The 72089-nt window shown below is 37.4% G+C and overlaps 1 protein-coding gene and 1 pseudogene across 1 annotated transcript; one reads left to right on the forward strand and one right to left on the reverse strand.

Moving 5' to 3' along the window:
• Positions 1-17203: 17203 nt before the first annotated feature.
• On the reverse strand, positions 17204-17548 carry LOC146721063 (uncharacterized). Its single transcript, XM_085487488.1, has one exon. It carries the CDS (start codon positions 17546-17548, stop codon positions 17204-17206), a length of 345 nt encoding a protein of 114 aa, XP_085343614.1.
• A 4338-nt stretch (positions 17549-21886) lies between these two features.
• On the forward strand, positions 21887-23383 carry LOC146721064 (uncharacterized; annotated as a pseudogene).
• The last annotated feature ends 48706 nt before the right edge of the window (positions 23384-72089 follow it).

A 72089-nucleotide genomic window follows, 5' to 3' on the forward strand; every position in this document is an offset into this window, starting at 1 on the left:
GTTGATAAGACTAAGAATGAAAAAAAGGAAATTGACGAATCACCACCACCGTCCGCACCCTAGGGAACCATCAAAGAGTTAACAACAACAATCGACGGATTTTCAAGATTAATTGATAATGCTTCATCCAATATCGAATCAGCAGCAAGTACAAATACTCTCGACTCTAATTATCGCTATCAGGATCTATGGGATCGTCTAAAAGACATAGAACAAATTCTTTCAAAATTATTGAAATTTGTTCTTAAATAAAAGGGGAAGTGTGACGTCCTGCCATTGGTCGAAACTCTAATTTTTTCGCGCTAACATCATTTCTTGCGAGAACCTATATAATTAATGAATGGTAGTAATTTAATCAACTCTGGCTATTTACTGATCTTTATTTAATTTTCACGACGTTTCGGCCATGGGTTTCGGCCCTTATCAAGTGCTAAAACACAACTTTCTATATAAAAACTTAATTTCTGTTAAGTCTTTAATTAATTGTTTCACATTATATCATGTCACATTCTAAGATCAGAAATTAAGTTTCTATATAGAAAGTTGTGTTTTAGCACTTGATAAGGGCCGAAACCCATGGCCGAAACGTCGTGAATATTAAATAAAGATCATTAAATAGCCAGAGTTGGTTAATTAAATTACTACCATTTTTTAATTATCATCTGGTGACTTCAAAGTTTTTTACATCTTTTACTATATAATTAACTATTTTGAGAATGATTTAACTTAGAATTAGACGTTTTTATCATTTATCGTTAGTAATACCGGCATAGGGAATCTTCTAGTTGTAACTAGTCTAGGGACTAGTAACGCGACCAATCCAACACAACAAGCGCATACCTATAAATTACTAGTCGTCGCCATCTCTTACAACCCTAACGGTATGAACAATAAATGCGAAATATAATTAATGTGTGCAAACCTATTAATCAATGTGTGAACCTTATAATCAACATGTTTGAAATTGAGTAATCTTATTTATGGAATAGTTAAAATGATGAATCGTCTTAGTAAATATCTTAATCACAATGGTGAATGAATTATAAAAATTGATAAACTCTAATGACCGACTATTTGTCATAAAATATTCCATAAAATCTTTTCTTTAATTTACAAGATAACGTAAACAATGCGCCTCAATTGTAATTATATTTATGGGACCTTACTATCTTTACCACTATTATTAATGATTGAAACTACTCGGATTCTTGCAACTTAGTATCAAAGATGTTATTCTTCTTTTTTAATATATTCACATAAATAAGGATTCCATGAATATAACAACAGTTCACCGTATTTATATCAAGAGACACGGTAGTGTCTCGCGACCAGTTAAGGGCGTAGCGGAGACACCGTGTATCTTAACGCGAGTCGGACATTTGAGTCTTTATAATATTTCGAATCCTCAATAATGGCTGAAGCAATCGAGTTTATACTAGACTTAATCGATAGATTGAGTTCGAATTATATAATAAAAGTGTCTTTATTTCTGCTCTACGTGATTTGTAAGCAGAGATATATAAATGCAAAGTCGAAATATGAAAAATTTCTATTAAGAAACGTCCCCGTCATCATTATCATCATTATCATCATCATTATCATCATTATCATCATCGACCACGCATACATAGTAGTATCGTGCTACACGTATTCACACGTATACAACACATGCGCACACATATATCACACGTACACAACACATGCAAGATGCATGTAGTGGTAATTTTGTCCATCTCGCACGTTTTACAACAGATGGCGATAGTGGCGCTCCGCCATATCGGCAGCGTGCGGGGTTATGTTGGCTAACTCTCTCTCTCTCTCTCTCTCTCTCTCTCTCTCTCTCTCTCTCTCTCTCTATCTCTCTCTCTCTCTCTCTCTCTCTCTCTCTCTTTCTCTTTCTCACACACACACTCTCTCATTCTCACTCACTCACTCACTGTTCGTCTTGTGTACTTATTTAGTACATTCATGATTAAACATCTATATGCATTAATGTGAAATTTACTTACAATTAGTTTACTTGAAATATTCAATCTCTAAAGTGTTTATCTTATAAGATAGACAAAAAAATCTGAGTAAATAATAAGAAAAAAAAACAAAAGGATTATTATTGTCATAATTTTTTATCAATTAAGTACTCTCAACTATCCAATAATTAAATAAATACGTACAAATGTGCGCGCGTATACACACATACACATATTGATATTAAAGAGATTGAATGAGAGGAAGGAGAAGATAAAAATTTAAATATTCACATATATTTTCAAATATTATATATGAATTTATAGTTTACATATCTAATTAATAATAAATTTCTAATTATATTAAACATATCAAAATAAAGACATACATGTATTTATCAAATGAATAAAATTATTGAATACAGACTTAAAAAATTTATTAAACATAGACTTAAAAAATTAATTAATTAAACATATTCCAAATTTAGAAAAAATAAACTTTATTCATATATGCAACAGCTTTTTAAACTAAATTTTAAATTCTATTTTATATTAGACAATTATCTCAATCAACATCTACGTCCACATTAGCTGCACTGCAGACTACCTCTACAGCCACATTATCTGCTCCACGGATATAGCGTTATGCCAATACGATACATTACATGTACTTACTTACTTGCCTTTACTGTACCAACTCTTGTTCTTTCCACGTAATCATGTTTTTACAGTTATCGTTTGCTGTATATCTTCTAGCAAACATTATTTCGTGTGAAGTGTATTTAATTAATTAAATCTCTGCGAAAGATTGAGAAGATGAAGGGATAATTCAAACTATGAAGACATGGTTACATGGAAAAGACAAGAGTTGATACAATAATAAAGACATACATGTATTTGTATCCTGCTGGCATAAGGTTATAGAAGTTGATTGAGATTGAAAAATAATAATGAAAATAATAAAAAAAATAAAGACACATGTATTTGTATCGTGCTGGCATAAAGTTATAAAAGTTGATTGAGATTGAAAAATAATAATAAAAATAATTAAAAAAAGGAAATATTCAATCATCATTTAAAAGCATATTTGAAATCTGTAGAATAAACAGTTTTTGCAAAAAATGTGGAGCATTTGAGCTCTAGTAAGTCTAAAAATAAATGTAAACATCAATTAATAATAACTGATGTTATATATATATTATATATATAAACCAATTTGTTGCAATATTCACTATAAAAGGTTGTAAGGGTAAGATGGCTAAAAGTGAATAATTTAAAAGATAGTTAACATAATTTTACATAAACTGAAATATTTCATAAAATAAAATATTTGTAATATTTCGAAGTTTATGTAAGATTATGTAGATACATAAAAATTATACCTTTACAACTTTTTATAGTAAATATTGCGAGGAATCGATTTATATGAGAAAAATTAAGGTAATTCTATTTTGAAAATATAAGTGACCTTTAAATAACCTTGAAAATCGCCGTTTAGGAAAAAGTCTGTGTCAACTTTTTCTTTTTCGAAATCCTGCAACTTTTATCTAAATTTAATAGAAAATGTATAAAAAATGCTCAACATTAGTACACACACACACACATACACACACACACATATGGGTAAATTTATATAAATAGGGTGCTTTAGGAGGAATGATCAGGATTCTAGGATATGATTGTACACATCATTTTAAGCAAAGAAGTTTAGATAAACATGTTTAATAATTGTTCTATTCCGGTCATAAAAATATACAAAAATGACTGATATAATCTCTAAAAACTCACCTTTAAAAAAAGGTAAAAAAAGGCGACCAGTTAAGGGCACGCCATTAACAAAAATTATCCATTGCAAACCCATGTAGAATCCTATCCTATTGCAAACCCATGTAGAATCCTATGAAAAATTAATCATTGCAAACCCATGTAGAATCCTAGGCAAAATTAACCATTGCAAACCCATGTAGAATCGTACCCATTGCAAACCTATGTAGAATCCTATGAAAAATTAACCATTGCAAACTCATGTAGAATCCTATGAAAAATTAACCATTGCAAACCCATGTAGAATTGTATTAAAAATTATCCATTGCAAACTTATGTAGAATCCTACATTGCAAACCCATGTACAATAGAATTGTATGAAAAATTATCGATTATAAACCCATGTACAATCGTAACAAAAGTAATGAAATAAAAAAAAAATTGCGCCAAGTGAAAGTAGAAACTTGTACCAGTGGAAAATTAAAGTTGCAGACATATATAGAGTCGTATAATGAATCAGTAAAAATTTAAATTTGCAAATGTAGAATCGTACCATAAAAAAACTTATCTTTTAAAAAAAAGATAAACAAGATGCCAAGTCCATGCGCCATGTGAAAAAGAAATAAAAAAATTTTAGTTAAAAAAACTGGGAGCGCTGCTAAATAATATTCTAACAATATTAAAATTAAATTGTTACTTTTAAACTCATTACAGTTAAAATATGTTTTGTGTTTAAATTAATTAATGTTACTTTAAGGTGCATTGTAATTTTGAAACTTAGCAACGCGCCCAGTTTTTTTAACTAAAATTTTTTTATTTCTTTTTTACATGGCGCATGGACTTGGCATCTTGTTTATCTTTTTTTTTAAAAGATAAGTTTTTTTATGGTACGATTCTACATTTGCAAATTTAAATTTTTACTGATTCATTATACGACTCTATATATGTCTGCAACTTTAATTTTCCACTGGTACAAGTTTCTACTTTCACTTGGCGCAATTTTTTTTTATTTCATTACTTTTGTTACGATTGTACATGCATGGGTTTATAATCGATAATTTTTCATACAATTCTATTGTACATGGGTTTGCAATGTAGGATTCTACATAAGTTTGCAATGGATAATTTTTAATACAATTCTACATGGGTTTGCAATGGTTAATTTTTCATAGGATTCTACATGAGTTTGCAATGGTTAATTTTTCATAGGATTCTACATAGGTTTGCAATGGGTACGATTCTACATGGGTTTGCAATGGTTAATTTTGCCTAGGATTCTACATGGGTTTGCAATGATTAATTTTTCATAGGATTCTACATGGGTTTGCAATAGGATAGGATTCTACATGGGTTTGCAATGGATAATTTTTGTTAATGGCGTGCCCTTAACTGGTCGCCTTTTTTTACCTTTTTTTAAAGTAAGAATATACCACGTTGTGAAATTATAACTATATAATTTAGCAATCATAACTTCATTTTATTATATTAATTGCAATAATTAGAATATAGCAGAGAATTATATAGAGAACAATTTCAGAAACATATAGAAGCTAGCAAGCGAACAATAGAAACCCCAATGTGCGGCTACCGTTTGAGCTTTTTTTGTCGCCCGGACCGCCCCCGATCTTGATAAGTAACCCCTCGCCTTTCGGGATACTAACATCTGCACGTCATGAACCTCGAGAATCAACAAATCATAGACTTTTACGACTTATTCTCTCTTAGATTTTCTCGTCGCCTATCATCTTATATGGTATGGATCATGATAGATCCTCTTGACCATATTTGGTTAAAAAAAAAGCTCACTCATTGTCTTCTCAAAACCCCCAAACCACCCCCTTCTTTAATAAGAGAATTTATTATAATATTTTCCTAGAAAAGCGTTTTCGTGGGAATCCTCCCACCCAAAAATTTGCACACAACACCAAGATTTTTCGTTTTCGAGGGGTATATAGACCCTAGAAAATCTGGCCACACGACGGCATTTTATTATAGAAAAATTACAGTGTACGAAAAGTTACTCGTACATTTTAAATTGTCGCTAGCCAAGAAGTACAGCAACAATTTCGTACCATCCTAAAAAGATCATAACGATTTATAACGCAAATCTCGAAAAATATATATAACTTTGTCAACGACGCCTAATTGCTGTAACCCCGCGTAAATTTGTAACTTAGTACATTGTTCTAGTCACGGGTTAGCCGTCGACTTGGCTGACTTCTTAATTCTTAATTGCGCACAATTTGTAATCGGGCTAAAAACGAATAAAGAACTTCAGAGCATCGTACAACTTAGTGTTTGATTTCGCCATAAGCACCCCACGACCGAGGTCCTTGCGAGGAAGCGAAGCTGGCTAAGCACATCACAGGTCTACAAAGAGTTCGTCGTCTTTAAGGTAGGAATCTGTTAATCACACAGATCATCCAACACTCCAGCATTACATAAAAATTCAAACAAGTTTTGAAGGTCGCGTTGGTTTTTTTTTCAATCATTATCCAATCATCTTCCAAATGTTCTATCAATAATGTTGCGGATGAGAGAGAGAAAGAGAGTTGAGAGAAAGAGAAAGAGTGAGAGAGAGAGAGAGTGTGTGTGTGTACATGTACGCATGCATGTGTGGATTTGTGAGAATCGAGGAATGCAGTGTGGAAAACTGATATTTTGCAATATCAAATTTGGCGCGTCAATTCGCGTCAATCGCCCAACGCTAATCACGCTGTGCGCGTTTCGCGCGCAAAACGCCTTCGGCTGTCGCCAGTCCGTTTACGCGGGCTGGTCAAACAAAAACAACAGAGTTAAAACAGTTTTGTCCTCCGACACTCGAGAAAATTTCATATCATTACATTGCAAAATTACAAATTCGGTAATTTTACATTAGAATCTTCTCGAAGGTCGGCGGGATAAAACTGTTTTCCCGCGCGCCTTTTCGCACTCGTCTTGTCGCCGCTCGCACGCACAGACCAAGAGTTTTCTTTACGCCTTTTTTCACGAAAGTTCCGTAGTATCGCACTTCTTGCGCATACTCAAGTCGTTTTATCGATTGCACTTCTTGCAATCTGTGCAGTGTATCACGCCACCAGTGCGCGATTTGCATTCTTTTGTAAATAGTGTAAAAATACAGTGCCGTCTTCGTTAACATTGTCTTCCTTTCTTTTCGTGTCGTTGTGCTGTGCTCCGTAGTCCTTATTACTATTCACTCGCACTCCGGTTCGCACTCCGCGTTGCCGCGAATTCGCACACTTTTTGGTCCTTCGAGCCGGATCCTCCGCGTCTTCGTCGCGTCCGGCATCTTCGGTGCTTTGCAGTCAAAGTGTGTGCGCGACCGCTGTGACTTGTGACAGACAAAATGGGCATGGATAAATTGAATGACGCCCAGAACGAACTTCACGTGCGTATATTACGTAGTGTCAACAATCTACAAAAAATCGGGGCGGCCAAGCTGAACGTGGACACCATCCAAACTACGATCCGCCTCCTGGACGACAAATGGGCCAGATTTCAGGAGCTGCACGAGGAGCTCCGCGACAAGTACTGGAAGAAACTTCCAAATGTCCTATCAATAAGAAAATACATCAATATTAGGTAATAGATTTTAACATAAAGACAGAACTCCTGTTATCACTTTAATAATTCTCTTCATTCTCTACCTCATATTTCCATTGCCCCGAGCACTAAATAACGCACCAAAAACTATTCTCCCACCAACACCCTTTAACTTTATTGTCTATGTCGCGCGCTTTGCCGCCCCAATATAGCTTTTTCCTTCACACCCTTTAATTCCATTGTCTATGTCGCGCCCCTTGCCGCCCCGATATAGTTTTTTCCTCTACACTTTTTAACTTCATTGTCTATTTCGCGCACCTTGCCGCCCCGATATAGTTTTTTCCTCTACACCCTACAACTCCATTGTCTATGTCGCGTGCCTTGCCGCCCCGATATAGCTTTTTTCTCTACCTTCGAGAACTCCATTGTCTATGTCGCGCGCCTTACAGCCTTAATATAGATTTTTTTCCTCAACCCTCTTCTTCCTAATAGAACGATACCAGGTGTCAATAATTTAACAAATGTTATTTTGATAAATTCTTTAGTAATTTGGATTTGGTTTAATTAACGCGATCTCCCCCAGTATATCCTCCTCATTAGTATCCTTATATTAAATTGATAATCATTTTTCTACTATTCCATAACGTATTATAAATGAAAACATTAATACAAAAGATCAAATATCGAAGGAAACGTAATCATAGAGCAGGTAAGAAAGCTCGTGCTATCCGCGTTGCATCTACTCCACGTTGGCTCAAGCGACGGTCACAGGACCTCGCGTCAAATCGTGTGAAAAGGTTACCTTTTCTTCGGAGACTATATAAAGATTGAAGACTTCATCTATTCAACTAAATCTTGACAATAACCTCGTAGCAAACAAAGGAATTCCCCCTCATACTGAGATCGAACCCTCGATCAACCGATCTCTTAATCCAATTAAATTTTCAACTCTTGAACTACCAAGTTCAATTGATTCCTTAATAGAAGAAGCACTTAATTATTTTAATCTTAGAACTAACTTCCCAGAGTTATCACCAATTTCAGACAAAGGAATTCTCCTTGACTCCGGAATAGAATCCTTGCCAGACGAACCATCTAATATATTTAGTTCGGAAACCGATTCTTCAGAGCAGTTACTAATCACGGAATTACACGAATTAGTATCGCAAGTAGAAAGAAATAATTTCCAGGAACAATTTTATCCTACGGACGAAGTACAAACAATAAAAGACCAATTCTCAGAACAGTTACTAATTGCAGAACTGTGTGATTTAGTATCACAAATAGAAGAGGATACTTCTCAGAAACAAACTCATCGTAAGGACTTGATACAATCATTAAAAGATCAGTGTCCAGACAATTTATTTGAAATCGATCAATATGCTAATTATCTAGATATTTAACTATTCTCCTAATGTCTACCTAAATACAATTGACGGGATTCTGCGGTAAATTAACGAAGATATTAATACGACATTGATGCAATTTTTATCAGTACATTTTCCTTATTAATATCTCCTTGACAATATCCCCTCTTTAAATTAGATACTTCACTACCGTTCTATGCCCCATGAAGACATTAAAACAGAAGATCGCACGTCGGAATAAACATAATCATAGAGCTGAGAAAAAGACTCGCGCTAACCGCGCCGCATCTACTTTACGTTGGCTTCAGCGACAATCCTTTGACAAAACCCTCTTTACGGACGAAAGAATCTTCCCAGACACAAAGATCAAACCCTTAATAGACAAACTACCTAATTTTTTTTATTTTAACGACGACATTTTCTAATCATCATTATTCACAGAACTGTGCGATTTAGTATCGGAAATAGAAGAGGAAATCTCTCAGGATCTAATAAAATTTTTAGAAGAAGTGTCCGGATATCTTATTTAAAATCGATCAATATGCTAGTTATTTAAATATTTGAATTATTTCTCAAATGTCATCAGAATGTACAATTGAAGATAACCAGAAATTAATTAACGAAGAAATTCATACAATAATAAGTATAATTATCGCCCTACTAACAGACGTTTTAGAGGGAAACATCGATTTAGACCAATTTCTCGTCTGTTTAGATAACATTCCAGATCCATTGCACACGATAAACGCGAGACTTCGCGAAAATCGATAATTCGTGTAATTTAAATAATTGTTTAATAATAGGACCCCATGAGGGATTCTCAAGACCTTAAATTTTAGAGTTATATTATATTTTTGCTATTGAATTTATTAATTAACAACTATTTAAATGATGAAATTATAGTCGATCAATTGATAAATTCATTAGATAGTTTAGAAAAAATTGCTAGTAGAAATCCTTTTTTCACTAGTAACTAGAATTCCTCGTCCCCAACGTACCAACACTCGGTCCCTAGTTCCACAGTATAGTCCGTGCTCTCGGCGTCCCTGAAATATAGCCGGTATAAGCAGGTTGCCTCATAAAAAATAGAGAGCGCCCCATTTTTTCTAGCCTAAAAATAGAGAGAATAGAAAGGTTATTAGAACATGACATTTTTAAATTTTTGTGGCAGCGGTGGGATTGCCACAGGATTGACAAAAGGACAATAGGGACCCCCCCTCCTCGTGTTTTCTTGAATTTTATATATGATTCATACTCACCTTATACTCAATTCAAAAGTAGATTTTTCCCTTTTTGTTTGAACTTTCTGAATCATTACAATTTCAAAGAGCGTGACAACAATCAATTACAATCAAACTCTCAATTATATTCTAACACCCTCCCGTAAATGCCCAAAAGAGGTGGACGTCGAGTTCAGATTAAAAAGATTAAATTCCAAATAAAACAAGCCTTGTTTCTAAATCAAGATTTTTTTCTATGGTTTGTGAACCTGCAGAATTTAACTAATAAATCAAACGAGCCAGGACTGCAACTTAATGAAAACAAAGCTATCATTTACGAATTAAAACCAATAGAATTTGAGAATAATAATTGTAATTATAAAACGATAAAACGAGAAGATCCTCGTCGTGTATTCTATAAAATCCTCCAATTATTCGGGCCTGAGATATAATAAATAATTTTTACGTATTTTTATCTCTTTTATTAACTAATTTTTTTTCATTTTACATATCCTTTAAAAGTAAAAACGTTATAATCAATCATGCCTATCACACGAACTCCTAAAACTTCTAACCCCTCCTCTGAGGCTGGAGATTCAGCGCAGGTCAACATTGAAACCTTTAATCGTATGGTAGCCGGGAAAGAAAAAGCTCTCCTAGATCAACAAGTAGTGATAGAGAAAAAAACAAATGAGTTAAAAAAATTATTACGGGAAATAGAAATCAAGGAAACAGAAGATCCATACGGGCCTTTATTAAACACCCTAACTGATCAAGTCACACAAGCTTAAGTACTTTACCCAGGCAAATAGAACTTCTAAATCAACGTATTGACGATTGGCAAGGTAATAACCAACCTTCATATCAAAGAAGGACCTCTCAGGACCCATCTTCCATAAATGCTATTCGAGGGCTTACTCCCCCTGAAGCAGCTTCCCCTATTCGATTTGAAGATGTAGTCAATTCTATCCCTAAATTCAATGGTCATAAAATGTCCGTTTTTCACTTTTGTCAAATATGTGAGCGAGCAGTCAAATTAATACCACAATATCACGAACCCTATTTAGTTCAATTCATAATTAATAAATTACAAGGACACGCGTACTCTGCGATAGAAGGAACAGATTATGACTCCGTTCTTACTTTGACAAAACAATTACAGAGAATTTTTGAACCTAATAAATCCGTAGATCAATATTGCGGTAAACTTGCTAACATTTATATGAAACCTAATGAAAGTATCCTTGATTATATAGGGAGAGTAAAAGAATTACATGCAGCCATACTCGACGGAGAAAGTAATAATTACGGAGAGATCGACGAAAATATTAAAGATAACATTGAACGAAGTGTCATCAATAGTTTTATCAACGGCCTTCCCTCAGATTTGCTAATTAGAGTGAAATTAGAAAGATCGTATAGACTCGATGAGATCTACATAGACGCCATACAATTATCAAAAACTTTGGAAGCCGAAAACGCGCGCAAACGTAACGTATCTACTTATAAATTTAATGTATCTTCTCGCGCCGACTTTCCAAATAAAACCGAATCGTCTCAATATATAACTAACCAAAATTCTCAACAAATTATTCCTTCGCAAAACCCGCGGAATAACGTTCCTTTTATAAAACCTCTTATCCCGGGACAACCAGGACCCAATTATCCTATAAAGAAAATTTGTCGTTATTGCAAGAGTCCCGGACATTATATGAAAGAATGTCGTAAACTTGCATATAGACGCTCTTTAGAAAATAATATATCTACTCCTAACTTTTCTAACAATAGGGATAGCCCGGGAAACTCACAAAGCGTTCCGGAACAAAACTCTTTTGAGACGCTCCTCCCTTCCCCAACACGCTTCAGTCACTCTAGCAAGACGCTTAGGCCAAACCCCTGTATTGTTACCCGTGTCGGAAGAATAAACGAGAAGCAAAACCACACACCTTACCTACTGTCATTCTCCATTCTCCGGATCTCAAGAAAAACTGTCTCTTCATGGTCGATTCAGGCTCAGGTGTCAATCTAATAAAACGACACTGTCTCAATCAAAACATAAAACCTCAATTCAAAGATACTGTTGCCCTACAAGGACTAACTTCAGAATTAACTACCACTCAAGGCTCCGTTATTCTACGCTTTCTCGGTTTCCCCACCTGTTTTCACGTAATTCCTTTTACCGTAGGATTTCCCCATGACGGAATTCTAGGTAATCCCTTCTTTAAAGAACGAACCGCCAGCATAGACTACAAAAGTAGAAGCTTGCGTTATGATAACGTTAACATACCTTTCGCAGAATCTAATTTTATCAGTATTAAACCGCGATCCGTTTCTCCATTTTTTGTTTACATTACCAATCCTGAAAAACAATTTGGATATATACCTCTTGTTACATACGCCAAAGATGTTTATTTAGGAGAAGCTATAGTCTTTAACGTCAAACGGTAAAGCTTATTTACCTATTATTAATGCTACTGAATACGTTTATCAAGTAGAAATTCCTTCTCTCAAATTATTAGATTTTGATTTTTTGGATACGTTTGGATCCACAATCCTAGACGGTGTTGTCGAAACCCGAGGGAATGAGACAACCGCTGGTCTTCTTAATAAAGAAAATGGCACCGAAACTTTAGGGCACACGGTGACCAATAAATCGAATCATGCCGTTACTACCCGAGGGCCTGTAACGAGCTCTAGTTTCTATGTTAACAGCCCTTTGCATTCTGATGGAATTCTCAGAGATCATCTCGTCATTCCTTGCGACCGAGCCTTTGCTAGTATGCAACTTTTACGATTAGAACATTTAAACTCCGAGGAGCTTAACAATGTCACATCGTTAATTTATAAAAATTCCGATAGATTTCATCTCCCCGACGATAGTCTCGGAGTCACAAATGCGACTCAGCATTCTATACCTACCACCAACAATATGCTGATTCACATAAAACAATATCGGTTCCCCCCTGTCCATAAGGACGAAATAAATAATCAGGTCAATGAATTATTATCCAACGTCCTTATCGAATATTCCACCTCCCCGTATAATTCACCTGTGTGGATAGTACCAAAGAAAAGAAACCTGATTCTCAAGGAAATAAAAGATGGCGAATAGTCATCGACTATCGCAGTCTTAATGAAAAAACTATAGGAGACGCATACCCTCTTCCAAATATAACCGACATCTTAGATCAACTAGGATCCGCTAAGTATTTTTCTGTCCTCGATTTACTCTCCGACTTTCACCAGATTCCTATGAATTCCAAAGACGCTCATAAAACCGCATTCTCTACCCCATACGGACACTATCAATTTAAAAGAATGCCCTTTGGTTTAAAAAACGCACCCGCGACTTTTCAAAAATTGATGGATAATGTTCTATCCGGTTTACAAGGTAACGAATTGTTCGTATACATGGATGACATAGTTATTTACGCTAGATCCTTAGAAGAACATGAAATCAAATTTAATAAATTAATGCAAAGATTGCGAAGCGCGAACCTAAAATTACAGCCTGATAAATGCGAATTTCTGCGCCACACCACAAAGTAGCTTATCTCGATCATATTATCGGAGATGACGGAGTTAAGCCCGATCCAAAAAAAAAAATAGAATCCGTAGCTAATTTTCCTACTCCCAGAAATGAAAAGAATATAAAACAGTTCTTAGGATTAGCAGGATATTATAGATGATTTATTCCGGATTTTTCTAAAATTGCTAAACTATTGACTGATCTACTAAAGAAAAATAATACATTTAATTGGCGACAAAAACAAGACGAAGCATTTAATATTTTAAAACGTGCTTTTTGTTCCGAATCTATACTTCAATACCCCGACTTTACATTACCCTTTGTCTTAATAACCGATGCATCCGGATATGCCATTGGAGGAGTACTAAGTCAAGGTAAAATCGGAAAAGTCTTGTCTATAGCGTACACTTCTCGAGTATAGAATAAAGCAGAACAGAATTATTCTATTATCGAAAAGGAATGCTTAGCTATAATTTATTGTATCGGTCATTTTCGACCTTATTTATATAGAAGAAAATTTACAATTGTCACGGATTACCAACCTCTCTCTTGATTATACAAACTTAAAGATCCCTCCTCCAGATTATGGAAATGGAGAGCAACAATAGCAGAATACGAATAGGAAGTTCAATATAAGAAAGGAAGTTTAAATAATAACGCGGATGCCTTATCCAGAAATCCTGTTAAAATCGCTATTCCTGTTTACGCCAATAACGATTACGATGTACCTCCAAATGAATCAATACCTATCTCTGAATTTAGCTGTTCTAAAGATCTGGACAAACCCCCCAATGCGCACCCTGACAAAGATGTCAGTAACATAATAGAAGAAGACGAGCTTTTTAGTGACGATGACGATGACAACAATGACGAAAACCGACAAACCGTTATAGACTTACACGAAGAAGATCACGTATACGAGGAAGTACTCGAATGCATAGAACCCCGAGAAACAGATTTAATTATAGTCACCATATGTCGCGATAACCTGATAAAACAAAATGATACTCATGTAAATTTTATTAAAATAGACGGAACTCTTTATGATAACGGCGCTCACGAATATCAAAAGGCTAATTTATTACTGGAATATGAAAATCTTACGTTTGAAAGAGTAAATATTCAAACCATCAAATCTAAAACTTTAATATCAATTCTTATTAGATTAAATAATCACTCGCGTTTAGAATCTCAGACTCTAAAAAATTGTATACGATCACTCTTAGATGCATTAACTGAATTACGACTAGCTTCTTTTAGTATAAGTCATAAGTAAAACAGAACGCGTCGACGATATACCATGGCGCTACGTAATTAGCCAGATTCAAGAATTTTTAAGAGAATTGCCCATTCATATCACTGTCTGCGAAAACTTAGTTTAAACTCCTTCCGTCGAAGAACGCGAAGCTCTTATAATTGAAAGTCACTTTTCTGCCCACGGCGGTCACAGAAGAGTTGCTAAAACTTATAACAGAATAAGACCTCATTACTATTGGAATAACATGAGAAAAGATATACAACGATTTATTCAAAAATGTCGTCAATGCCAATTGAAAAAGTTAACGCGGATAAAAACAAAACAACCTATGGTAATAACTGACACTCCCAAAGCTGCATTTGATAAAGTAGCTCTCGATATTGTAGGTCCTCTCCCCATTACAAACACTGGAAATCAATATTTATTAACTATGCAAGATTTACTGACTAAATATTCCGTAGCCGTTCCTCTAAAGGAAGCAACTTCCCTAACTATTGCTGACGCATTTACTAAAAATTTTATCTGTATATACGGTACTCCCAAAGCCATTCTTACGGATCAAAGAACAAACTTTCTTTCCATTTTAATGCGTAATCTAGCCAAAATGTTCAACATACAACAATTCAGAACTATTGCCTATCGCCCTCAATCAAATGGTTCTCTTGAAAGATCACACCATGTATTAATCGAGTATCTTAAAACACAAGTTCAAAAGGAAAAAGATTGTGGGATAATCATATTAACATGGCAATGTTTTGATATAATACTAGTGTCCATGAAGGTACCTGTGCGCGACGGAAAGCGGGAAAGGACGGTCGGAAGCGAGAAGGCAACGAAGCACGGCACTAGACACACGCGTATTGTTCGACAAAATTATTATATTTACATTAACAACAAATACAATTTAATAAACCGCACAGAGATTAATCGAGAGAATTAGCCGAGTTTAGAATTGCCGATTGAACTGTAATTGAGAGAATAGCAGTGTCGAATATAAAGTACTGAGTGTCCGCAAGCAACGGAAATAGAGTACGAGAAAGAACAAGCGATTCCTTTTGTATAAGCACACTCTGTTCGCGACGAGCAATCGGAAAAAAAGCACCGCGGTCACGAGAGAGGAGGTTTATATAGGCCCGTATTTCGAGAACCTTCGCGAACATTTTTCCTTGTTCGATCGAGATGTTAAGGGCGAAAGTACGTTTACGATAATTATTTACCTTTTAGCAAGTCTTATTTTGTTGTTATTGGCACTTGGTTTTCTCTCCTCTCGCGCGACCGCGGTGTTTACGATTTAAATGAAAGTTAACGCAAGCGCTTCTTTTTCGCAGGCGCGAGGTATATGTATACTTGTGCGGCCGAGCGCGATTTAAATAATATTAAAATCTGCCTGTTACAATTTAAGGTTTTATATAAGTAATGTTAGTTATGTGCATGCTGCATGCTTATATTGCATAAATTTGAATGTAATATATTAATGCCCTTCCTTTCAGCTTTCTTTATCCGTTCGATTTCGAACATTCCGCCCGCCTTGCAGTACACCTGCAATATAAGAAGCGTAGCGCGAAAGTAAGGACGCGCGCCTATTCACGCGCTAGCGAGTTACTGGCACGTGGAGCGCACGTGCTCCGACGGATTTTGTCAATGGAATGCTGAGCCGATCAGCTGTTTGTGTCGAGCGTCAGTATAGACGCGTGTCGGTTAAGCGTCGCGAAAAATCGGAACAATCTTTAGTGTCCTACCTGTAACAAAGTATGGTGATAATATGAGTGCAACGATATGACGGTGGCAGCTAAGAGAGTCACCTTAGTAATGCCCTTTGTTTTGCTCTTCAGGTAGATCACTGCGGAGTAGGCACGCTCGGAGGCATCGGCGAATCCGTGGATTTCCAGCATTGATTCAGTCAAACCTCCCAGCCATCGAGGTACGATCATTTTTTCCAGAGCTGGCAGCTCGCTCTGGAATCGCAACCATCTTCTCGCTTCGTCGCTAGGTAGCGGAGCGTCCCAATCCAGACCTAGCAACCAGATAGACTGGATGAAGATTTTAGCTAATATCGTTGTTGGTGCCAGCCAGCCAAGAGGGTCGAACATCTTTGCTGTCAACGAAAGTACCGACCGTTTGCTGAAGGTCGATAGTGTGTTCGCTTTGGTAGCGAATGCGAAGCGATCGTCACGTGGTTGCCATCTTAGACCGAGAGTAGAGTGACTCTCGCCGGGCAGCCACCATCTAGCCTCTTGTCGAAGGCGGTCGTCGGGCTCCACTTGGTTCAGCAACAGCGAATGGTTTGCCGACCATTTCTTAAGCGAGAAGCCGCCCGCCCTGCAGATCTCCATCAGCTGTTGGATCATGACCTCGGCTTCCTCCATGGTCTCCGCACCTGCCAGGATGTCGTCCATGTAGACGTCGCTCAGCAGGATGAGAGCTCCCTTCGGGTAGCGATGTCCTTTATCCTCGGCAAGTTGGCGCAAAGTACGGATCGCCAGATAAGGAGCACAGGAAAGCCCGTAAGTAACGGTATTTAGCCAGTACTCCTTGACTTCGTCGTTGTTGCTCTCTCTTCATAATATCCTTTGCAGACTTTGGTCGTCGGGGTGCACAAGGATCTGCCTGTACATCTTCTCGATGTCAGTCGCGAAGACGTAGCGATGGCGTCGCCAACTCAGTAGGATGTCGGCCAGAGAAGGTAGCAGATTCGGTCCCGTTGCTAGATATCTGTTGAGGGAGTCTCCGTTTGGCAAGGAGCTCGAGCCGTTGAAGACTACCCTCAGTTTTGTGGAGGTGCTGTCAGGACGCAGGACCCCGTGATGCGGTAGATAGCAAGCTCCAGGACTCGTGGTAGTCGAAAGCGGAGCAGGCATCATGTGGCGCAGGTCTAAGTACTGTTGCATGAATTTGACATACATGCCTCTGAACTTGCTCTCTCGATCAAATTTCTTCTCTGTATGTTGCAGAGCCCGGCGGGCGGCGCGGATTGTTCCAGAGAGATCTGGCAGAGGTTCCGTCGTGGGCAGACGCACGACGTACCGGCCGTCGGCGTTGCGTGTATGGTACTGACGATAGTGCTCTTCGCACTCCCGCTCGACCTTGGTGAAGAGCTGAGACGGCTGTCGAACCTCTTCCTGCTCCCAAAAGCGACGTACCAAACAGGTGAGGTCTTCCTCCACTTGGCAATGGTGGGAGGACATACGTTGGCAGCGTGTATTCTCGTTGATGGCTCCTGAGACTATCCAGCTTAGCAAAGTTTGCTGTGCCACCGGTTCCTGAGGACCTCCCTTTTTCAGACCCTGGCGGATGATTACTCCGTAGACGTCGGCGCCCAGCAGAAGGTCTACTGGATCAGCGGAATGGAATTCTGGATCGGCGAGCTCCAGGTCCCTGAGATGTGTCCAGGATTGCAGGCTTCGGCGGCATCCTCCGGAGAATAGAGTCAGCTTCGGCAAAATCAAGGCGGAGACGGAGTTGGACGGCTCACTGTTGAGCGCTCGAAAGGTGAGCTTGACCTTGCCCTTGGCGATTCCCGTCCTTTTCTCGCCGAGTCCATAGACGCTGACGGCGGCAGACGTGCGAGGCAGTCGCAGTCGTTGAACCAACCGCTCCGAAATTATGGTCGTCTCTGAGCTCTGGTCGATCAGAGCTCGGGCGGGATGCCATGATCCGTGACGATCGAGGACGCGGACTCGAGCAGTGGCGAGCAGCATCGTGACAGAGGCAAAGGGCTGTCCTTGAGCCACGTGTGATGTCGTAGCGGTCTCGGCGTTGCTGAAGGCGTCGTGCAGCGAAGAGTGGTGCCGACTGCCACACGTCATACAGGTTTTTTTTGACGCGCACTCAGTCAGCTGGTGGCGTCCCAGGCAGTTAGAACAGAGGTTCTGTTCGCTTACAAACTGCCTGCGCGCTGTAGCCGTCTTCTCTTTATAGCTGCTGCAAAACATTATAAAGTGGTCCCCCTGGCAACCGGCGTACCGACTTCTGGACCTGTCCTTCGGCTCAGTTTTCTTTACGTGATGACTTCGTGTTGCTTTGGTATTGCTGCTGCTGCGGCTGTCGTTCTTCACAGGAAACAGAGCCTCTAAGGTATGCAGCCGTCGCTCTATGAATCTTTCCAATTCGGCGTAGGTAGGCGGGTTGGTGGTGTGGCTGATGACGCTCTCCCATTCGCGACGCGAACGATTATCGAGAAGCTCAACTACAAGGTGAACAAAGAGGTCCTCCGTGCGGTCGATGGGACGATCGATGCCCTTCAGCAAACTTACGGTTGTTTTTACGCCGTGGAAGAGTCGCCCTAGCTCAGCTGCGGATTCGCTCTTCATTTTAGTAAGAGCCAGAAAGTTATTGAGGTAGTTACGAGTTAACAACCTCTTGTTCTCGTAAAAATCGCTCAACGTTTTCCAGGCGATCTCGTAATTTTCATCCGTCGTACTCAAATTGCGTATTAGTAGTTCCGCATCACCCTTTACACAGAGCTTGAGGTAATGCAGTTTTTCAACAGGTCTGGCTGCCTGGTTCCTGCCGATGATAGATTGAAAGAGGTCTCGGAAGGACGGCCAGTCTTCGTACTTCCCGGCGAAGGTCGGTGGCTGGATTTTTGGCAGCGCTGTCCGAGGAGCGGAGGTCGTTGGCGCGGCCGAGGTAGAGCTGGCTGCCTGCAGCTGCAGCTGGAGAGCGCTCTTCAAGTCGAGCATGAGGCCCTTATTCTGCAGGTAAGCCTCTTCAACTAATGACGGGATGTCTTGCTTGGCGTAGACATCATGTTTTATTTCTTCCACACAATCGGCTAGCGTATCGTTAATCGCGTCGAACTTTTCCCACAGCTTCTCAAGGTTTTGAAGCCGGGCCTCCACTGCGCCGAGGGTGATGTTGGCCTCGCCGAGCTTCCGCAAGTTGTCGTACGCGCGCGAGATCTTGCCGTATAGTATCGTGGCGGTGGCAATGATCGCCTTTGTTTCTGCCATCTCTCACATTGTCTCTCTTTTCAAGAAGCACTGGTCACCGACACTTAATCACGATCGCTTCCGTGGCACCGGATTGACAGGAGGTTCCGGATAACTCCGGCTCGAAGGACCAAAAATTGTGCGCGACGGAAAGCGGCAAAGGACGGTCGGAAGCGAGAAGGCAACGAAGCACGGCACTAGACACACGCGTATTGTTCGACAAAATTATTATATTTACACTAACAATAAATACAATTTAATAAACCGCACAGAGATTAATCGAGAGAATTAGCCGAGTTTAGAATTGCCGATTGAACTGTAATTGAGAGAATAGCAGTGTCGAATATAAAGTACTGAGTGTCCGCAAGCAACGGAAATAGAGTACGAGAAAGAACAAGCGATTCCTTTTGTATAAGCACACTCTGTTCGCGACGAGCAATCGGAAAAGAAGCACCGCGGTCACGAGAGAGGAGGTTTATATAGGCCCGTATTTCGAGAACTTTCGCGAACATTTTTCCTTGTTCGATCGAGATGTTAAGGGCGAAAGTACGTTTACGATAATTATTTACCTTTTAGCAAGTCTTATTTTGTTGTTATTGGCACTTGGTTTTCTCTCCTCTCGCGCGACCGCGGTGTTTACGATTTAAATGAAAGTTAACGCAAGCGCTTCTTTTTCGCAGGCGCGAGGTATATGTATACTTGTGCGGCCGAGCGCGATTTAAATAATATTAAAATCTGCCTGTTACAATTTAAGGTTTTATATAAGTAATGTTAGTTATGTGCATGCTGCATGCTTATATTGCATGAATTTGAATGTAATATATTAATGCCCTTCCTTTCAGCTTTCTTTATCCGTTCGATTTCGAACAGTACCAATTATCCTCCTTTTTAATTATCCTCCTTTTCGGTCGAATAGCTCGTCTACCCTCCGCTCACCCTCCTTTAGAAGGAAATTTATAAATTACATAGGCAATCCTCTCAGAATCGCCTTTCGTAATAAGTACCCTTATGATTGATTTCACTTCGTATCACCTCACTTACAAACTATAGTCCGCACTATGCACTGACAAAATTGTAAATGCGAAACTTCTCTAACCCCTATAACCTGTGGAATTTCACTCCCCCTACTCCTGCTATACTTTCTTTCATGCTTACGATCGTTTCTTGATTCCTATTTGAGAACTCCAAACAATAAATGCTACGTGTCTTCTCTCGACCCTTTTTTATATAGACAATTTTTTTGTAGCAAAAACCGCATACATTTTAGACTCTTAAGAAAAAAATCGAAAAAAAACACCCTTGAAATGCTTAAGTTAATTGTAGAATCACATAAATCTATGCATGCGCAGTAATCGCATAATGCTTTTTTTTTACATAATTTAATCAAATATATACTAATTTGACAACACGATATGCTAATTCTATTTTTTAGAAACTTAAATTTTAAGATAGTTAAGAACATTGAATGATTTTTTCTGGCAAATAGATAATTTTAAGTATGCACGCACGCACTCTTGCCGCTAAACGCTTAATGTTCTAAAGTCAAAATCTGCAGGCTTACGAATCTTGACATAAGCATATTTTTTTATGTAAAAAAAAAAAGGATATAATGACAAAATAAAAAAAAAGGAAAGAAAAAAAACAAAAATACGCAAAGCGGCAATATATATGTGTGAAACTAATACTTGTATGTAATTATTATGTACGTGTGTGAAACTTATATGTAGTTTGTGTGTTATTATTACAGTAATGTTAATATACTTCGTGATTCTCGCTTTCATAAATTCAACTCGCGCTTTAATCGGATTCGATTGTGGCGGACAACACCTGAATATCATCTCTGTATTGCTGCTCGATGTTGGAGAATGCAATCTCAATATACAAAAACCAAACTCTACAGATGTTTATGTACAACTTTTACAACTCTCGGATTATGACCATGCTGAGGTCATTCAATGCAAGGTGGATATCTCAAGGACAATTTATTACTGCGGAATGCATTCGCACGTTTCCATAGTTAATAATGGAAGAGCAGAATACATTCACGAAACTGGATATACTGTATGTCGAAAGTTGTTCTACGAAGGGACTTTCTCCTTGGGAGCAGGCAACGTTATTCAAAAATTAAGAGCTAATCAGACTACCTATCACAGCCTTACATTAGCTGGCCGTACTAGTAATGACGGAACTTGCAAAGGAACTCAGTACTCCGATCCTTACGGAACTTGGGACAACGTTATCGTTCAAGCTGCTGTCAAAATTTCCCTGAGAAGCACGCATGTTCCTGTGCAATTAAATTCAGGAAAAATAATGCTAAAATTCGGAACCATTTGCCGATTAAGCGAAGAATTTTGCATTGATTCAGAAAATGGATACACTTACTGGAAACCTGTACCCGTACCTACCTGCAACTTTCACCAATACGACGTTCTTTACGAGGGACCTGCGACTAGAATCACCGACGATTCAAGCAACCCTTCTGCTGCGATCGTTTACAGCCTGACGACGCAGGACATCACCTTTGCTCTTACGAAGACAAAAGAACAGCCTCTGTGTAGATACACCCTATTCCGCACGGAACATCTTAAATTGTTTATTTTGGAAATAAAAAAGGGAGACACTTTTGCTAGTCGCGGTATTATCCCCGTGGATAATTTAGACATTTTTGCATATATGAATTCCAAATTCGTATATGTGGAAAAACATATTTGACAACAAATGACTTCATTATATTATAACGTCATGCAACAAAAATGTGAATAAGAACAACAGATAATTATTAACGCCTTGTCGTTCGCCACTCTTCAACCGGATAAATTTGCATATCGATTAATGAAAGGACCTGGGTACATAGCCGTCACTACGGGAGAAACAACTCACATTATCAAATGTATTCCTGTGGACGTTATAGTGAGAAAAACAAAAGAATGTTATACAAAATTGCCTATAACAGTCCATAACTCTTCTTTGTTCCTTACTCCTACATCTCGAATAATTACCAAATTCGGAATCCAAAAAAAATGCAGCTCAGAATTGCCTACGATGTATCGCATCGAGAAAACTTGGATTCAATTCACACCGGAGCCTCAAATTAGACAACAACCTCCGCAACAATTAAAACCAATAACAGCTTTAAGTTGGGATTACCTAACGCCGGGACCCCTGGCTATCAGTGGAATATATTCCGAAAACGATATAAAAAAATTAAGGGATTACATCATGTTTTCTGCCGAGAAACCCGCTCTTCTTAATATAATCGCAAAAGGAATTACTGGTTACTTCATCAATCCTGATGCCGTCTCCATGTATAACCTGTTTGACAAAGCATCGCTTAATAAAATAGCCGCTTCACGAGTTTGGAATGGATTCATTTCCTTCGGATCTGCATCCGCTGGAATACTTGGCATTCTGATAATTGTCCGTTTAATAAAAATCGTTATCGACACGGCGATCCATGGTTATGCTCTACATTCAGCTTACGGATGAAGCATGCATTTATTTGGAGCAATCTGGAGCTCACTCACCAACCTGCTGCTTCATCTCGCCCGAGGACCTGCTGATAAGACTAAGAATAAGAAAAAGGAAATTGACGAATCACCACCACCGTCCGCACCCTAGGGAACCATCAAAGAGTTAACAACAACAATCGACAAATTTTCAAGATTAATTGATAATGCTTCATCCAATATCGAATCAGCAGCAAGTACAAATACTCTCGATTCTAATTATCGCTATCAGGATCTATGGGATCGTCTAAAAGACATAGAACAAATTCTTTCGAAATTATTGAAATTTGTTCTTAAATAAGAGGGGAGATGTGACGTCCTGCCATTGGTCGAAACCCTAATTTTTTCGCGCTAACATCATTTCTTGCGAGAACCTATATAATTAATGAATGGTAGTAATTTAATCAACCAACTCTGGCTATTTAATGATCTTTATTTAATATTCTTGACGTTTCGGCCATGGGTTTCGGCCATTATCAAGTGCTAAAACACAACTTTTTATATAGAAACTTAATTTCTATTAAGTCTTTAGTTAATTGTTTCACATTATATCATGTCACATTCTAAGATCAGAAATTAAGTTTCTATATAGAAAGTTGTGTTTTAGCACTTGATAAGTGCCGAAACCCATGGCCGAAACGTCGTGAATATTAAATAAAGATCATTTAATAGCCAGAGTTGGTTGATTAAATTACTACCATTTTTTAATTATCATCTGATGACTTCAGAGTTTTTTACATCTTTTGCTACATAATTAATTATTTTGAGAATGATTTAACTTAGAATTAGACGTTTTTATCATTTATCGTTAGTAATACCGGCATAGGGAATCTTCTAGTTGTAACTAGTCTAGGGACTAGTAACGCGACCAATCCAACACAACAAGCGCATACCTATAAATTACTAGTCGTCGCCATCTCTTACAACCTTAACGGTATGAACAATAAATGCGAAATATAATCAATGTGTGCAAACCTATTAATCAATGTGTGAACCCTATAATCAACATGTTTGAAATTGAGTAATCTTATTTATGGAATAATTAAAATGATGAATCGTCTTAGTAAATATCTTAATCACACAATGGTGAATGATTTATAAAAATTGATAAACTCTAATGACCGACTATTTGTCATAAAATATTCCATAAAATCTTTTTTTTAATTTATAAGGTAACGTAAACGATGCGCCTCAATTGTAATTATATTTATGGAACCTTACTATCTTTATCACTATTATTAATGATTGAAACTACTCGGATTCTTGCAACTTAGTATCAAAGATGTTATTTTCCTTTTTTGATATATTTACATAAATAAGGATTCCATGAATATAACAACATTTCACCGTAACTATATAAGAATATACCACGTTGTGAAATTATAACTATATAATTTAGCAGTCATAACTTCATTTTATTATATTAAATTGCAATAACTAGAATATAGCAGAGAATTATATAGAGAACAATTTCAGAAACATATAGAAGTTAGCAAGCGAACAATAGAAACCCCAACGTGCGGCTACCGTTTGAACTTTCTTTGTCGCCCGGACCGCCCCCGATCTTGATAAGCAACCCCGCGCCTTTCGGGATACTAACATCTGCACGTCATAAACCTCGAGAATCAACAAATCATAGACTTTTACGACTTATACTTTCTTAGATTTTCTCGTCGCCTATCATCTTATATGGTCATGATAGATCCTCTTGACCATATTTGGTTAAAATATGAGCTCACTCATTGCCTTCTCAAAACCCCCAAACCACCCCCTTCTTTAATAAGAGAATTTATTATGATATTTTCCTAGAAAAGCGTTTTCGTGGGAATCCTCCCACCCAGAAATTTGCACACGACACCAAAATTTTTCATTTTCGAGGGGTATATAGACCCTAGAAAATCTGGCCACACGACATTTTATTATAGAAAAGTTACTCGTACATTTTAAATTGTCGCTAGCCAAGAAGTGCAGCAACAATTTCGTACCATCCTAAAAAGATCATAACGATTTATAACGCGAATCTCGAAAAATATATATAACTTTATCAACGACGCCTAATTGCTGTAACCCCACGTAAATTTGTAACTTAGTACATTGTTCTAGTCACGTGTTAGCCGTCGACCTTGCTGACTTCTTAATTCTTAATTGCGCACAATTTGTAATCGGGCTAAAGACGAATAAAGAACTTCAGAGCATCGTACAACCTAGTGTTTGATTTCGCCATAAGCACCCCACGACCGAGGTCCTTGCGAGGGAGCGAAGCTGGCCAGGCACATCACAGGTCTACAAAGAGTTCGTCGTCTTAAAAGTAGAAATCTGTTAATCACACAGATCATCCAACACTCCAGCATTACATAAAAATTCGAACGAGTTTTGAAGGTCGGGTAGATTTTCTTTCAATTATTATCCAATCACCTTCCAAATGTCCTATCAATAAAAAAATACATCAATATTAAATAATAGATTCTAACATAAAGACAGAACTCCTGTTATCACTCTAATAATTTCCTTCATTCTCTACCTCATATTTCCATCGCCCCGAGCACTGAATAACGCACCAAAAACTATTTTCCCACCAATACCCTTTAACTCTATTGCCTATGTCGCGCGCCTTGCCACCTCGATATAGCTTTTTCCTCTACACCCTTTAACTCCATTGTCTATGTCGCGCGCCTTGCCGCCCCGATATAGCTTTTTCCTCTACACCCTTTAACTCTATTGTCTATGTCGCGCGCCTTGCCGCCCCGATATAGCTTTTTCCTCTACACTTTTTAACTCAATTGTCTATGTCGCGCGCCTTGCCGTTCCGATAGATATAGCTTTTTCCTCTACACCCTTTAACTTCATTGTCTATGTCGCGCGCCTTGCCGTTCCAATATAGATTTTTTTTTTCAATCCTCTTCTTAATAGAATGATACCAGGTGTCAATAATTTAACAAATGTTATTTTGATAAATTCTTTAGTAATTTGGATTTGGTTTAATTAACGCGATCTCCCCCAGTATATCCTCCTCATTAGTATCCTTATATTAAATTGATAACCATTTTCCTACTATTCTATAACGTATTATAAATGAAAACATTAAAACAAAACATCAAATATCGAAGGAAACGTAATCATAGAGCAGATAAAAAGGCTTGTGCTAACCGCGCCGCATCTACTCTATGTTATCTCAAGCAACGGTCAGCAGACCTCGCATCAAATCGTGTGAAAAGATTACCTTTTTTCCGGAGATTATAAAAAGATTAAAGACTTCATCTATTCAACTAAATCTTGACAATAACCTCGTAGCAAACAAAGGAATTCCCCCTCATACTGAGATCGAACCCTCGATCAACCGACCTCTTAATTTATTTGAATTCTCAACTCCTGAACTACCAAGTTTAATTGATTCCTTAATAGAAGAAGCATTTAATTATTTTAATCTCAGAACTAATTTCCCAGAGTTATCACCAATTTCAGACAAAGGAATTCTCCCTGACTCCGGAATAGAATCCTTGGCAAACGAACCATCTAATATATTTAGTTCGGAAACCGATTCTTCAGAGCTTACTAATCTTACTAATCACGGAATTACACGAATTAGTATCGCATGTAGAAAGAAATAATTTTGAAGAAACAATTTTATCTTACGGACGAAGTACAAACAATAAAAGATCAATTCTCAGAACAGTTACTAATTGCAGAACTGTGTGATTTAGTATCACAAATAGAAGAGGATACTTCTCAGAAACAAACTCATCGTAAGGACTTGATACAATCATTAAAAGATCAGTGTCCAGACAATTTATTTGAAATTGATCAATATGCTAATTATCTAGATATTTATTCTAACACGTCAACGAAAAGTATGAGTGTTTGACAAAAGTAAGGAACGCGCGAGCTGCGAGCAAGCAGAAGGCATACGCTTCAGCTCGTTCCTTTCGTGAAATATATGTTTTAGGTTTCCATAACACATATGCACAAGAAATTTAATTGATCGAATTTTTTAGACCGGGTCTACAATAGGTGTAGTAAGCCTTAAGCCATAAGAATTAAACCAATCACAATTGAGTTTAGAGAAGAATAATGAATATAATTGGTTAATTTCTTACGGCTTAAGGCTTACTACACCTATTGTAAACCCGGCCTTATGCATTTATTTAGGTTTGTCCTTTATTGCTGCACTGAGTTCATAGTGCACTGCACTGAACGGAACTAGTGCAAGCAGGACAAGTTATTTGTGAGCAAGTATAAAGAATGCGTCAGTAATCAACATGGCGATGATCTTAAATGATTTATTTGATTCTTCTGATGATGAAGAAAATAATATGTTGTTTCCATTTCAACCTATTATGCGTAACAATGACGATGGTATGTATTTTATATGCAATTTATAATATATTATTATATTATAAAAAAATTAAATTTTTTTTTTAAATTAATTTAATCTAATGTAAACTAACCTAGTAAGTATAATTTTTTATTTGTAGATTTTTATGAGTTACACATGTTACATCCAATTTTTGGATTAGTGCAAAGATTTGAACATGTAAAAATATACAATTATATCGAACATATTGTTCATAATTATAATAACGTTGATTTTATCATGCATTTTTGTTTGTCAAGAAGAGCAGCATATCAATTAATAGACCAATTTACAGTGTCGGAAATATTTACGTCTATACAAAGTGTGTATTTAACGAAATCTATTTAACTTTAGATATACACAGCAACAAAATAGTAAAAATAATACTTAAAAAATGAAAATAAAAATATTTTATTATTTTGTATATTTTTTCAGAACGTGTACAAAGTAATAAAATTAGCGCTGAAAAACATTTTATGTTATTTATGGTTTGTGGGTCATCAAATAGGATCTTATCGAGATATAGCAGATAGATTCGGAATAACAATAAGTGCATTACATACAGTAATAACAAGAGTAACCAATTTTATTTTAGCTTTAGCGCCTAATATTATTAAATACCCAACTGATCTCGAAAAAGAACAAATTTCAAACTTTTATCTACAAAAAAAACGATTTCCTAATATAATTGGTAAATATATAAGAGTATATTCTCACATTTTTAATGTAAAATATTTTGCTCATTGAAATCTTCTCATTATTGAAATTTTTTTCAGGTGCTATCGATGGTTCTCAAATAAGAATAGACAAACCTCTTGAAGATCCTGATTCCTATATAAATCGGAAACAATATTTTTCTATTCAAGTGCAAGGGACAGTTAATCATGATATAAAATTTATTGACGTATTTATTGGATATCCAGGTTCTGTTCATGATGCAAGAGTTTTAACAAATTCAACACTATATGTATAATAATCTACATAATAAATGTATTTTTTTTTTATACAAATATAAAAATAATTTTGTGCTCGCATCTGACCATGAAAATGTTTCTTTTTATCTGAGTTTTCTGCTATTCTATTTTCCATGTAGTTGTCTTGTTGATTTTCTTTATTGATTTCATTATTATTATTATTATTTAACGGAATGAATATTGACTTGTTGTTTAATGTTAAATTTATAGAGTCGCAGTTAAAATTGATCTCTGAATAACAAATTTGAAATTCCAGCCTTCCTAAAAAATTATATATAAATTTTAATTTTTGTTGATTTCTTAATTACTTTCATATTTTATATGATAGATAATTTGACTTACCTTCAGAAATGCAAGTAATGAATCCACTTTCATTAATTAAAATATTTCCTGCTGCATCTCTTTGTATAATTGCTGTTTCACTTTCCATGACTTTGCTTTCAGCTGATCTATTAGTTATAAAAAATTCTTTTATATTCTGTATAATGTAAATAATTCAGAATGTTTTGATTATAAATACAATTTTATGTAATAAATGAAACCTGATGTAAAATCCTGATTAAATGAATTTATCTGAAAATGAAGTGGATGATTTGGCGAACTTTATGGGACATCATGAAAAAATTCATAAACGCCACTATCGGCAGTCAATACCAGCATTAGAGATTATTCGTATGACAAAGTTTATTGAGGCAGCGTTAGGTGAAAATGTGCAACAGCAATCCAATAGCGATTCAGGTATAATACTACTTGTTTTGTTATTTTATATAATATTTAAAAGTTATGTATTTTCTTTTTGTATAAATTGTTTTTTATAAAAACATTAACTATTCTTTTTTAATTTCTGAATTTTATTATACATACATATACATACATATAGTTAATCAGAACACAAAATTAAATGCAATTATAAATTAGTTTACAAAACTAAGGCTAATGTATTACAACCATGACTCGATGTGCAGAAATTATAAATCAGTTTACAAAATTAAGGCTAATGTATTACAACCATGGCTCGATATAAAGAAATTAAGCAAAGTAACAATGAATCAATGAATATAACAAGGAAATATTTCAGTCTTAATTTGGATCTTCTTCAATCATTAAAGTATGAACATAATTAAAGTCACAATCATTACACGTGATACGATAAACTACGCCGGTTTGTTTATTAGTATCTAAATTATCTTTCCCGGTTTTTATTAAACAATTTAGTTTTTTGGGGATGGTAAAAATTACGTTAAGATTCTTTTTCTTTAGAAATCTATGGATGTCATTAGAAAACCGATTACAATATGGAATGACAATGAAATTATCCTTCAAAACATCTGTCGGATCCACATTAAAAATTTTTTGATCCACATTGCTTATCAAGTGTGACAATTTGTGGGTTCTATCATTAACATATTTATTAATGAGATTATCCGGGAAACAATTATTTTTCAATATGTTCTTTACAATTTTTAAATTCGAGTCGTGAAACCGTTTATTAGATAAAAGTATTGCATGGTCGACTAGATTAATATTGGTATTAATTTTATATTTCATCGGATGATTTGAGAAAAAATTAATATATCTTCCTGAGAATGTTGGTTTTCTGTACCAATTAGTTATAAGCTTATTGTCATCCCTACAGACAGTTGTATTTAAAAAATTGAGTGAATTATTAGTTTTAGTCTCATAAGTAAAAGTTAATCTCGGGTGATAACTATTGAACGCCTCGCCTACCTCTAACAGTTTGTCATTAGGGAGGACCATGAATATGTCGTCTACATATCTATAAAAACACGGTGTTTTGAAACCAAGCACGGACAAACAATTTGTTTCAAGATCCTCCATTACAATATTTGCGAGTATGGGAGAGAGAGGTGAGCCCATTGGACTCCCATTAATTTGTTCATAAGCTACCCCATTAAACATGAAACTAGTAGAACTCAATACCATGTCAATCGCATGACTAAACTGCTGAAAACTAAATTTAGTATGTCCCGAGATTTCGCTCCATCTTTTTTCTATGTCTTTTAAGACTAATTCCTTCGGAATATTAGTATAGAGTGAAGTGACGTCCAACGACACCATTATTTCCGTTGACTCTCTATAGCTTTATTATTTATTAATTTAACAAACTCCCAACTATCTTTGACGAACGATCGAGGTTTTTGGATTGAATTTATATTATAAGATTATATTCATGAATAAGAACAAATACATGCATCAAATGACTGAATTGTTGAGTGATACATCGACATATAAAATCATGAAAAAAGATCCGATAAAAAATTTATCTCAAAAAATCAGTGACTTAGTTAAATCTTGGCACAAGAATAATTTAATTGACGAACGTACTCATAATAATTTAAAATGCACGAACGGGAACACTCCGAGAGCATATGATTGCCGAAAATCCACAAGGCGGGAACCCCCCTAAGAATTATCATCTCATCTATTGGGAGTCCGTCGTATATGATGGCAAATTATCTACACTCTATTTTACTAAATTTAATCCAAAAACCTCGATTGTTCGTCAAAGATAGTTGGGAGTTTGTTAAATTAATAAATAATAAAACTATAGAGAGTTTAATTATAAACTATATATAATAATAAATAATAAATAAAGTTTAATTTACCTATGTCTCTTTACATTATAATTTAAAAATTTACCTATGTCTCTTTACATATCTTTCTTTAATAAGCAATCTGGCCCACTATTCACCTTTTATATGAAAGAGCGAGACAGACTCGAGGGGAAGTTCAGATATCTTTTACGGAAACTTTTAAATGACCAAAACATTAAACTGGTCCATTATTTTTACCATCGGTCGTTATCTACAAAAAACGAAATAGAGCCATATCATTATTCTTTCTCGAAAAATAAACAATTTGTTGAAAACCAAGAAACAAATATACCTAATAACATTAAAATGATTAAAAATATTGACATTGAAATTAAACCTATTTCTTTTCGTAATATTAAACCTAACTTCTTGATTAAAAATGAAAAATAATTTAAAAATTTATCTTCCATCCACATACCTGATGAGATCAGATATCTCCTACAATTAGGAGAGAACTTTAGTCTACCTAACACTAATAATATTGATCTGACGGTTGATTTTATCAAAAATATCAAGAATAATTTAAAAAAACATCCATTTGTTGATCGCAAGACTATCATTAAAAGGTCTAATAATATCATTAAATCTATTAGTACATATTCGTACCCTAATAATGAAACTAATAGAAAATTAACATATTTAAACACCATTACTAATAATTTCCTTAAAGAAAATGATAATTTAATACTAACAAGAGCAGATAAGGGTAACATAACTGTGGCATTAGATAGAGATAAATATATTGAGAGAGTTGAAGACATTTTGAGTGATGATGAAACTTATTTAGTTTTAAATAAGGATCCGATTAAAAAATTAATTTCGAACGTACATGACTTACTTATGAGATGGAAAAATAACAATTACATTTCGGTGCAGACATATCGATCTTTGTCTTTCAGTGAGGGAACATTACCGAGAGCTTACGGTTTACCAAAAATCCACAAAGAAAATTGTTCGTTTAGACTAATTGTATCCTCTATAAATGCTCCTTTATATTAATTAGCATTACATTTACACCAAATTATGAATAATTGTTTCCCGGTCTGTAAGCCACATAGAAAATAGTTTCGATATGGTTAACAAAATTTCCGATGTTTACATCCAAGATGACTACAAATTTTTATCTCTTGACGTTATCTCACTTTTTACTAACATACCTATCGATTTGGCTCTCGAGAGTGTTTCCAGTAGATGGCAATATATTGAGAATAAGTGCAATTTTCCTAAGTCTGAATTTTTAATTGAAGTAAGCCTCGTATTAAATTCTACGTTTTTTACATTCAACAATGTTTTTTATCGACAGTCCTTCGGCACACCAATGGGTTCTCCTTTATCTCCTATCATAGCTGATATAGTACTACAGGACTTGGAAAATAAAGCTCTACAACTACTAAAGTTTAATCCACCTATATATTTTCGATACGTTGATGATATAATAATGACTGTTTCGTCGGATTCCATAGATCACACTTTGAATGTATTTAATTCCTTTCATAAAAGAATCCAGTTTACTCTTGAGATTCAAGATAATAATAAAATTAATTTTCTCGACTTAACATTGATATTGAAAAATAATTACATTATATACGATTGGTATCATAAAAAAACGTTTTCCGGTAGATATCTGAATTTTCTTTCTCAACACCCTATGAGTCAAAAAAAAGGTACAATAATGGGACTTGTTGATTGAGCCTTTTTATTGTCAGATCCAGAATTTTATAAGAAAAATTTAGAGCTAGTAATTAATTTATTGCTTGAAAATAATTATCCACTTAAATTAATCTTTGACATAATGAACCATAGACTAAAATATTTAATTGAACAACGTAATATTCTTACAAAAAATAATGACCACATTGAAAAAGTCTTGTATTTTTGCATCCCATTCTTACCGACGCTTAGTGAACAATACAGAAACATTATTAAAGACATGAATGTTAAACTCTCATTTTACAGTCTTAACAAATTGAATATAAATACATAAAAGTACACAAAGATCCTATTCCTAAGTGTTCAAACACCAATGTGATATATAAAATAGATTGTAAAGGGCGTAATGCGTCGTATGTTGGTCAGACTAGTAGGAAATTATCTACTAGAATATCTGAACATCGATCTAATATACACAGGAATGTAAAAAAATCTGTAATCACTGACCATAGATTAAAATATAATCATGAATTTTGTTGGGACGATGTAAAAATACTTGATAAAGAATCACATTATAACAAAAGATTGATTTCAGAAATGATATTTATAAAAAGGCAAAATAACAGTCTCAATTTAAAAACAGATATAGATGGCTTGTTAGTAATTTATGACGATATTATACATAGACTACCTAAGATTTGAAAGTTAAAAACATAAACAACGAACTATTTTCCTCACTTTGCGGTCGTCTTTTTGAGAGTTTAGAACCATTTGTTATAGCAAGCTTGAGCAATTAACATCTGAAAGCCTTTACGTCAAAGATTTCATCTCACTTGATTTAACTGTAAGTCTATTTTTTATTTTTATTTATCTGCATTGTTAATTTTCGTACATAATGATTTTATACACATATTAACAATGGCAGTTATCGAGATTCGCAACCGACTTCCTAACAGAACAATTACTGAGAGATCCGTTTCGCGACAATCACATATAATGACGTTTTGAAGAATAGTTTATATATAAATAATGCTCATGCTTTACAAATGCGTTGCTTTCGCTTAATTAAAAATAAAATATTTTGACTCTGTATATTTTTAGTATAATGACATTTATAAGTAATTTATTGTAAAATTTTATTAACCTCTAATTTTAATTGTATGCGCTGAAGAAGGTTGGAAAAGACAACCGAAACGTTCGAACGAATTCATTTTTGTCTGTTATTTAATATGTTATACATCCTTTTACAAATAAATTACTAATTGATAGAATTTAATAAGCTCTTATTGCCTTTTAATTGTTGATTAATTTATTAAAGAGCTTTTACAAATTATATTAAATATTTTAATTAAGAGTATATTAAATTTAAAAAATTCATATAAAGGTTATATTTAGTAAAATTGTTACTATAAATCCTTCTTTGGGAATATATATTGTGATTCATGATTTATATACATATCAATACATATTAATTTCTTAATTTTATTAATATGTCCTGAAAAGCACTATCATACAAATAAATTTATATATATAAACAATATATATAAAGAAGCACATTTTAGGACAGCTCCTTTATATGTTGATCTAAAGGCAGCTTTCAGGACGTCCTGAAAATTGCCGTTAGATACATAATTTTTTTCGGGACAGTCCTGAAACCCAACAAAAGTCTTGGAAACTGCCTCCGTGTTGCTCAAAATGTCCCGAAAACTACCCCTGGACATATATATATATATATATATATAGGGTATCCCAAAAAGATCGGAACACTGAAAAATCTCGAAAAGTATACGTTTTACAGAAAAAAGTTTTAGACAAAAGTTATAAAAAATCTATTTATTGATCTGATCAGTTTGACCTTGGACAGTGTTATCAAGGTCTAAATAAGGTTACCTTAAATTTCTTAGATGGAATCCAGTAAAAAAGAAATAATAAATAAATGTGTAAATAATAATTAAAAAATAATTTTTTATTATTATTAAAAAAAATTTAATTTTTATTATTTATACATTTATTTTTTATTCATTTTTTTATTATGATAACACATGTAATTTTTTGTAATACCAGTAACGAAAGTTCCAATTTCGATTGCTGTTTAGCGTGCAGAAGATGAACTTCTCAACGAATGTATGCCTTATTTTACCGCACAAGTGCGAGAAAAACACATTTATGATCTATATTATCGCACAGTTTATAAAGTAAATCTATAATATTATCGTTCAATAAATAAAATTATTATCTTCAATAAATAATATTTATCTTATTATATGCAATTTCGTCTTTTTGCTGTAATCGACTTTAGGGCATACGTGTACTTTTTGACTTAGAATGATCCCAAGAATATAAAGTTTCACTGTGAGCATTACGTTGCAGGACACCCTGTATATATATAAAAAGAGAGACCGATCTGTAATAATTATAATTGATTATAAAGTACATAATTTTTTGTAATAAATAAATGATTTATATGAAAGTATTTTCGAACTTTTGAGCAGATAATAATATTATCATTATCGGAATAGAGCAGTAGTTAGATAAGATTGTATTGAAAGAGATAGATTTTATTTTTGATTATATAGATATTGTGAGTATTTATATGTATATATATAAAATTTATATATTTATTTATATTTGTCTACTATATGCGCACAATAAACATTTACAATTTCTATAAAAGCAGGCTATCTCGAGTAGACATAAAACAGATAAAAATAATCTTGTAAGTTCCTATAAAATTTTTTTTATAACGCATCGCGATATTTGTCTAAAAACGGATTCTATATGTCTATGAAAAATTATTCACTTTTACGAAAACATTTTGTATATATGCAATATTTATATAATCAAATAAAATTATTCCTTTCAATATCTTATCTAACTACTGCTCTGTTTCGATTATAATAATATTATAAAATATTTTCATAAAAATAATTTTTATTTATTATAAATAATTATCTACTATAACTTTATAATCAATTATAATTATACAAAATTTTTATTTTTACGTGTGCATGTTGAGAGAAAAGAGACAAAGAGACAGAGAGGAACACAAAGAGACAGTATGAGAGAGACGAAGATAATATGACTGTCTGTCCTTGTCTAACTGCACGATTGCAGCTCCATCTATCGCGACATTGCGCAACTAATTTTCTGCTCTGTATTATTCCCAAATGTCATTTCGCACATACACATGTGAATGAAATATTTCTGCACCAAGATCTTTTTTATTAGACTTCTAAACTTATTTCTGCAAGCTCACTAATATTCCTTTATGCAATCTTTTGTAGGAACCTGTCTTATTTTGTACGTATAAATTGTGAAACTTTTATACAAGCAAATATTGTTATGACGTGACGCGAGAAACCAGAAAAAAAACTCGTATTTAAAAATTTTTTGTCTTTTTATCACAAATTCAGACAGCTTTCTCCTTTATTATTGTATTAACTTTAATCGTGAAAAAGCATTTGTTATTCTATTAACACAATAAAAACTTCTTGGTGCAGGCAAAATATAATCGGTTCGGCCGGTAAAAGTAGACCTCCGGCATCCCCTTAACGCATCTACGTGAAACATATTCCTGCCTAGACGATGTTCAATTTCATAATGAAATTCTTCTAGGCATCGGGAATTTCTTTACAGCTTCGGTTTTATGCTCTGACGGACGAATCCTACCGCCCTCAACAATGTGCTTCAAATATTCGACACTCGTACGCGAAAAATTGCACTTTTTCCAGTTGATTGTCAAACCGTGCTGACCGGCCACATCTAACACGCGCTTTAATTTCCTTAACGCTGACTCGGAGTCGATCGAAGGTATTATCAAGTCATCCATGTAAACTAATACGTCCTTGTCGCGAATAAGATCCCTGAACACGGCATTTACAAATTTCTGAAAAACAGCGAGAGAATTACAGAGCCCGAATGGTACTTTGAAGAATTCATAATGCCCGTCTGGAACTATAAACGCGGTGTACTTCATGCTGGATTTATCTATTTTTACGTGAAAGAAACCGTTTTTTAAGTCAGGCGTACTAAATATCCTTGCGCCTTGCAGTGCATCGAATTGATCCTCGATCAACGGCAAGGGATACCGGTCTTTAATGATCTTTTTATTAAGTAATCAATAATCAACGCAAAGTCTATTTGTGCCATCTCTCTTCTTCGCCAATACTACCGGACTTGCATAATCGGATACGGACGGCCGTACGATACCGTTTTTTAACCACTCGTCTATCTGAGCGCTTACCTCAGCCCGCTCGGCCATTCCTAATCTTCTTGGCCTAAGATAGACCGGTTCGTCATCTTTCAACACGAGTTTCATTTTGATATCTATCTCGCGAGTCTGATTCGGCTTATAATCGCTTATTAGTGACTGTACAATTCGTCTGTGTTCGGCGCTACGTATATGTGACACGTCCGCAACATGTGACTCTCGGTCAGAAATTATGTTTATTTGACAAATTTCTGCGAACTCACGCTCGTCGTTAGCATAGTCCGCCGGTTTTACAATAGTAGGGTTTCCGTGCTCTAAATACTTGGTCACGGCCAAGATTTTAAAATATGAAATAATCTCATATTTTTGAGATTTAATTTTAATAATCCTTTAACTCCCCTACGGAAATAAATAAATAAATGCAAGAAAAAAATATAGATCCGAAAGTCGCTGAATCAGGAATCGAACCCGAGACTTTTCGCTTGCCGGGCGACTGCTCTTCCATCTAAAAATCTAAACTATTCAGATCCTTTCGATTTTCAAGTGAAATTTCTACAACATAATATTACACAATAGTTTTTACCATTGTTAAAACATACGAGAACTCATTTAAGTGTTAAATTAATAAAATAAATATAAATTTTATAAACATACCCATCAATTAAACCAAGATTAACGTAACATCAAACTGGTGTTATTTAAAATTGAAAGTTAAAAGTTAAAAGAGGAACACGTCCCATCGTTATGATGTTGAAAGTTAAAAGTTAAAAGAGGAACACATCCCATCGTTATGATGTTTCGTCAACGATTAAATTTGAAACGCGCCACTAAACAATCTTTATTATTTTGTCGTAAATGTTTGTCAAATTCTCAGTGTCTTTCTGTAGGTTAACCGTATTGTCATGCTTCTTTATAAAGAACATTTCAGCAATCTCTCTCCTTTTTACATGTTTCTCATTATGTAAAATGGTCGGTGATTTCCAATCAAAGTTGTGTCCAAAATCACATCTGTGTCTGCTCAAAACCGAATGATTAGACTCATGTAATTTAATATTGCTGGCATGTTCCTTCACTCTAGTGCATAAATGTCTTTTCGTTTGTCCAATGTATGAAGCATTACAATTTTCACAATTAATCTTGTATACTACATTCGTTTTAATATCATTAGTTATTAAATCTTTACCTCGTTTTATCAGCCTATTCAACTTTTTTGGCAAACTATAAACGACATTTATGTTAGCATTTTTAAGTGACCTTTTAATACTGTCGCTAACGTCTTTAACGTATGGAAGTGGAATTACATAATTCTTATCTTGAGCCGAATTCACATTAACGTTATTATCTAAATCATTACTCAAACTGTCGTTATTATTCGCATTGTGACCGTTAACATTCCTATTGTTATTTACTACATTAATTCTTTTATTTACATACTTATTAATAATATGATCCGGAAAACAATTATTAATTAAAATGTTCTTTACAATCTCAATATTCGTATTATGAAATTGTTCGTTTGAAAGTAAAATTGCATGGTCTACTAAATTGTAAATCGTATTAATTTTATACTTAATAGGATGACTCGAAAGAAAATTGATGTATCTGCCAGAACATGTAGGTTTCCTAAACCAATTAGTTGTCAATTCATTCCCATTGCGGATAACTGTAGAATTTAAAAAATTAATAGAAGAATTGGTCTCTATTTCATGTGTAAATTTTAAACGTTCATGATAGTTATTAAATGTATTTAAAATTTCATTTATTTTAAAGCTAGGTAAAATAACAAAAATGTCGTCCACATATCTATAAAAAGTCTGAACTTTAAAACTTAAAGAATTTAAACAATTTGTTTCCAAGTCATTCATTACCAAGTCAGCTAATATCGGTGATAGAGGGGATCCCATAGGGCTTCCATAAATCTGTTTATAGTACTGCTCATTAAATTGAAAACTAGTTGAAGTAAGTATTACATCAATAGCGTATAGAAACTGTTGCAAATTAAATTTAGTTTTTAGACTTATGTCACTCCAACGACTTTCAATTGCAGAAAAAACTAAATCTTTTGGAATATTTGTAAACAACAAACAAACATCCAAGGAAATCATTACGTCATCGTCATTAACCCTTGTATTTTTAATAATATTCACAAACGTCCAACTATCTTTAACATTTGAATCCGGTTTCTTAACAGACTTAACTATTATCTCATGAATGTAACTGGCAATATTATAAAAGGGACTGCCTAACGATGACACAATGATTCTCAATGGATACCTGCTCTTATGGATCTTTGGGAGCCCATAACTCCGTGGTAAATTACCATTCGTGCAATTCAGAAATTTATATGTTTGATCATCAATGATCTCATTATTATGCCATGACTTTACTAACGTATAAAGTTTGTTCGTCAGACGTGTAATCGAATTTTTATTTAATTTTTTGGTATGTCATCGAATCACTTAACAATATTTCCATATTAGTCACGTAATCGTTTCTATTCATAACCACTGTCACTTGTCCTTTGTCAGCTTTGGTAACAATCAAATCGTTATTATTCTGCAAATATTTATTAGAAACATTAAACGCATTCTGAATAAATCTGTCACTATAATTAATATGTTTACTTTTAGATAGAAATTTTTGTAGTGAATTGATAATGGATATTCTAGTTGTTTCCAAAGCATCCTCAGGAACATAAACGACAATTCGATTCAAAATTCTTTATAACTTCAACGGTATAATTTAGTCGGTCGTTCTTATTTGAGCAATAAATCGGCAAAGCAAACGTGTCGCCTAAATTTAAGAGTTTAGATACAGTATCAGGTAACACTTTAGAGCTGATATTTATTAACCAGTTAGAATTGTCGATGTTTTCCAACGGATTTGAAAATACCATATATTTTGTAGCCATATATTTTGTAGCTTGTAACCATCAACTAAAATTTTTACTTCGATGTCGAATGTCGGGAATGCCGGAGCGTTGGCCGAACTCCGACGGGTTAGCGCCCTCATTTGAGTGGAACTAAAATTGTCGATAATTACCGACAATTTTAATTCCGCTATTATCGATAATAATCCATAAATGTCAAAAAGCCATTTTAGTGTGTTCAACATATTGAAATCAGACAACATAATATATTTTTACTGTCGAATCATCTCGCACACGCATCTAAGCGTGTGAATGACAATAAAACATACATATATAAATGTGTCTCTTGATATAGTTGAACACAATTTCAATATTGCTCTTTTATATATTTTGATGATATATGCATATTTTCATGTATTTTTCAAAGGAAATATACAATCTACCATATATATATATATATATATATATATATACAAGGTGGTTCAAAAGTCCGGCAACGGTCAATTATGTCCAAGAAATAGTGGTCTTATGAATAAAATATAAAAATTGCAGGGTTCAACCCGTGAAAAATTTTTTATATATAATTATATCTAAATAATTATATAATTATACATAATTATATGTGAAATATGTTCATTTTATATATAATTAAACTTATTTATATATAAATTATAAAGTTCATGTATAATCTCATGTGAAGTTATATATGAAACATTATATATATTTATATATGTGAATACTTATTTATTATATATATATATATATATATATATATATAAATTTATATAATTATATGTATAATATGATTTCGGTTTTTTCTCTCGGGAAAGCAAAACATCAATGGATTCATCTAAAAATGTAGAGATTTATTAATTTATGAAGTTTCCCTTTTTCAAACAATTTACAAAAGTGTTTACTAACCTAAAAATGTAGAGAATCGACAATTAAATGTTCATGCCCTCCTACTTCTTATCATTCATTAACTTACAATAGTTAAACTCAATAAATTTTATCAACTTTATAAACTCAACAAACTTTATCAACCTTATATAATATTACATAAACTCAATAGCAAAAACCACGTGGAGCTCTTATTCATTTCTCCCTATCTCTCTCTCTCTCTCTCTCTCTCTCTCTCTCTCAATCTCTTTCTCTCTCTTCAGTGGCGCCGTCCCTCATGCATCCAACACTTACCGACGCGTACGCAAAGCTTTCATATGTATATAAAAAGCTCTTTTATCTAATTATTGTATATATAGACATATTTTATATATAATTTTGCAATTATATGTATAATTTTATATATTTCTATATAATTTTATATTGTTATATATAAAAATTGTTTCTAAAGAAAAGAAGATATTTTCGGTGACCTTGACTTTGACGTAGGGGTCAAATTTAGAGGTCATTTCAAGGTCAACTTTTATTAAACGAAACCCCCTATTTTTATTAGATATTCTTGTAGCTTATCTCGAGAATTTTACAAAACACTAATAAAATATTTTTTATAAATTTAACGTATAAGACGGGCAACAAGAGCCAAATCGCGGATGACAATGCGTTATCCTAACGAAACTAAATAATTTTTCGTTAGAATTAAATACCGGTGCACAAGGCACCAAATTTTTACTTGGACACGGCCAAGATTTTAAATATGAAATAATCTCATATTTTGAGATTTAATTTCAATACCCCTTTTAACCCCCCTACGGAAAATAAATAAATGAATGCAAGAGAAAAATATAGATCCGAAAATCGCTGAATCGGGAATCGAACCCGAGACCTTTCGCTTGCCGGGCGACTGCTCTTCCAGCTGAGCTATTCAGATCCTTTCGATAATGTAGAATTACTTCTTTATTCAATATATATATATATATATATGTATATTGGTATATATAATCTTAACAAGACTCGGCGTATGGTTATTTAAAAAACCTCTGGTAACTTCGTTTCTCTTTTTCGTTCGTTTGACGCGACTCTAGATTTATTCTGACTTTAGCTAAATAACGACTCGTCTGATTTCGAGTCGGGAGTTATCCTTGATGTGTCTCGGTAGGTTGGTCTAATTCAACTCGCTCTCTGTTCACTCCCGAGTTCTTACGTGAACTCGGTTTTTCGTTATTTCATTTGGAAGGGGTGCCTGGCGACAGGCACCCGATTGGTGCATAGCTTTTGCATACGCGGCTAGATTTTGAGCTAAGAGCTGTTCGAAAGATGAAGCTCTTAGCTTGCGTCTTCGCGGTTTCCGGCCCGCTGCTGCATCAGCGGTCTCCACGCGGATTTTATATCCGTTAACTTGTAATTATAGCCTTTCGGGCTATAACAAAATAAAAAGTATGATAACGTAAAACTGATTATTTTACAAAGATATAATTTTATGTCAAACAATTGCTTCAAATCTTTATAATTCAAAAAGTACTTCATGAAAAAATGTTTTATTATAATGCTTTGGAAAGCTGTCGAGATAAGCTACAAAAATATCTAGTAAAAAATAAAGGATTTCAATTTAAAAAATTAAGTTGACCTATAAATGATCTCAAAATTTGATACCTAGGTAAAAGTCAACATCTTTAGTATTTTTTTCATAAGACCACTATTTTCTGATATAATTGGCCATTGCCAGACTTTTGAATCACCATGTACATATTATATATATGTTTATGTATGGATATATGCATCTATATACATGTATATATATGTATATATATTTCTTACATATATAAATGCATGCATAGATGCATACATATATACAAATACATATACACATACATGTATACACATACGTGTATGGTATAAGCATACGTGTATGGTACGTATATTGATATTACCTGTAATTTTCTATAAATTACAATGTATGCAGTACGCACAATTCGCTTTTCTCCTCTTATCAATAATTGTATAAACAGGCCTATCTATAATAATTATAATTGATTATAAAGTAAATAATTCTTTGTAATAAATGATTTATATAAAAGTATTTTAGAGATTAAATACATAATAATGCTATTATTATCAAAACAGAACAGTAGTTAGATAAAAATAAATCATATAAATCATTTATTTATTACAAAAAATTATCTACTAAAACTTTGTAATCATTATATTCATAAAAGATTTATATATTTTTAGATTATAAATTTAATTATTTTTACTTTTGTAATGTACAATTTTTAAAAAAAATTATTATATACGTGTGCATATATAAAAGAATGCAATGTAGAAAAGAGAAAAGAGACAGATAGATCGATAGATAGATAGATAGATAGGTTGATCGATAGATGATAGATAGTTCGATAGATAGACAGATTGCTAAATAAATCAATAGGTATGTGTTTATATTATATATTGTATATATATATATATATATATATATATATATATATATATAGATAAATAGATAGATAGATAGATAGATATTTATACACTTTAATATATATGTGTATATATATACAGGGTGTCTTGCAACGTAATGTCCACAGTGAAACTTTATATTGGGATCATTCTAAGTCAAAAAGTACACGTATGCCCTAAAGTCGATTACAGCGAAAAGACGAAATTGCATATAATAAGATAAATATTATTTATTGAAGATAATAATTTTATTTATTGAACGATAATATTATAGAATTACTTTATAAACTCTGCGATAATATAGATCATAAAGGTGTTTTTCTCGAACCTGTGCAGTAAAATAAGGCATACATTGAATCGTTGAGAAATTCATTTTCCGCACGCTAAACAGCAATCGAAATTTGAATTTTCGTGACTGGCATTACAAAAAATAATTACATACGTTGTCATAGTAAAAAATAAATAATAAATAAATGTGTAAAAAATAATTTTTAATTATTATTAAAAAAAATTTAATTTTTATTATTTATACATATTATAATTAATTAATGAAAGGCTCGTATAAATTAACAAAATTAAACAAATCATATATAGTAGGCCAACTGAACGAGCAAATAAATAAGGTGTAAAAATTTTTATTAATAGTTAAATAATTAAATTAACATTCCGTTACAGAATCGATATAAATTGTAAACGTTTCGACTGCACTACAGTCTTTATCAATACATAAAAGTTAAATATTAAAATACAAAGTTAAATGTTAAAAATACAAAGTTAGTTAAATATTAAAATATAAAATTGAAACGAATCTTTGCTGTTGACCAATAGATATGCAAGGCGATTGGTCTGAGATGCCAAGTTATGCGACATTTGAGCATGCTACGGATATAATACGCGAATTAAATCAATGTCAGAGAGAATTAAAAAATCTTTAAACTTACATTATCGTTTTAACAAGTCCTTTTCCCCGATATTTCAAGTGTGTGTTGCGAAGTCTGAATACCAAATGTCAAAATAGAGAGCGTGATGTATTTATTTATTACCAATGTTTTTTCTAAATTATGATTCAGCAAATTTTTTAAGTATGTCAAAATAACTACTGTCTAACAATTCGGTGTCTGTATTTAAATTAATTCCATTTTTCTGTTCTTTAATGTGGATCATTTCAGATATTAGTCTTTTATGGTAGTTCTTTTCGTGATCCATAATTTTAATATTGTCCCAGTCAAATGTATGTTGTTCGTTTAGAATGTGTTCTGTGACAACCGAATGTCTAGCAGAGTCTAATTTAATATTATTTTTATGTTCTTTAAGTCTCGTTCCTAACTGTCTTTTTGTCTGTCCGACATATGTGGCGTCACAATCGTTGCAATTCAACTTATAAATAACATTAGAATTCGTGGGGCAATTATTTTTGTCCTTTTGAACTCTTATGAAGTCATTCAATTTTTTAATGCAACGATATCCTACCACTACGTCAGGTCTTCTTATTGCTGAAGCAACTTTCTCAGATATTGATTCTATATATGGTATGACAAAATATTTAATGTTAGTATTAGTATTATTGGTATCTGTTATATTGTTATTATTAGGCTTGTTAAATTTCTTAGTTGAGAGATTTTTTAATCTGCGTTTTATTTCTGTGAAAATTAGATCAAGAGGATAACCGTTTGATAGCTAAATGTTAATAGCTTTCTCTATATTTTTTTTGTGAAATTGCGGATGTGATAGTAATAAAGCTCTATCTACCAAGTTATAAATTGTTCCTATTTTATGACAAGTCGGATGATTTGAAAAAAATGAAAGTAATCTACCTGAGAATGTCTTTTTGTGATACCAATCTAAATAAATTTTATTATCTATTACTTTGATCATTATGTCTAAAAAGCTTATACAACGATTATCCTCTTTTTCCAATGTAAATTGTAGTCTATCGTTATAATTGTTGAATTCGTTCAAAACGTATGTAATATTGTCAGCGGAAGTGCATAAAATAATGTCGTCTACATAACGGAAATAGAAAGTCATTTCGCAATTTAAATTACTAATTACTAATGTTTCCAAGTCCTGCATGACTATATCGGCAATGATCGGAGAAAGTGGGGAACCCATAGGAGTCCCATAAATTTGTTTGTAAGTTATGTTATTAAAAGTGAAAAATGTAGAAGTTAATATAAATTTTATCATACCTATGAATTCATTTTTGGGAATCTTTGTGTGTGACTCTATAAAATGCCATCTATTATTGATACCGTTTAATGCAAGATCTACGGAAACATTAGTAAATAATGAAACAACGTCCAATGAAACTATTATGTCGGTATCTTGTATTGTTTTCCCTGATAGAATGTTGCATATATCAAAACTGTTATTTACAAAACTGTCCGCTCTAGGAAGGCTATCTTTTAAAATTTTATGAAAGAAAGAAGCAATATTATATAGAGAAGTATTTATTGAGGAAACTATTAATCTAAAAGGAATATTTTCCTTGTGGATCTTGGGGAGCCCATAGGCTTTAGGAAGAAGAGAGTCGCTTGAAAATAAATAATAATATTCTTTTTTGTTGATGAAATCTTTTTTCAACCATTTCTTTAAACAAATATTGAGTTCTTTTTCTATTTTTGTTGATGGATTGTTTTTAACTATGGTATACGTAGAATCGTCTTCTAGGAGACTCTCAACTTTTTTTATATAAAATTCTTTTTCTAGCGCGACTGTAATGCTGCCTTTATCTGCTCTAGTAAATAAAATATTAGGATTTTGATTGCAGAATTTAATTGTGTCTTTATGCATGTGAAATAATTTTTCTTGTATGTCCGTTTTTTTGTCGTTATTGTTTAAAAATAATGAAAATTGTGGAATGGCAGCATTACGAATCGAAGTAAGATTTCTGATCCCATTAGAATTGCTTTCTATATCTTTGATGAATTCGTGTATAGCTACTTTTTTATTTAAGTTAACTGGGAGACTAAATTCACCTCCCAATTGTAATAGATTGGTTACATTGGGGGGAATTTTTTTATCAGTTAAATTAATAAACCATTTCTGGTTAGTTTGTTGTAAAGGGTTATGTGTAGCACAACGAAAACTGTTGGCAGAAACAGTGTTATCAACAATATTTGTCGATAATATTGTTTTCAATTCGATAGGATCAATATTTTTAATGTACTCTGTTTCATGCGATTTACGTAGCCATAGGAATTTTTTCTTGTGTATGAGATATAATTTTTGGTTGAACAAAGAAAAGGAGTTGCAATGGTGATTTAAAATCTCCTGCCAGATATAAGATGGTAAAAGATTTTGGAGAATTTGGAATTGCCTTGACCGTTTTTTATTAAGTGAGTTTAAAGTTCTATATAAATCAAATATCTCTATGTTAAGAATTTCAGTTCTGATATTATGCAACAAACCACGCATCCTATTTTTTGATTTATAGTGGTGGAAAACAAATTTATTGTTACAGAAATTACGCAAATGGTTGGGAAACAAACAATATCTCTTACATTCCCTTAAAAATTTCAATTTCGACATTGCTTTAATTATCGCATAATTAAAATTTAGCCAAGATTTAAAATGTTTTAGCGTTTCTAGACCAAAATAGTTATAAATAAAACTAGAATTAAAACGATGGTATTTAAACGGGTAATTAGTCCCACGCATTATAAGGCCAGCGTTTATTAAAATTAATTAATGAAAGGCTCGTATAATTTAACAAAATTAAACAAATCATATATAGTAGGCCAACTGAACGAGCAAATAAATAAGGTGTAAAAATTTTTATTAATAGTTAAATAATTAAATTAACATTCCGTTACAGAATCGATATAAATTGTAAACGTTTCGACTGCACTACAGTCTTTATCAATACATAAAAGTTAAATATTAAAATACAAAGTTAAATGTTAAAAATACAAAGTTAGTTAAATATTAAAATATAAAATTGAAACGAATCTTCGCTGTTGACCAAAAGATATGCAAGGCGATTGGTCTGAGACATATACATATTTTTTATTCATTTTTTTACTATGATAATACATGTAATTTTTTTGAAATACCAGTAACGAAAGTTCCAATTTCGATTGCTGTTTAGCGTGCGGAAGATGAATTTCTCAACGATTCAATGTATGCCTTATTTTACCGCACAGGTTCGAGAAAAACATCTTTATGATCTATATTATCGCACAGATAAGATTGTATCGAAAGAAATAGATTTTATTTTTGATTATATAGATATTGTGAGTATTTATATGTATATATAAAATTTATATATTTATTTATATTTGTCTATTATATGCGCACAATAAACATTTATAATTTCTATAAAAGCAGGCTATCTCGAGTAGATATAAAACAGATAAAAATAATCTTGTAAGTTCCTATAAAATTTTTTTTATAACACATCGCGATATTTGTCTAAAAACGGATTCTATATGTCCATGAAAAATTATTCACTTTTACGAAAACATCTTGTATATATCCAATATCTATATAATCAAAATTATTCCTTTCAATATCTTATCTAACTATTGCTCTGTTCCGATTATAATAATATAAAATATTTGTATAAAAATAATTTTTATTTATTATAAATAATTATCTACTAAAACTTTATAATCAATTATAATTATACAAAATTTTTATTTTTACGTGTGCATGTTGAGAGAGAAAAGACAGAGAGACAGAGAGGAATACAAAGAGACAGAGAAACAGAGACAGATAGATAGATAGCTAGATAGATAGATAGATAGATAGATAGATCGATAGAGAGATCGATAGATAGTTCAATAGACAAATACCTAAATAGATAGATTAATAAATAGATATGTATATATATATATATATATATATATTGTTACGTCCCTGGTTTACATCCCCTGAGCACCTTCATCCCTTTTCATCTCCTAGGAGGGTTGTTTATAGACAACCGGCGTTCAAATGTTTTGGGGCGTCATGATTAGATTTGGTTCAGCTGTCGCACCGAGCGGACGCTTACGAGACCGATGGGCATTTTGGCCTATTATATATTGTATTTCTTTGCTTTATTGTATTGGGTCGTTTAATTAAAACTCCTTTCCTCATTACGAGAATTTATTCATTCCGGACGCGAGTGAGAGTGTGAGTGACATCTTTTTGTGAGACAGCGCAAGAGACGTCGCGAGGACGTAACATTTTGGGGGCTCGTCCGGGATCGAACGAAAAACGAGCTACGAAAAATAATTAGGAAGATGACCACCCAACATTCGCCCAGACTAACTCGTTCACAAGCTCCGCTGCGAACGCCATCGAATACGGAGACTCTTTCGGAGGAAAATGTGCTGCAAACTGCGCTCCGGGAAATCAGAGAGCTGCGAGAACAACGAGAGCAGGAGCGCACGCAATTCGAAGCTTTACTGCGACAACGCGACGAGGAGCTGCGCCGGCTAGAGCAGAGAATCGCCTCGCGGAATGAAAACGAGCTAAGTCCTCCCAATAATATCGCTTGTAACTCCGATAATAGAGCTTGCGGAGATATTAGTAGTGATCTTCGCGCGAGAATCGGTTTTAAAGTAAAACCCGATACATTTGACGGGAAAGTTCCGCTGCGGGAGTTCTTCTCCCAATTTCTTTTGGTCGCGCGCGCGAATAATTGGGACGAATCCGCGAAGACCGTTGCTTTAGCCGCGAATTTAAGGGGAAAAGCGCGAACTGTGTTAGATAATATAGAAAATTTAGATAACCTCAGTTTTACTGAATTAAAATCAAAATTAGAATTACTTTTTGGGGAGGGAAATCTTACTCAAAACTATTATTCTTTATTCACGAATCGGAGACAAAAATTCGGGGAGGATCTCGCTTCTTTTGGTGCCGAATTAGAAAGATTGTCGCGACTCGCATATCCCGAATGTCCTTACGCGGTGAGGGATAAAATCGCGTGTGCGCAATTTATCTCTGCTCTCTATGACGGTTTCTTGAGGAGGACCCTTCAATTAGAGGGGATAACCTCTTTAAATTTGGCCGTTGAGAGGGCAAAGATTATAAAAACTATTCAAGGGGAAAATTTTGAAAGAAAGAAGGAAAATTTCGGAAAATTTAACAGCGCGAATTTCCATAAGGTGGAGAGGAACGACGCGCAAAAGGATTTTGATAAAAAATACGGGAACGATAATAAGAACCATGAAAACAGCGCGCGAAAATCTGATCATGAAAATAGAAATCCTTCGAGAGGGGGATGGCGAAGAAACAATTTTTCCTCAAAGGGCAAAGAATGTTGGACGTGTGGTAAAACGGGACATTTTCGATTTGAGTGTCCTGAGGAGAAGGGAAACGCGGTTTAGTTGAGCTGTGCGGGGTGAGCTCGACTTTTTCCGAAAAAGCCCCGATATCGAATCGATTTGTAGATTTTAGTGTTGGTAGAATTAGAGAAAATGATTTTTGTTATCTCGGAAAGATTAATGGTAAAAAATGTTCTTTGAAAATAGACACGGGCTCTGATGTTTCACTTGTAAATAAAAAAATGTTCAATAAGGATGTAGAGAAGATTCGAATTAAAGATTGTAATTTGAAATATCCTACAGGAGAAAAAGTTTTAATTAATTTTCTAGTAGAAGTTAGAGTAGAGATTGGAAGATATTGTGTTTCTATTCCTATGTTTGTCGCCGCCATAAATGATAATTGTATTTTGGGAACAGACTTTCTTAAAAAAATTAATTTACAAAATATTTTTGATGGTGAATTTAATGAATTAGAGTCAAATAAAAAAAACAAAACTTTTAATTGTTTTAGAATTGAAAACTCTTGTAAAGTTCCTACTATTTTAAAAAATCTTTTTGAAAATAATTCTTTGAATTTGAAAGAAACAGAGAAAGAAATTTTTGCAAACTTTTTAAATGATTTCTCTGATGTATTTTCTGAAAACATTGTGGCTGGCAACTGTAGTGTTGTAGAACATGTTATTAACATAAAAGACTCTCTCCCCATTAAGCAGGCACCTCGTCGAATTCCCATTCATTTAAGGAAGGAAGTAGATAAAATTATTGAGGACATGAAAGAACAAGGAGTTATAGAGGAATCGCGAAGTCCATGGATCTCTCCGGCCGTTATGGTGAAAAAGAAAGACGGCAGTATAAGATTTTGCATCGATTATCGAAAATTGAATAATGTGACGGTAAAAGATTCATATCCTCTTCCCAGGATTGACGATATTTTAGATCAACTCTCAGGTAATTCTTGGTTTTCCACATTAGATTTAAAGAGCGGTTATTGGCAACTAAAAGTCCGTTCCGAGGACAAAGAAAAGACGGCTTTCTCAATCGGCAGGGGTCTGTGGCAATTTACAGTAATGCCGTTTGGTTTATGTAATGCTCCCGCGACTTTCGAACGATTGATGGAAAAAGTCTTACATGGCCTTTTATCAAAAAAATGTTTAGTATATTTAGATGATATAATAATTTTCGGTAAAACTTTTGATGAAATGTTAGAGAATTTGAATTTAGTATTTTCGCGATTGAGAGAAGCTAATTTAAAAATGAATCCAAAAAAATGTATTTTCTTTCAAAAAAATACGAAATATTTGGGACATATTATTTCAGAAGAAGGCATTACTACGGATCCCGAAAAGATTATAGCCGTGAGAGATTGGCCGGTTCCCCATACTAGAAAACAGTTACGAAGCTTTCTCGGTTTTTGTTCGTATTACCGTAAATTTGTGAAAGGATTTTCTTCTTTGGCAAAACCCCTTTATGTATTAACAGAAAATCAAGTTAAATTTGTTTGGGGAAAAGAATGCCAAGATGCTTTTGAAAAATTAAAATCAATGTTATCGTCTTCCCCGATACTATCTTTTCCTAAGGGAGAAGATGAATTTATTTTAGATACTGACGCGTCTAATATCGGTATTGGTGCAGTGTTATCCCAGAGACAGATGGGAAAAGAGAAAGTGATCGCTTATTTTAGTAAAACGCTTAGCAAGACTGAGCGGAATTATTGTGTGACTAGGAGAGAATTGTTAGCAATAATAGATTCCTTGAGATTTTTCCGTCACTATCTTTTAGGTAGAAAATTTGTAATTCGTACAGATCATGTATCGTTAAAATGGTTGATGTCTTTTAAAGATCTGGAAGGACAATTAGCTCGATGGCTCGAAAGACTTCAAGAATTTGAGTTTGAAATTATTCATCGAAAAGGACAATCTCACGGGAATGCCGATGGATTGTCCAGGCGATCATGTGAAGCTTTCGGATGCGAATACTGCGCTAAAGTCGAGACGAAAAACGCAGAAGAAAGAGAGAAAATGGTCGCTCGCATTATGCTTGTGGGAGAAAATCTGGAAGAGTGGCGTCGTGCTCAGCAAAAAGATCCAAACATTTCATTTATTATACGAGGGAAAGAAACAGGAAAAAGACCATTGCATTCGGAAGTTCCTACCAAGAATGTTTCGGCTCAGATTTATTAGTCTTATTGGGATTCTCTCGTTTTAAAAAATGGAGTTCTCTATAAGAAATGGGAAGCCCCAAATCTTTAAACTAGTTTCCTTCAATTGATAGTTCCTCAAGATCGGATCAAAGAAATTTTACAGGAAACTCATGATTCTCCGTTCGGAGGACATTTCGGAGTTAACAAGACTCTTGAGAAGATTCGAAAAAGATTCTTTTGGGCAAATTGTAAACAAGACGTAGAAAAGTGGTGCAGAACCTGCAAGATATGTATAGCAAAGAAAGGTCTTTCTGGAAAAGGAAAATCCCCTTTGCAAATTTATAACGTCGAAGCTCCATTAGAAAGGGTGCAAATGGATATCCTTGGTCCTCTTCCATTGACTAAGTCAGGGAATAAGTATCTTCTTGTAATGGTAGATTGTTTCACAAAATGGGTAGAAGCTTTCCCTATCAAGAATGTTAGAGCCAAAACTGTGGCCGAAATATTTGTGAGTCAGTTTGTTTCAAGGCATGGAGTGCCTATTGAGATTCACACAGATGAGGGAAAGAATTTCGAGTCTCAGTTATTTGGAGAATTAATGCGACTTCTTGGGATCAAAAAGACAAGGACTACTGCTCTTCATCCTCAATCAGATGGTCAGGTAGAACGTCAACATCAGACAATCATCAATTACTTGGCGAAATACATTTCTGAAAATCAGAAAGATTGGGATGAATGGATTCCTATGTTTCTTTTGGCATACAGATCGTCGAAACATGAGACTACAGGAGTGACTCCTGCCGAGTTGTACTTTGCTCGAGAACTTAGACTGCCAGTAGACTTGTTACAAGAAAGTCCTAAGATTGATGAAGAGAAATTGCCTCCAGAAAATTTTGTGGATAATTTAAAAGAAAGATTAGAGGAAATTCGTTCTTGTGTTAGGGAACGTATGGCTTTAAAGTCTTCGCAAATGAAAGCCAGATATGATAGGAAAGTTAGAACAATTCTTTTCGAGGAGGGAGAGAGAGTCTGGCTATATAATACCAAGAGAAGTAAAGGGAAAACCCAGAAATTGCAGAATAATTGGGAGGGTCCTTATTCGGTTATTAAAAGATTTAACGACGTGGTATATTGTATCCAAAAGACTCCTAGGCATAGGAAAAAGGTTGTGCATGCGGATAGGATAGCTCCTTTTCTGGAAAGGGATAAGGATTGTTAGAATAGATTAGAGCCCGAAAAATGTCTATTCTATGGAAGATTCAGAGGAAAATTTGAACAGATAAAAGTAGGGTGAATTAATTATTGCGTAATCTTCTTTTTCTTTTACAGAATCTCCGAAGAAGAGAAATTTCACTCGAGGGAGAGGTTTCGATTAAAGGAGTGTTTGCGATTCTGCTTTGGGGAGAAACGGAGTTTTCTGGATATGGCGGAGAGGCCGATTTTCGAACTGAACTTTCCAGGAAGAAGGGTTTTCGTCTTCAGTTCATTCTACGAAGACTGCCTCTCTCGCGGTTTTTGATCCGTGGTTTTCCCGCGGGACTTCGGGCAAATGCCGAGGCAGGGACTTGGGGAGTCCATAAGGAACGATGGGTCCACGGAAGTTACCCCCCCCCCTGTCTGAAATTCTTCACGAGGTCGCAGGAAAATCAGGACGTGGAAAACAAAACATCGAAGGTCGATTGGGTTTGAGTTGGCGAATCACCCGGTAACCTGTGGCAGCAGCCCGGGGTAGGGCAGGATGATTCGTTAGAGCCCTGGAGTCGACGTTGGACTGTCAGTCGATTGGGACCAGAATGACGAAGTCGCTTGGTAACCTGTGGCAGCAGCCCAGGGTAGAGCAGGAAGGCTCGTCGGTGCCCTGGAGTCGACGATAACTTGTGTAGATGTGCGACGGGATCCAGAATGGCGGATTGTTCGGTAACCTGTGGCAGGAGCCCAGGGTAGAACAGGAAAATTCGTCGGAGTCCTGAGGTCGGCATCGGAATGCAGAGTTATTGGACAGCGTTGGATAGCCCCCTGTTCCTGATTGTCGGGACGACAATCTTGAAGAAAGGGGGCAGTGTTACGTCCCTGGTTTACATCCCCTGAGCACCTTCATCCCTTTTCATCTCCTAGGAGGGTTGTTTATAGACAACCGGCGTTCAAATGTTTTGGGGCGCCATGATTAGATTTGGTCTAGCTGTCGCACCGAGCGGACGCTTACGAGACCGATGGGCATTTTGGCCTATTATATATTGTATTTCTTTGCTTTATTGTATTGGGTCGTTTAATTAAAACTCCTTTCCTCATTACGAGAATTTATTCATTCCGGACGCGAGTGAGAGTGTGAGTGACATCTTTTTGTGAGACAGCGCAAGAGACGTCGCGAGGACGTAACAATATATATATGTATGTATGTATGTATGTGTGTATGTATGTGTATGTATGCATATATAGAAAATGTTTATATTGTAAATAAACTAACCTGTACTTCCAGCCTTTCTTGAAGGAAACTCTACGTTTCGAAAGAGGCAAATGTTTGGCGTCATATTTTCGTTCCATGGTGTGGACAACACAACTCAAGTATACGCTGCTTGTTGTACGCGTATGAACGTGTATAGCACCGCGCGACGTGAGTGAGGCGTCGCGCAGTAGATCATATCAACGTATAATACGCGCGGATTACTGTGGTACATACATGCTACTGATACCGCGCGAATACGAAAGATCTGACGCGCATTTTTACGTACATAATAAATCGGAATATTTGATAAAAAAATATATATATAAAATATATGATAAAAAAATATATGATAAAAATATATATATATATATATATATATATATATATATATACATATACATATACATATATATATATTTTATATATATATATATATACACATATATATAATATTAGCATATTATACCTACATACTTTAATTTTTAGAAAGCATATTTTCTCTTTCTCAAATTACTCGCATACAATTATGAACGAGCAATTTGAAAGAAAGAGAGAGAGAGAGAGAGAGAGAGAGAGAGAGAGTGTCAGAAGCATGGTCGTATACACACCGCGGTCAGAAGACAAGACAGCATAAGAGAGACGAAGATAATATGACTGTCTGTCCTTGTCTAACTGCGCGATTGCAGCTCCATCTATCACGATATCACGCAACTAATCTACTGCTCTATTTTATTCCGCAGCCTCGATTTGCACACACACATATGCATGAAATATTTTTTATATATAACTTTTTTATTAGACTTGCAATCTCACTTTTAATTGCTTACTAATATTTCTTCATATAATCCTTACCGCGCATACTATATTTCATGCACAGACAAACTGCAGAACTTTTTTTATTAAATAAGTATTATTACGAACTGACACAAAGCTGCCGATAACAAAACTGTAATTTTTGATTTTTATATGATTTATATATGCAAACATAGCTAGTACGGTCCGTTTTTATAAGTACTTTAATCGTGGAAAAGGATTTATTGATCAGTATAGTCAATAAAAAGTTTGTAACGGTTCACCTTTCCCGACGCCGCGGATCGGCTCGCCGGTTCCAGGATTCGGGAGGAAGGGGGAGATTCAGACTCGCTTATTCCTTATTAACAATACTTTGGTTTATTCAAAAAGAAACAAGTAAACAAAATGATTGTTGGCATAAAGCCTAAATAGAGAAACTTATTGACTACTCGGTATAAACGAAATGTTTGTTGGCATAGAGAAACTTATTGACTACTCGGTATAAACAAAATAAGGAGGCGTATAGCCTGTAGCGGTGTCCGGAAAAGATTTACAAATTACCCGGTATAACTTAGAGATACGGTGTACGGAGGCGTATAGCCTATGGCAGGAAGAAACCGGAAACCGGGAAACCCGGCGTAATGACGAGAAACCCGTCACCCGGTGTATAGCAGGAAGAGACCGGAAACCGGGAAACCCGGCGTAACAACGAGAAACCCGTTGCCCGGCGTGTAGCAGGAAGAGACCGGAAACCGGGAAACCCGGCGTAACAACGAGAAACCCGTTGCCCGGCGTGTAGCAGGAAGAGACCGGAAACCGGGAAACCCGGCGTAACAACGAGAAACCCGTTGCCCGGCGTGTGGCAGGAAGAGACCGGAAACCGGGAAACCCGGCGTAACAACGAGAAACCCGTTGCCCGGCGTGTAGCAGGAAGAGACCGGAAACCGGGAAACCCGGCGTAACAACGAGAAACCCGTTGCCCGGCGTGTAGCAGGAAGAGACCGGAAACCGGGAAACCCGGCGTAACAACGAGAAACCCGTTGCCCGGCGTGTAGCAGGAAGAGACCGGAAACCGGGAAACCCGGCGTAACAACGAGAAACCCGTTGCCCGGCGTGTAGCAGGAAGAGACCGGAAACCGGGAAACCCGGCGTAACAACGAGAAACCCGTTGCCCGGCGTGTAGCAGGAAGAGACCGGAAACCGGGAAACCCGGCGTAATGACGAGAAACCCGTCACCCGGTGTATAGCAGGAAGAGACCGGAAACCGGGAAACCCGGCGTAACAACGAGAAACCCGTTGCCCGATACTAAAGGTAGGAGGCCAGAAACCGAGAAACCCGGCGTAACAACGAGAAGCCCGTTGCCTGGCTAGGAGGTCCGGAACAGGACTGGTGCCGGCTCATCCGTCGAGCCGGCTTATATACCCTGCCGGCGGTTCCCCCACTCTACCTCGAGGCTGTGGTGGGGGTAACGCCGGCGTCGTAGTGGGGCGCCTCTGGGGGTTGTGGTGGGGCGCCCCTGGGGTAGGGTGACCCGTGTATCAGTTATGATTTTGTGCTTAGGGGCGCCTTAGGCGCCATAGCCTCAAGTGGCGGGCGGGTGATCGGCCCGCGAGGCGTTAGTAACGGCTACGCCGTTACACTACCCCCTCCCTAGACGGCGGATCGCACGTGGTCGGCCGAATCGGTCGAACCGTATCGGTCCACCGTCCAGTAGGGGAGGTGGCTCGGAACTTCCGAGTGGCGTGGGCGGTATGGCGCTGGAGGAATCACGGCGGCTGGCCCGGTCCTACGCCCCGATGGTTTCCTCGTCCTCTTCCTCGGATGCCGCCTTGAGGTCCTGCACATGGATGTGGCGGTGCCATCGTCCTCGGGCGTCCTTGAGGTCAACGATTACGGGGGATACGATCCTCCGGACAGTCATCGGTCCGCTGTACTTCGGGGCCAGCTTGGCGTTGAACGCGTTGGCCTTGCTGGACAGGGGGCGGTCGCGTTTCCAGACGCGTTCGCCCAGCTGCGGTCGCCAGTCTCGTCGCCTCAGGTTGTACGGCTTCTCTTGCCGCTGGAAGGCCCGGGCGAGGTGGATTCGGACCACCTTGTAGGCGTCCTCCAACTGGGTCTGGCGGGTGCTTGGTCCTGGTGCTGGTGCGGTTCCTGGTCGATCCTCTGGATGTGGGCGAGCGAGCTCTCGGCCATGCAGAATGTAGGCCGGAGTGTATCCGGTGGCCTCATGTCGGGCGGTGTTGATGGCGAACTGTAAGGCGGGGATTCGCTCGTCCCAGTCTTTGTGCCGCCGGCCTACGTACTGGCTGATCATTGTTTTAACCGTACGGTTCGCTCGCTCTACCGGATTGCATTGCGGAGTGTACACGGGGGATGTCCGATGTTGTATCCCGTAGGAAGCTAGCAAGGCCTTAATGCGTTGCGCGACGAACTGAGTCCCGTTATCGGATACCAGGGCGACCGGACACCCGTGCCGGTATATCAGGCGGTCGGTGAGTGCTCGGGCTACGGCTACGGCGGTGGCTTTTCTAAGCGGGACCATTTCGATCCACTTACTGAACCGGTCTTGTATGGTTAATAGCCAGGTATGGCCGCTAGTGGATCGAGGCAGGGGACCGATCAGGTCTACGGCGGCTTGTTCCCATGGTGCGCGGACAGAGGTGGCCATCATCCGACCAGCCGGTCGTTGTTGACTGGCCTTGTGCCGCGCACAATTAGCGCACCCTCGGACGTACCGGGCAATTTCCCGAAACATGCCGGGCCAGTAATATAGCTGGGCCACCCGAGCCAATGTTTTGGAAATGCCTAGGTGCCCGGCGGCCGGATCGTCGTGCATTCGGTGAAGCAGGGCGGGTCGTTGGTCTGTAGGCACGCACTGCTTCCATTGCTCTTCGGCTGGTGTTTCCCGGAAGTCCAGATCGTGGAGTATATGCCTGTACAATCGTTGATCCTGGATTTTATAGTCCGGGTGATCGGTCGGATGTCTCCGTACTTCGGCTAGTTTACGGTGGTACCACCGGCATTTCGGCCGGGTCACCGCCAAAGCTTCCGGGAGGCGGGAGAGGGCATCTGCCACCTGGTTAAGTGTCCCGCGCCGGTACTGGATGTCGAAATCATGTTGTTGTAATTCGAACATCCAGCGGGCTAGTCGTCCGGTAGGGGCCTCGATGTGTTGTAACCACTTTAAAGCTTGGTGGTCGGTCACGACGGTGAATCGGTAGCCCTCGAGGTAATCCCGCATCCGGCGTATACCCCACACGACAGCCAAGCACTCTAGTTCGGTAGCGCTATAATTCTTCTCGGCTGCGTTGAGGGTCCGGCTGGCGTACGCGATAACCCGCTCTCCTTCGCCGAGGTGTTGGGTTAATACGGCCCCTAACCCGTGGGCGCTGGCGTCGGTTTGTAGTAGAAATGGTCGCGCAAAATCTGGACAGGCGAGGACAGGTGCGGTGGTTAAGGCCTGTTTTAGTTTCCGGAACGCGGTTTCTTCTTCTTTTGCCCAGGTCCAGCGCGCTCTCTTTTTAGTGAGTCGAGTGAGAGGGGCGGCGATAGTGGAGAAGTCAGCGATGAATCGGCGGTACCATGACGCTACCCCCAGAAATTGCCGAACCCTGCGGAGGGTCGTGGGGGCAGGCCAATCGGTAATGGCTCGCACTTTTTCTGGGTCCGTCCGGATTCCGTGCCGATCGATAACGTGTCCGAGGTACCGAAGACTTGGCCGGCAGAAGTGACACTTTTCTGGGTTGAGGCGGAGTCGGGCGTCACGGAGGCGGCGAAAGACTTCGGCCAAGTGGCCTAGGTGCTCCTCGAAAGTACGGGACGCGACAACTATGTCGTCCAAGTAGACGAGGACGTGTGGTTCTAACTCGGGTCCTAGCACGGTGTCGAGCAGCCGTTGGAAGGTGGCCGGTGCTGAATGCAGTCCGAATGGCATGACGCGGAACTGCATCAGCCCTCTCCCTGGCACCGTGAAGGCGGTTGCGGGGCGGCTCTCCGGAGTTAGTGGCACTTGCCAATACCCGCTGCGTAGGTCCAACGTGGACAAGTAGTGTGCGCCTCGTAGCTTATCTAAGGTGGCGGCAATGTGAGGCAGCGGGTATGCATCTTTTTCTGAGGCCGCGTTTAATCGGCGGAAGTCTATACAAAATCGGTAGGTCCCGTCTTTCTTCTTTGCCAGCACTATCGGAGAGCTCCAGGCGCTGGTGGAGGGCTCGATGACTCCTTCGGCCTCCATCTTTTGGACCTCTTGGTCGATCACATCTTGCATGGCCGGATTACGGGGCCGATATCGTTGTTTAATGGGCGGCCCCGGTTTTAGCCGAATTTGGTGTGTGGCTTTGTCGGTCGGGCCGCGGACCGATTCGAACTTTGGAAGTTCGTTATTTAGAAAGGCCTGTAGCCTTAGCGCCTCGCTGGTAGTTCCTGGGCTGATACTGGCTGTCGCGATTCCATCTTTGGTTGTTGTCTCGGTGACAGGTCTGGGCGGCGGGCGCAGCTCGACTCCTAATTTCGCCCAGAGGTCTATGCCTATTAGTACGGCGTTGTCTAGTTGTGGTAGTACGGAGAAGCGGTGGCGGTACGATTTTCCTCGTAACCTGACCGTTGCTTCGATGGTCTCGGCAATGGGAACTTGCGTCCCGTCGGCCAGGCGTATCTGGGCTGCCTTGAGATCTGGGCTAGACGGTGTGCGGTTGATTCGGCGGGCCGTTTCAGCGTTTACGAATGAGATTTCTGAGCCGGAATCGAGGAGGCCCCACAAATGTTGTCCGGCGATCTGGATCCGGAGGTGCGGTCTCGGGTTGTATTTTAGGCCGAGTTGGGCTGGACGACGGCCGCGACGTCTCCGGCCCGCACCCCGTTTCCCGTCGGGGGGTGGCAGTCACGGGTGAGGACCCCGTCCTTGCCACATCTCGAGCAGAATTTCTTCGGAGGTCGCTGGCAGTGCAGGCGTGTATGTCCTCGTTGCTTGCACCTCCAGCAACATTCCTCCCGACTGTAGACCGCGGAAGCTACAACCGGGGTGTGGCTTTGCGGCACGTCCCTTCGTCGTTCCTGTCTTCGGCGGTCGGCCTCTTCGTATTCGGTGGCTCGGATGCTCAGATCCCCGACGCTGAGCACGTCCGCCCGACGGATGTACAATTGGTACTCCGGATCCATGTTTTCGTAGAGCTGTTCCAGTTGGTCTAGGGGTGAATATCCCCCGGCGCGCCGCATCATGGTCAGGACCTCGGTGGCGTATTTTTGGAAGGACTCTTTAGGGCGTTGTTGACGTCCCTGGATCGTCCTTTTCATCTGTCTCTCATACCCGCTTGGCAGGTATTGCTGGCGGACAGCTTGGCGAAAGTCGGCCCAGCTGGCTATGGTATCGCGGATGTTGCGATACCACAGCAGGGCGTCTCCCCGTAAGAGTTCGGGTAGCCCTAACAGCATCTGGGCGTCGGTGTAGCCGTAGCCCAGGCACAGCTCTTCCGTACGCTCGAGGAATGCCAGGGGGTCCTTGCCCTCGAAGTGGCACCCCCATTTTCGGATCTGGTCCATGATCCTGGCTGGTTCAACAGGTGTCGGGGTGGTAGCTTCTTCGTCTTTGGTTGGGCTTCCGGTGGCCATTTCGACGTTGATAGTGGGCACAGGTAGGTGAGTTCGAAATAGCGCGGGGTTTTGCCCGACAAATCGGCGGAGGCGTCGGCGGACCTCGTCTAAAGTTCCTTGGCTATCGATTCCGTGTCTTTTGGCCAAGGCAATAGCTTCGGTTTTTGATAATTGATTTACCCACGCGGGCATCTGGATAGGCTTAAGCGAGTCGGGATCTCCACTGGGCAGGTCCCTGTTCGGGCGCCATGTAACGGTTCACCTTTCCCGACGCCGCGGATCGGCTCGCCGGTTCCAGGATTCGGGAGGAAGGGGGAGATTCAGACTCGCTTATTCCTTATTAACAATACTTTGGTTTATTCAAAAAGAAACAAGTAAACAAAATGATTGTTGGCATAAAGCCTAAATAGAGAAACTTATTGACTACTCGGTATAAACGAAATGTTTGTTGGCATAAAGCCCTAAATAGAGAAACTTATTGACTACTCGGTATAAACAAAATAAGGAGGCGTATAGCCTGTAGCGGTGTTCGGAAAAGATTTACAAATTACCCGGTATAACTTAGAGATACGGTGTACGGAGGCGTATAGCCTATGGCAGGAAGAAACCAAAAACCGGGAAACCCGGCGTAATGACGAGAAACCCGTCACCCGGTGTATAGCAGGAAGAGACCGGAAACCGGGAAACCCGGCGTAACAACGAGAAACCCGTTGCCCGGCGTGTAGCAGGAAGAGACCGGAAACCGGGAAACCCGGCGTAACAACGAGAAACCCGTTGCCCGGCGTGTAGCAGGAAGAGACCGGAAACCGGGAAACCCGGCGTAACAACGAGAAACCCGTTGCCCGGCGTGTGGCAGGAAGAGACCGGAAACCGGGAAACCCGGCGTAACAACGAGAAACCCGTTGCCCGGCGTGTAGCAGGAAGAGACCGGAAACCGGGAAACCCGGCGTAACAACGAGAAACCCGTTGCCCGGCGTGTAGCAGGAAGAGACCGGAAACCGGGAAACCCGGCGTAACAACGAGAAACCCGTTGCCCGGCGTGTAGCAGGAAGAGACCGGAAACCGGGAAACCCGGCGTAACAACGAGAAACCCGTTGCCCGGCGTGTAGCAGGAAGAGACCGGAAACCGGGAAACCCGGCGTAACAACGAGAAGCCCGTTGCCCGGCGTGTAGCAGGAAGAGACCGGAAACCGGGAAACCCGGCGTAATGACGAGAAACCCGTCACCCGGTGTATAGCAGGAAGAGACCGGAAACCGGGAAACCCGGCGTAACAACGAGAAACCCGTTGCCCGATACTAAAGGTAGGAGGCCAGAAACCGAGAAACCCGGCGTAACAACGAGAAGCCCGTTGCCTGGCTAGGAGGTCCGGAACAGGACTGGTGCCGGCTCATCCGTCGAGCCGGCTTATATACCCTGCCGGCGGTTCCCCCACTCTACCTCGAGGCTGTGGTGGGGGTAACGCCGGCGTCGTAGTGGGGCGCCTCTGGGGGTTGTGGTGGGGCGCCCCTGGGGTAGGGTGACCCGTGTATCAGTTATGATTTTGTGCTTAGGGGCGCCTTAGGCGCCATAGCCTCAAGTGGCGGGCGGGTGATCGGCCCGCGAGGCGTTAGTAACGGCTACGCCGTTACAAGTTATATGAAAAAAATAAATATTCTCGCATTCGGTCGGTAAAAACATCATTCGGGATCCCCTTAAGGAAGCAGCTGGAAAACTTGTATCAAAGCGGAGTACCGCGATATTACAAGTAGATTTCAATTCACTTAAACAAAAACCGACCGAACTTGCAAAAGATTTTGGTCAACGCGTCGACAGACTGGCTCTAAAATTGTACGATTCAATGGTCGAGGGAGAAAATCGTTTAAACTCATACAAACGCGCTATGCTAGAAACGATACAGCATTAGGCATTGCTGAATTTTCAGTTTGGGTTACGCGATGAACTAAAAATACTTGTACGGTCACAACGGTACGCAATTACCGGACGCAATAGCTGGCGCAACAGCCGAGGAGGCATTACTAGGTAACCCAACACGAACAAAAAATTATACTCGGGGGAAGCCTAAAACATTCCGCAAGGAATCGAAGAATACGTGCTATAGGTGCGGAAAATCGGAGCACTACGGGCGCGACTGTCAAAGTGACAAATACGCCCTGCCGAAACCTAAAAAATCATCACGCGTAATTGCAATCAACAAGTTCTGGAATTACTGTAAAAAACGCGGACATAATTGTGAGGAATGCTGAACATGGAAAAACGCGATCAATAGCACAAAAAAGAGAAACGCAAAAATTGCAAAAGTAGAAGTAAACGGAAGCAATCGGAAAAGTACTACGTCGCGGAAAAATAACTCCGACACCAAACATAGTGACGACGGAAGAGAATCGGAGGAAGGAGCTCCCGTGCAATAGAATACCGCGTATCACACGTAAGGCAAGTACTGCAGGATATCACGAGCTTAGATTTGATTACGATGCCGATACGCGAAGCACGGTACAACAGAGTAAAAATGCTGTTTGATTCTGGGGCCACTATATCCCTAAAGCTCAAGCATTTAAAAGACGACACATTAATTTATAAAAGCAAGCTTACATTGATAGGGATAACAAGGCATAAAGCGCAAACAGTTGAAAAAATACGAGCAACCGTCAACTTAAGAAAACAACAGATAAAATACACAATCTACGTTGTCAAGAACAATTTCTCTATAAAGTATGAAGGGATCTTCGGATTGGATTTTTTACGAAAACAGGAAATAATGTGTAATTTCAAAAACGGGAGTTCGTAATAGAAGATTCTGTACTAAATCTTCAATCGTACAACAGAATCCGTTTGCCGCTGCGCAGCGAAACGATCGTTCAAGCCGTCACGAATCAAAACACTGTAGAAGTCGTAAGAGCCGCAGAAACCGTATCTAGTGTATACATAGGGCGTTGCCTGGTCAAGCCAAAAAATTTTGTATGTCCGATCAGCGTCATCAATACAACCGACGAAACGATTGAAATCCGTACGCCATTAGTAACAATAGACGACATAAACACGGACCAGACATACGGAATAAATCATATGTACCGAAACGCCAAGATATTCATCCAAGCGGAATAGAGAAATATGACAACTACTACGCACAAAACATCTCAACCAGGAGAAACTAGCTATACACAGGATATGCGAAGAATACTGCGATTTATTTCTTTTGAATATAAAATCACTGAGCTACACCGCAACTGTGGAACATGAGATAACCACGCGTGCCGATTCAGCACCGGTCAACGTACGACCGTACCGCCTGCCGGAAAAGCAGAAGTAAGTAAACAGGTTTAAGAGGCGCTAGATGCTGGCATTATCAGGTCAAACGTTAGCCAATGGAACGCCCCACTGTTAGTAGTGCCGAAAAAAGTTGACGCATCCGGAAACCCAAGACTCAGGGTAGTTGTAGATTTCCAAAAGGTAAATGACCTTACGATAGGCGACTTGTTTCTGCAACCAAATATCACGGACATTTTGGACCAGTTGGGGAACGCTAAATATTTTACAACGCTCGATTTAGCATCAGGTTACCATCAGATACTGATGGCTCAATGCGATAAAAATAAAACGATCTTCTCAATTCCTTTCGGACACTATGAATTCAATAGGATACCATTTGAACTGAAGAACGCACTCGCGACCTTCCAATGGCTAATGAATTCAGTATTGACCGGGATTCAAGGGCTCAAATGTCTCGCATATCTCGACGACATTGTCATATATGGATCAAGTTTAGAAGATCATAATAAAAGGCTTACGGAAGTACTGCAAAAACTACGGACACACAACTTAAAACTGCAGCCAGATAAGGGCGAATTCCTACGAAAAGAAGTTATCTATTTAGGGCACATAATTTCGGAAACCGGTATATTACCTGATCCATCAAAATTAAAGGCGGTAAAAAATTTTCCAACGCCACAAAAAGTCAAAGATGTACAGGCATTTATAGGGCTTGCCGGTTACTACAGAAAGTTCATTCAGAATTTTTCAAAGATCGTTGTTCAAAATGCAACAGTTCTTTTATAAGAAAATTTGCGATACCAAGTCAGCGGACAAAAGATCGGCAAATCGAACATCAAGGCGCCAAATAACAGGCAGCTTTAGCCGCTTGTGTACGGTCGAAGCGGCGGAAAATAAACATTTACCTTAACCGGAGATTAAAGCCAAACACAAAACCGTCGACATTCAAAGGTGTTTGTAAAAATATAAATCGGGATCTTTTCGGGAACAGAGCCTACTTATAAAAGAGCGCGGCCCAAGTCGCACAGAGACACTATAGATATAAGTCGATAGCTACGCTCCGAATAATCGAGGTTTTTTTGCGCTCGATCGCACTCTCGTTATTATCCTTCTTTCTCGTCGAATTCTTTAACCCGCGCGGGCTACGTTAATTCTCGGGATTCAATAATTATAAGTGTCGTCCAATTACTGTGCTTTATTAAATTCAATTGTTGTTAATACTTGTGCTGAAAGTGATTTGCTCACCATACGCCTGACTTATACTCATCTCGTCCTTAGCCTGACACTCCTCGCGCTTTCTTCAATCGATATCATTCCGAGTAATAAACATTAAGTGGTCCTTTGAGCCGGATCAATTCGATCCTCTCATTTCCGTGAGTAAGTGTCGTGGGAAGCCGATAACCATTTCAAGCGGTTACCTACAAGAAGGCGATGGCTGACGATCTAATTCAGAATCAAGTTGAATTGCACGGGCGCATCACGCGAGCCGTGGACAACTTGAAGAAGCTCGGCAAGGCAAACATCACGGCTGGCGCGGTGCAAACGCGACTGACCTGCCTAGAGAAGTGCTGGTCTACATTCGAGACGCAGCATGTCTTGTTTCGTCAACAGTACAAGGAAAACATCAGCAATTATGAATACCTGAAGAAAAATTATTTTGCAACAGTAGAGAAAGCTTATTACCAAAGCAAAGCCAAGCTGCTTGATTATACAGCCCTGCTGACTCCCAATCAGCCGCCTTCTGTTGTTGTGAACAGCGGCGAAGGTCCGGCCCATTGCACCACGCTGTCCCGGATCGAACTGCCTCAGTTCTTCGGCTGATACAAAGACTGGCCATCCTTCCGCAACCTCTTTCAGTTCATCATTGGAAAGGACCGCACCTTTGCTCTTGTGGAAAAGATGCATTACCTCAAGACCAGCCTGAAAGGAGAAACCGAGTTAATAATCCGCTTTGTCGCGACTACAGATGACAATTTTGATCGCGCTTGGAAAGCGCTGACCAAGCATTTTGAGAATAAGCGTCTCTTGGTGCGCTCCTATCTGTCTCATTTCATGTCTCTGCAGAAGCTCAAGGGGGAGTCTGCTACCGACCTTCGCAAATTGTGGCATTGTGTCCGGAGCACTGTCAATTCGTTAACCAGTATCGATCGGCCTATTTCGCGTTCCGCGGATTACTTCATTTATTCTGTCGTAGAGCTACTTGATCCTCGATCACGACGTGAGTAGGAAAACCACATTAGCGAGTCTACCGATCCTCCGACGTACGAGCTATTTCTGAAGCAACGGTTACAAACGTTAGAGTCTCTCCAACTTAGTCGGGGAGACGTGAGTGCTTTGAAGTTCAATCCGGGGTCTGCTCGTTCAACCCGAGTTTTACATGCCCGATAACAAAAGGGAAAGCGAAGACGGTGCCCTCTGTGTCAAAAAGACCATCACTTCATGTTCTGTGATACGTACAAGGCCAAGACATCCGAGGATCGAAGACAATACGTGGGTGCCAATCAGCTGTGCCTAAACTGCCTAGGGCAGCACAGAATCACCGAGTGTGGCTCTCACTGGTCTTGTACGTGTCATGAGAGACATCACTCGACGCTGCACGATGCCTGCAAGGCGAACGCCGTAGCGGTTACAGCTCACTGTTCTCAGCCGGGCCTGAAAAAGCCTGTGGCGGTTCTCCTCGCTCGTGTTCGCGTAGCCGATCGGTTCGGGACGTACCACACCGCTCGCGCTTTGGTAGATCAGGGCTCGGAATCTTCCCTGATTTCAGAATCTTTGGCTCAACTCTTGAGACTGCCGCGCAAACACGTCGATGTAGCTGTCTTCGGAGTTGGCGGCGTTCAGACGGGCCGCGCTCGCGGCATGGTGCAGCTCCAGATCACCGCTCTGCGCGGAGGCTCGCCAATGAGAGTGTCGGCTCTCGTCTTCCCTCAGCTCAGCCTCTACGACGGTGATATCAAGGCCGACCAGAGGACGTGGCATTACTTCGGCGGGCTTGATCTGGCCGATTTGGACTACCTCGCGGCCGATTTCGTGGACCTCCTGCTAGGAGCGGACGTCTACGGGACCATAATCCAGGACGGCGTTCTCAAGAGCAAAGTCCAGGAACCTATTGGTCAAAAGACGACGTTGGACTGGATCCTTTCAGGGTCGGTTGGGTCCTAGGACTCCTCCCGGCGCTTGAATACTCACTTCTGCAGTATTGATGACAATCTTGCGTCACTGGTACGCCTCTTCTGGCAGCAGGAGGAACAACCAATAGCTGCGCTTTCTGTAACTCCTGACGACCAGAAGTGCGAGGATCTCTTTGTTCACACCGACTTTTCCTCTACTCGTTTCTCCGCGGTGCGCGTTCCAACAGGTATGAAAAAACGATTTGTTCGGGATGAATGTCTTCGCCAGCTCTATCGAGAGTTTATGCAATACGAGGAGCTCGGACACATGACTTCAGTGGGTTAACCTGTTGCAGCCTGCGAACGCGTGAGCTATCTTTCTCATTACGGGGTCTTGCAGGAGGCGAGCTTAACGACTAAACTCCAAGTCGTGTTTAACGGGTCAATCGCCACTGCTTTGGGAGATTCGTTGAACCGGTGTCTTTTGGTAGGGCCTAACTTGCCTCCGCTTGCCGATATCCTTCTCCGGTGGCGACGGCATTGCTACGTTCTCGCTACGGACGTAGAAAAGAACTCTCGTTATTATTCTTCTTTCTCGTCGAATTCTTTAGCCCGCGCGGGCTACGCTAATTCTCGGGATTCAATAATTTCAAGTGTCGTCCAATTACTGTGCTTTATTAAATTCAATTGTTGTTAATACTTATGCTGAAAGTGATTTGCTCACCATACGCCTGACTTATACTTATCTCGTTCTTAGTCTGGCACTCCTCGCGCTTCCTTCAATCGATATCATTTCGAATAATAAACAATCGTGATTCAAAGAAAAAATTTTAACAGATCAAGGGACAAATTTTTTAAGTAAAATATTCAAAAACACGTGCAAATTATTAAAAATCAAACAATTATAAACAACCGCATACCATCCGGAAACAAATGGGGCACTTGAACGGTCGCATAGGACGTCAGCGGAATACCTTCGGCACTATATTGACGCTGATCAGACCGACTGAGACGAATGGACGCTCTATACAATGTTCACTTATAATACGACCCCACACAGTGCAACGGGATACACGCCCTTTGAGCTAATTTACGGACATCAAGCCAACCTGCCGACGGCATTGACAAAACCGTTGAGGGCTGCTTACAGTTACGATGATTACGTTAAGGGCCACCCAACAGATTGCAAAGAATTGCGTAAACGAGGAAAAAATTAAATAAAAAAAATATTATAATAAAGACGCAAAAGAAATAAAATTTAAAGTCAGCGAAAAAGTGCTTATGTATGACAATACGCTACGACAAAGACGGTCAAAGAAACTCGACGCTCTTTGGACAGGACCATATATATTAACCAAAAAAAAACTCTGACGTCAATTACACCATAAAAAAGAGAAGGCGGATGATACGAGTACATGCAAATAAAATAGAGCACTACATAGAGAATTAAAAATTTATCTAATTATGTAGCGCACGGGATCCGCTCTCAATAACCAGCTCTTCGCGAACCACCCGCACACCGGTACGTAGATTGATACTGATATGCAGCGAATGGGGCACACCCGCACTGCGAGATGAAGCAACCCACCGGTCCACGGCCTCATAGGCGCGACGATACGCGTCACGCGTTAATTCGGGCCCCACGACAGGGGCTTGGGCACGACAGAGAGGACACAATAAGTCCCACACACTGCCTAAACCCCCGCAGCGAAAGCAATAAAAAATATAATTCATAATGGACAAAAGAGAGTGAGACGATCTCGTTAAAACACCTTTTTGCTAGGAAGTTACGGGAGAATTTAAAAAATAAAATATGATTCCACGAGACAGAAAAAAATTAGAAACCGCCCCACTCAAATAAAAAAATAAACGCATAAAATAAGAAGTATCATATTATTACAGGATACTCTATTCGTTGCGAACGCAGCAATAGAAAGGAAGCCAAGTCTGGAGCGGTACGAAGTAATAGAATTTAGGCACAGCCCGGGAGTGTATTTCGAAAAGATCGGACATCTCCATTATTCTAGAAACTCGTGGAAATTAGTTATAAAACTCAATCTAGCGCCTTTAAATTTTAGGAATGAACAGATAGGGAATTATCTAAGACAGACAAAAATATTATGCAACTTGACCATCCGCGGAACTGCTGACTATAGAAATGCATGTATTAACTCGAATAATGTTGCGAAGAGAAAGTTGAAATATCTGCAGAACACAGTAATGCAAATTGACACTCTTTACAAAAAACCGACGAATAAACGCCGAGGACTCATAAACGAGATAGGGTCAATAGAAAAAACATTATTTGGAACCATGGACGCGAATGACGAGGAACGCATAAATGAGCAACTGTGACTGATAGAAAATAGACAACAAGTGACGAAACACATAATGAGAAACCAACTGAAAGTAATAAATTCGACAATAGCACACATAGACAGATTAGAAGGTATAATCGACCATAATGAAACATTATTAAGGAAAACGATGACTGAAACTATGACGGTACAAGAAATACAAGATTACTTTAGGGCTATAAACGCGATTATAAGCGAATTAATAAGAGACGCGGAAAATATAATAGAATATTTGACGTACATACGAAAAGGGGCAATGCACCCTAAATTAATGCCGGTCGACAATATTGTAAATTATTTGAAAGAAGCGGCAGCACAACTCCCGAAAGGATTGTACTTTCCTTTCAGAATTGACAAATATGACTGGTTAACATTAGAAAGTAATACCGCGATAGCAGCATATTACGATACGACAACAATTTATACCATTTTACGTTTCCCCTTGATATCAGAGCCGACGTCGTAAAGGCAACGGAATTTTCTACACCATACGCAAAAAATGTATATAGCTACATCAAAGTAAATAACCCAATAATCATCATAGATAAGGAAAAATTAACATACGCCATAATGACGGTAAGCGAGTTACAGCAATGCAATAAAATAAATACGTAGTACATATGTAAACAAAATACACCCATACATCGCATAAATGTTGACGCGCCGTGTGAAATTCAAATGTATACGCAACAGTCGCGCTATCAGAACATGTGTAATATAGAACAGCGTATCTCAACTTATATGCTATGGATAGCCTTACAGCAAGGAGATACGTGGCTATTTTCAACTTACGGTGAACAAACAATATCAGTGCAATGCGACGGGCAAGTAGAGGAAAAAACAATTAGAAACACCGGAAAAATTATATTAAAAAGGGATTGCAAACTAACGACAGCAGACACAACGTTACAGACAGAGGGAAAATCATATGAAACCACCCTAGAGGACATCTTAATACAATACAATCTCAAAAATAAAACATGAATTTTAATCATATGATAAATTGCATAAAAATATTAGAATTAAAATAATATTTTCCATTTGACTTTGTATATGCAGCATTGATTTCTGCATAGCTAAAATATCAAATATACTAATATTTGAAAATTTGAATTGAATAATAAATTGTTTTATATAATAGTTGCAAAATTGTATCACATATATTGTAAATAATAGTTAGTTGAGAGCCAAGAAAAACAAAAAAAATTGATACAATTATTATAATTACTTTGCGTGGAACAGAAAACTTCCTTATGTAATCATAATTACCATCAGAAATCATGCATATAAGAAATTCTGCGCAAATTAAAAGTCGCACATGACACTTTGTATGTTGTGTATGTGTTTGTTTACCTTTGTTGTATAAATTCCAAAGATTTTTTAACATATCTTTAAAATTTTAGTAAATTATGATACAGATATTTCAAAATTAAATTATATGTATGCACAATAAATATATATTTATTGTATAAATATAAATATATATATGCATTTATTAAATAAATTAATATACAATATAATAAATACATAATTTTTAAATATAAATTATATATTTGTCTAAATGATCATCTATCCTAAAAATTATTGTAAATAAAATATTTGTGATTGTAAATTTATTTTCTTTTTCAATATCAATCAATAAAGATAAGATTTTCAATATCAATCGATAAAGATACGTTAATACATTCATGATGTATATTTATGTCTTAATGATGTAATTCATGTCATGAATATACATCATGCATGTATTAACGTAAAAATTCAAGTTTAAAGGAAATCTCTCAACTGTCTATATTAATGACAAAATTATTATTTTTGTATTTGTAGTCTTTTGTCATATTAATTTAATAGATATAAAAATGCTTTTCCATGATTGCAATGCAGGCATCAATGATATCAGAAAACTCCGATTTCAATCTAGTATACCGATCAATACTATTATCACATCCTATTTTTCATAGTAAAAATTTAACATTAATCATAGAGATTTTATTAAGTAATGATTATCCTCTCGATCTCATTTTCTCAGAAATTAATAGAAGACTGAAGTTTCTCATAGTTAATAGATTAAACACCGAAATGACTCATAATACGAATAATAATGACATAAATAATGACAATAAAAAATTTATAGCAATACCATACATTGAAAAAATCTCGGAATTAGTAGCATCAGAGTTAAAAAAAATCTAACATAATAGTAGGATACAGAAGTTTGAAAAAATTAAATAGAGTCATAAAAACACAAAAAGACAGAGATAATCGTCAGAATAATTCGGGTGTCATATATAAAATATCGTGCAATAATTGTGATGCAACATATGTAGGGCAAACTAAAAGACAATTAGGCACAAGAGTAAATGAACATAAAAATAATATCAGATTAGATCCTGCAAGACACTCGGTGGTTTCTGATCATATTATAAAGTTTACACATACTTTTAATTGGAATAATACAAAAATCTTGGATCACGCAAGGAATTATTATAAAAGGTTGATATCGGAAATGATATACATTAAAGGAAAAAAAACAGTATCAAAAAAAGGACACCGAGCGACCTGACGGTTCTTATTTTGATATTTTAGAAAAATTGTCTATGTCATCTTAGCATGACGGTATATATACAGCGTCCTGACATTGTAATTTACATATATTGAGTTTGCTTCTTACAAAGTATACATTGTTTATAATGTTTTTCAACAAGAAATATTTGAAAGAATTTTTATCGTCTCGACATATATAGATGTAAGTGATCACTATCTATTTAAAAATCAAATATCCAATATTCAGGCTAACACATTAATTATTTCACAGTTCATTACATATCATTATTACATTATGGATTACAAAATTAGACGTTTATTTAAAAAGAACTACAGAAATCTGATGTTCGGGGTTAGGCTCTTTAACGACTAATTCGAACGATCAGCCGTAATTCAAGCCAACAATTATAATGTGTTATATTGCGTTTTTTATATTATAAGTCTATATATTTTACATGTATGATATAAGTTCGGTCTTTCCGAAATTATTTG

The sequence above is a fragment of the Nylanderia fulva genome, unplaced genomic scaffold (assembly GCF_048542155.1).
Source record: "Nylanderia fulva isolate GAGA-0341 unplaced genomic scaffold, ASM4854215v1 Scaffold56, whole genome shotgun sequence".
Classification (NCBI taxonomy): Eukaryota; Metazoa; Arthropoda; class Insecta; order Hymenoptera; family Formicidae; genus Nylanderia; species Nylanderia fulva.

What these genes read in the sequence shown, in the direction of transcription:
- LOC146721063 (XM_085487488.1), bottom strand. Translation starts at nt 17,548, where the DNA reads ATGTATGTCAAATTCATGCAACAGTACTTAGACCTGCGCCACATGATG.